Source organism: Bombina bombina, chromosome 2 (assembly GCF_027579735.1).
Source record: "Bombina bombina isolate aBomBom1 chromosome 2, aBomBom1.pri, whole genome shotgun sequence".
Classification (NCBI taxonomy): Eukaryota; Metazoa; Chordata; class Amphibia; order Anura; family Bombinatoridae; genus Bombina; species Bombina bombina.
Genome location: NC_069500.1, coordinates 903,496,290 through 903,568,378, shown reverse-complemented (window position 1 = coordinate 903,568,378; position 72,089 = coordinate 903,496,290). Strand labels below are relative to the sequence as shown.

General features: G+C 39.1%; 1 protein-coding gene across 1 annotated transcript; it reads right to left on the bottom strand.

Moving 5' to 3' along the window:
- Positions 1 to 30,498: 30,498 nt before the first annotated feature.
- LOC128648085 (putative nuclease HARBI1) lies at positions 30,499 to 71,286 on the bottom strand. The gene is made up of 4 exons (XM_053700752.1): positions 71,232 to 71,286; positions 64,923 to 65,639; positions 59,845 to 60,213; positions 30,499 to 31,585 (listed from the first exon to the last, which is right to left on the bottom strand). Coding segments are annotated over exons 2-4 (1,074 nt in total). The 5' UTR covers positions 65,626 to 65,639; positions 71,232 to 71,286; the 3' UTR covers positions 30,499 to 31,583.
- Between the last annotated feature and the right edge of the window lie 803 nt (positions 71,287 to 72,089).

Here is a 72,089-nt window from a genome sequence, read left to right as displayed (position 1 = left end):
TGGTGACTTGTAATGGCGGCGCTTTGAAAATAGCGATACGGCCCCATTTTGCGTGGTGTGTACGCAACGGGTTTACCGCACAACTTGTAATCTTGGTGATTGTATGCAACTTCTCCCATCTCAACAGACTCTTATATAATGTTATATTTTCATTCAGACATCCTTTCTTAATTTTCATTACAATGACTCTCTTTAACACAGATTGTCTTTTTGATGTATTGATAACTGCAGAGAAGTTTTTGGTCTATGAGTGATTATTTATATGTAGTGATTTCCATGAGCATAGTTATTACTAACTCTAACTAAAATTAATTATATAGGCCAGACAGACACAGATAGATAGATAGATAGATAGATAGATAGATAGATAGATAGATAGATAGATAGATATGATACTGGTTAGAGGACAGTGGTAACACTATGTTTTCCATTGTTATTTACAAAAGTTTGATGCATATGATATGGATCTGTGGTTTATATTTCAAAAACTAGTAAACTATATTCCACTTTCAAATACTTTTCAGGAAAAAATACTAATAAACCTCAGAAACAGGCTTCAAGAAGTTCTCTAGTTTGTTTTCATGTAAATGTGTAGATTTTAACTTACAGAAAATACACTTATGACACAGCTCCTCCTGAGTGCAAGAGAAGACAAAGGGGCCGATTTATCAAAGTCTGGTGGACTCAGACATCGCTGAATGCCGACATGCGCTGTCTGCATTTAACAGTTCTAGTGAACTGCTTGTGCAATGCCGCCCCCTGCAGATTTGCGTGCCAATCGGCTGCTAGCAGGGGGTGTCAATCAACCCGATCGTACACGATCTGGCAGATTGATGTCCGCAGCCTCAGAGGTGGTGGACCAGTTAAGGAGCAGGGGTCTTAAGGCCGCTGCTTCATAACGAGCTACACACTACAGTATGGGCCAAAATTATAAGTGCTTTAAAGGGGTCACCTCCAGATCTGTTTATACAAAGATGGGGAGAACAGGGAGGATAACTTTAATGTTTGCCTATGTTAGACCCTTTTGCAAGGAGTTGAGAGGCTCTCCTACAGGACCAGGATTTTATCATTAGAACTGATATCCCAATATCCTCTGTTATGGTGGATACTAAATTTCAGTTACCATTGCTAACTAGTGGGATATAGACAGTGCTTCTGTGGAAACCTTTGTCCCTCATACCACTTCTGCGGTCACTTTATCTGAAACTATTTCTTAACCCGGATCCCCTCATTCCTTCACTATACTCACTATACTAGAGGTGATCTCTTGTTCACTGTAGTAAGCTAACTTTACTAATTCCAGACTGGTCACCTTCTACTCGTGTCCAAGATGTTACTGAAGCATCTATCCAAGCATGAAAGCTTCACACCCTTCAACACATTATGTTAATAATAATGTCTTAAAACTAGTTAATAATTCCTCACTTAAATCTGCAGACTCAGCAAAGATTTCTCAGGGTCCCAATAGACAGAGTTCGGAGGAGGAGGAGACTTCTGCTGTGTGTCAAGTATCTTTAGTCTTTTTTAGAATCTAGTCCACCCAAGGAAGACTTTGCTTCTCTAATCCCTCAAATGCATTAAAGAAGAGATATCTAAGATTAAGAAATACATTCTAGAGTTGGGTTCCCTTGAAGAGAAATCAGGGACGTATACCACTGACATTCTTTCTTTGAATAAGAAACTCCAAGATCATGATATTCAGCTTGAACAACTGCATGACAAAATAGAGGACTTGGAGATTAGGAGTAGGAGGAACAATGTCAGGCTACGAGGTATCTCAGAATCTCACCATATCAAGAATACCAAAGATAAACCCCATATTTTGCTGGAAAGGGCCCATAGCCTCGAGATTTTATTGTCCATTTCAGAGATTATAGAGATAAAGAAAAAAACATAATGCTGCTTGCTTGCCAGCAACGCCCAGTCTCTTTTGAAATTCTACCATTCATTTTTTTTTGCTGACTTGTCACTTTGCACTCTACAAAGAAGATAGTTGCTGCAACTTCTAACTTCACTGCTCCAAAATAAGGGTATCCCCTATAGATGGGGGTTCCATTTCCATCTATCAGTAAGTAAAGATGGTAAAAGAGCAATCTGCTCCACTATGCAAGAGATCAATGCCTTTTTTGAGGGGATATGTATAGACTCACACAGTTGCAAACCAATCTCCCACCTGTCTTCAACCCTTCAAACTCACAGCCAGCCACCTAAACAACAGAGGCCGCAATGATCAGTTGTGGGGCCTGGAAAGTCAAAGCATTGAGTAATTTCAGTACCTGTAGAAGTCCACAAAACTTAGAAACCAACATCAGGAACATTTGTGGTATAACACATGGGTGACAAATAGATGAGCAAGCGGAGATAATGGGCCAACATAGTCATAAATTACCACATTTCAATGCTTATTTCATTTTGACTCAGATAATGTTCTTATGTATACTCTGCCATCTAACCTGAAATGTCAGGGTAACACATCCCCAAAGAGACCCACTCTGACTGTCATCTCACAAAATGTGAAGGGATTCAAAAGCCCACACAAATGTAGAATGGCACCAACAGATCTGGCTAGAAAGCAGGGTTACATTCTCTTCTTCTAAGAGATGCATTTTAATAGAACTAAGGAGCCTAGATATTTCCATTTAGATTACCCTAACCATTATCACAGCTCTCATCCTACAAGTAAAAAACATGGGGTCAGTATCCTCATTCATGAGAAGATTCTTATTCAGATCCAAAAAATTTACTGGGTCAAAGAGGGTAGATTTGTGGTCTATTTAGTATACTATATGGCTAACCAATAACCTTAGTAAATGTTTATGTGCCTAACTCTAAGCAATCTACCTTCTTTAAACATGTTAAAAAAACATTGAGTGACATGGCAAAAGATGTACTTGTGTTAGGTGGAGATTTTAGCCTACCCTTGAATCCTGACATTGACAGTACTAATGTCAATGTCTGAACTACCAAATACAATTTTGAAATCCCTCTGGATCTCTTAAACTGCATAATGTCTTTCCAGATTCTCAGGATTATAAAAAAAATCCCCCCCCCCATTGGTTATCACTCCAGGATCAATTATATTATGTTGGGCCACTTAGCACTTCATCTATTAGGTGATGCCCGACATATTCCGACAGTCTGGATGGTCCATACAGGTGTCTCATGCACCTTACGTTGAAAATCCACTCCCATTAGACCATTTATGTGGTGTATGGATCAAACACTTTTTACAGAACCAATAGCAGTAAAATATATTAAAAACTCCAGCCAAGAGACTTCTGGTGGGCGGGTCACAGGGTAGGAAGCAAGAGAGAAGAGCTCCGCCCAAAGTGGATCTAAAACTTGAAATATCTGAAGGTTTCTCCTGCTTTCCTTGAATACTCTGTGCCCAGTGAAAATTCCTTGGCAGAACTTGCTGCCCGGAGTGGGGGAGTGTTGCAAAAGACCCCCCATATTTTTCAGGAGAGTCATACATCGCTCCATCACCAAAGTGAACCACCAAACGAAGCGCTAAAGATTTTAATGAGTATAAAAATTGTGTTTGACAGGTTAGTGTGTCCTGACTATTTTAACATCAGGCATGATGTAATGCTGACCTAGTCAGTAAGCAAGCATTTAACATATATGGATATGGGAGTGATAAGCATTGCAAAGGCTTCAAATAACTCACAATACCTAGTTTGGAACATGGCCAAAAGTGTATTATCAGCTGTTTTAAAGCGTATAAGAATCAGGGTGAGATAACAGTATTTAGAGTGCCTCTGTGGAAGGAAAAACATCAAGTTACACTCCATGACCTTAAAGGCCTCCCACAGGAAGCAAATGGGGTAATATCATTTTATTTACTATTTCTCTGATAAATTGTTTTTCTGTGTTTTAACCTTGTAAACAATAACAAGTAATCTTGTTATTTATCTTTCTTTAATAAATGTGTGATTGTTTATTTATGAAGGGAGTATTGTCTGTTTCTGGAGAGTCATGATAGATATACAGAAGATTGTATATGGATTCATTTGCACAGGGCCCATTGTTAATATATGTATATATCAATTTTGTGATGTGAACAGCTTTTAACATAAGATCCTTTTTGTTTAAGTGTAATTTCTTACAGCGCGAGATCAAACAGTCTATCTGACAGTGTTGCGGAACTCCACTGATACCTCCAGGTATACAGAGTAGACCGCACTGGAAGTGGGCTTGGCGGAGAGTGACCATCGTCAGAGCAGCGCCATTACGAACACACGTGGGCAGCTGCGCAACTGATCACAACACTGCGGCTGCAAGGGCTGTTGGCTTTCCCGCCCTGGTGAGACTCGGCATCGGCACAGGAGGGTCTAACCAATCCCGCGATCCTTGCGGACTGACATCTGCCTGCTGCAGGCTTTGGAAACCGGACCACGCTGTGAGAAGTGCTTGGCGCAAAAGATATCGCCATCTTGGGAGCCTGGCCTTTTTGCACTGACCTGAGTGGAGTCTCATGGCAACAACATAGGGGGTTGTTGTACTACTTTCCTGCACCTAAGGTGGTAAAGTATCGCCCGCACACACTCCCCGGGGGCATCCTACCTATTATTTTGCCGGGTGGACAACGGACATCACACTGACATCCACAGAGGCCTGAAGAGTTTGGAGTATAGATCTCCCTAGGTACTTTTTTATACGGGGTGGAATAGACCCGCAGGTATCATAGTAGAGTCTGCTATTGCCCCAATACCCCTATAGGTCACACGCTGCCGACATGTTACAGAACATACAGTGCAACGGTTTTAATTCCTAGGCGGGCTGTGGCTTACATTCACTGATCAAATATCCCACGTTGAGTGTGGGTGAACTCTAAACTGTAAGTCGCCTCAATAACTCACTTGTGGAGCACATAAACTCTAATCGCTACTGACACCATTTCATACTTTAGAGCAGCACGGACCTATTGCCACAGTGGGAAAGACTCATTGTAGTTAACTTGACCTCTCCTACCCTTGTGGGTGTTACCAATAGCAGAGGTGTGGAACTTTGTAGGGCCCTGAGTTCTTCCTAAACTTTGCCACCACTTCACATTTAGGGGCAGCTCAGAGACAGCTCAGAGACAGTTGCAGCACTGTAGAGGACTTCCCTCCCTATAACACTTGGTCAAGGCAGGAGTGTGAAGCCTTGCAGGACCTTTGCTTTAGCTTACTATTTGGGAGACACGGCCATTACACTCCTGGAGGGGGTGTTGTGGAAGAACACTCACTGTATGTCAGATTATCTCGCAACCTGTGTATAGGGACTTGCATTGCCAGGCCTATTGTCTATTATAAGTGTGCTGCACCGCACTTCTATTAGTTCACTCTGCTAAAGTGCTTTTCTTTTTTGCAGATTCAATCTGTTATAAGTTATAAGATTTCAACTCATATAATTTACCAGGGCATAATTGTATTGATTATACTGTGTTAGGTGGATACTACTTTTTACTGTTGTGTTTTAATAATTATATTCTCCCTGTAGCGGTTCTGCCCCTATCACTTTAAGGGTATATGGAGAAATATCTAACTAATAACACAATGGCAAGTCGCAATAAAACAAATGACCACAGAAACAGGGCTGGAAATGATCAAGTCAGCCAGGGCCCGAGCTCTGAACCTTCTCCAGATAGTAACCTGATTGATACTTACCCCATTCTGAAACAGATATCCATGTTGTTTATGCCCAAAATAGACAATCTTCAGAGGAGGGTAGATACGCTCACTGATGACGTCAAACAGTTCTCAACCCGAGTAGCAGAGGCAGAAGGCAGAATATCTGACTTAGAGGACTCTAATGTAACTAACACCAGTAAGATAGAGAATATAGAAAGACAGGCCATGGCCCTGATGATGTGCGTCTATTGGTCTCCCTGAAATGATCAAACAGTCTGACATATTACACTTTGTGGAAAACACCTTACCTTCTTTGTTAAATATCCCCACTCGATTTTGTTGGAGGTGTTGAAAGGGCACATAGGGTGGGAGAGGTCCGGTGCAGATATATCACAACCTCGCCCCATTATGATAAAATTTTTGCATTTCCAGACCAATACTGCTATCTTGAGAGGGTATAGAAAGCTAGAAAATCTAACTTTTGAAAATGCACGCTTATTACTATTCCAGGACTTCTCTGCAGACCTTATGAAACATTGTAGAGAATTCTCACCGCTCTGCTCTAAACTCCACAGGGAGGGCACATCTAGAGGACCAAAATTCTTTGACTCTCCTTCTGAGGCCCAGGAATTCCTGGAAAAACGGGGGGTCACCTGCTCACAGCCCTGCACAGGGACAAGATAGGGGGTAGGAAGCTGAAGTGATAATGTACTTGATTAATATTGAATAGATTATTAACATTATAACCAGTATCATTATTTACGATGGCACGGGCAAATAATGGCCTGAGTCATTTGACTATATACTTAACAAGTTATAATATGTTGATTATCATTGTTTTTTATGGGATTCTGTTCTTAGTGCGAAGATGGCAAAACCGATTAAGGCTAAGATAACCGCAGAGTACAATAAGTTGAAAAACAATTGTTATGATTATTTGATTGGAGATAGTATAGGAAAATGTCCATGAGAAATCAGACTATCTCGGTCCTGTGCGACGCACAGGGCAATACCAATTGGTGGCTAAGCTATCTCTATTGGGAGACTGAAAAGTTCTTTATATATTGTTTGAAGTTTGTATGCTGGTTTATACCTGGAGAGAAGTTAAAACAAATGCATAGAGCACAATATGAGAACACTTGTCCCAATATGTTAAATTTTGAATGTTATGAAAATGTAATTGATGGTAACAAGGTAACAAATCTTTTTTTCTCTCAAATGCAGAATGAGAACCAAGTTGGACGGTGGGGCCTGGTGGTGGCTCAACGTGATGAGAGGCTTAACTGGGAGCCTGTACATTGCGGTGAGACCCCTTTTTTTTCACTTCTCTCCTCCCCTCTCTTTCATTTCTCCCCCTTTTTGCATCCACATGCATCACACCCTTTTCTTACAAGATGACGCAGCGATCACCCCATGTTCACTTTAGAGTTTTAGATTTAATCTATACTCGTGGAATGTAGGGGGAATTCATTACCCCAATCAAAAGGAAAACAATTCTAACCCAGCTTAGGAAAAAGCGAGCGGACATTGCGTTCCTTCAGGAGACGCATCTCTCAGATATAGAACATGAGAAGTTAAGATCGGACTGGGTGGGGAGGGTTGAATTTGCATCGTACAAAACTTCTAGTAGAGGGGTGGCTATACTCTTTTGGAGGAAGTTGGAGTATAGTAAGAGAAAAAGAAACAGAGGCAATAGGCGCTCGCACTGCTTCCTTTGAGATATTTTGTAAAAAAAAAAAATTATGGATAGTTACTAGTCTGTTGGCCTTTATTGGCACCCGCTTTTCTAAACTTACAGGTTATGCTAAAACTGGGGGTACTCGTATAGGAAAACAAATAGTGTTTTTTTATATAAAAGTGGATATTTTGTCAAACGCACTGTTATATGTTATCAGTGCTAGATAACTGCTTATGTATAAAACCATAATATCTGGGCAATAAATACGCTCAGTACTCGGTATCCTTTGTTAATACTACTAGACCATATAAGTTTGGAGATAATAGGTCATTAATTAAAGTTTTTGGAAAACATTATTTCCATTTTTCTCAAAAGAAGTCAGTTTAAATTCTGTAAATATAGGGTGGTCCTTTTTAGGAACTGATCCCTCTTTTTAACTTGACCTATTTAACCTATGATGTATTTTGTCATTTTTTAGGGATTAATTGTAGCTTATTTATATGGAATATATAGTAGTGTTATCTTACCAAGGTCTATGAATTGAATTACTCTAACAGTAAGACGTAATAAAGGTATTAAGATACATGAAGTTTCAATGTAAAATCACCTACACCACTCATATGATTATAATAGTGGTAATAAACTTATTACATGGTGATCACCCAAATACCTCATTAACTACAATTTAACCCTATTTTAATATATTTTTTCTTTGTTTTGTTTATTATTTTTTATGAATTAATTAATAAAGGTTATATTTTAATCATCATCATCCTTTGTGCTGCCCTATTATATGATAATTTATGCTCTCAACTTAAGTGTGCCACATGATACCTCTGTTTCTTTTTCTCTTACTATTCACATTTATAACCGGTATCCAGGCACTACCCTCCAGAGATACATAGGCTTACTCTGTAGGGATTCTTTGAGAGCCTAAACCTGTTCCCACCACTAATTCCCCTTCATAAGGGAATTAATATTTCTTAATAGGAAGTTGGAGTATGACATCATGAATGTACTTAAAGATCAAGAGGGCAGGTACATAATAGTACAAATTCGTATTGCAGGAAAAATATACACTTTACGTAACATATACGCTCCTAACCAAAAAGATAGAACATTCTGGGAGGCCCTAGTGTCCACACTCACTTCATACGTCGGCACTCATATTATATTGGGAGGAGATTTCAATCTTGCCCCCAACCCTCATTGTGACAGACTTAGAGATTTGAACAAACCAATAGGTGGGAAGATCTCCAAGATTTCAGGTAAATTTGAGAGGGATGCCTTTGCTCTGTTGGGGAGGTCCCTGGATGTTGTAGACATTTGGAGACAATTAAATCTGGATGGAAAGGATTACACATGCATCTCAAGGGCTTCGCCCTCCATGTCGCATATTGATCTCAACCTGATCTCGAACTCTTTAGTTACACAGGTGATAGACACTAAAATTGGAGAGAAAGCAAGTGAAGGCACCGGATGATTTTCAAACAACAAATGTCCTTTATTCAAGGTTTTTAAATTACAACCCTAGTGTAACATACGGAACAGAGTTGGGGTTGGAGAGGAGCTATAAAGTGCCTTATATAGGGGTCATAACGTGAATGTATATCATTAACCTCAAGTGACGTGGTAACAAGTGCTGCATTAACTTTGTGGTGATACTAAAATTGGAGAGGTTGCTTTCTCTGACCATGCCCCCGTAGAACTTTTCATAAGTGAGGATACACATGTGAGTAATAGACGGACCTTTAAATTTCCAAAATATTTGGCGTCTTCCCAAGAATTCCAAAATTATTTGATACATTGCTGGGACGACTTCCGGACAAATAACATACAACACTTGAAGACACCAGAATTATTTTGGACCATGGCAAATGCTGTATTGTCAGGCAATATTATTGCCTACCTGGCCCGCCGGAAAAAGCAATGTACAGAGAAAATTAACCAATTAAGAGATAATCTGGCGGAAGCCTATCTCCTCTACTGACCCACTCACGATATCCAGAATTATCGGAGCTACATAGATATAAAAAAAGAGTATGATGCACTGCTAGCGCATCAGGCCTTACAGTCACTTCTGCGTACCAGAGGTAAATATTACTGGTACGGAGATAAGTTGGGGAAGCTCTTAGCATCACTAGTTAATATAAATATGATCACTAAACACATAGCCGCGTTGAAATCGCAGGGAAATTTTTTACGGGACTCTAAACTATATACCAGCGAACCCCCCCCCCCCCCCCCGGAATGAGACACAGGAGCGGTTTTGGGAATCCATTGATGTTCCGCAAATCTCAGAGGTGCAATGGGAAAAACTGAATGGCCCCATAGGAAGAGAGGAGGTTGAAAGGACCATTATGTCTATATCATTGAGCAAGGCCCCAGGCCCTGATGGACTGCCGATTGAATTCTACCACCTGCTCAAGCCGCAAGTAACCCCGATACTTACTGGACTATTTGCTTGCTATTTTGGGGGAGAAATAACACCCTCGCCTGCATTTTCGGCAGCTTACATCACTCTGATCCCGAAGACGGGGAAAGATAGTCTTTTGCCTGAGTCTTATAAGCCGATTTCTTTATTGAACTCGGACTATAAGATACTAGCCAAACTATTAGCCGAGAACGCTGAAATTTACTCTGCCTAGCATAGTCCATGAGGATCAAACGGGATTCATGTACGTGAGATCGTCGGTGGTTAATGTGCGTAGGGTTTTGCAGGTAGTTCAACACTTTTGGGCCAAAGGGCAAGGTACATTGGGAAATATGAGACTGGAGGCCTTCCTGCTGTACCTGGACGTAGAGAAGGCCTTCAACCGAGTGGAATGGGATCACATCTTTTTTGCTATGCTTAAAGCCAACTTTTCAGGTCCTTTTTTGGCGTTCATAAGGAACCTATATCACTCACCGCTGGCAAACATACTCGTTAACAATATGTTCTCGCCAGACATCCACCTCCAAAGGGGAACCAGACAGGGTTGCCCCCCTGTCGCCCCTCCTCTTTAACATAGCCCTGGAACTATTGGCTATCAAGCTGTGACAGATCTTCCCTGGTATTGATATAGCAGGTGCACACCAACACTTAGCGTTATATGCGGACGATATCCTTCTGTTTGTCCAAGACCCACAGACACATATCCCTCACATCATGGATGCTCTCCATGAATTTGGCCTTTTCTCAGGCTACAAGGTAAACATGCAGAAGTCTGAGATCTTGTGGCTTCATAAGACAGCAGGTTCAGATGAAGGGTATCCTTTCACTGTAGCTAAGAATGATATCACTTACCTGGGTATTAAGATATTGGCTAATCCCAACAAACTATATTCCAATAATCTAACTCTCCTGTGTGCCAAGCTACAAGCACAATTGAGGAATTGGAAATCTCTACCATTGTCGCTCTCGGGATGGGTCAGCCTACTCAAAATGGTGATCCTCCCTCGACTGTTATACCCACTGCTTATGCTCCCTTTGCTTTTAACCAAATCAGACATCAAAATGCTCAATGGCGCGACCAGATGCTTTATATGGAGGGGAGGGAAACCACACATCGCAAGGGAGAAGTTGAGTATGGGCTTCTTAAATGGAGGACTGACTCTCCTAGATTTTAGACTGTACAACTGGGCGTCATTGATTCGCTTAGTGATCGATTGGCAGGTGGGCACTCGTCACTTCTATAGGCACACACTAGAACAAGCGGTCTTGGGGAACATATCACTGGCCTACCTACCGCATATAACAAATTTGCAGGCTATTAAAACCCTGGGTCTGAATGTATTATACAGAGATCCCTTAAAATCTTGGCAACAAGCGCACATATTTCTGAAAAAAACGTGTCATGTGTCTTGTTATCTAACCCGGATTTCCCAGCGGGTTCTGAGACAAAGCCTTTCCTATTGTGCAGAACAAAACAGAGAGGTCTAACGTCTCTTAAACAACTACTAGACCCCCTCTCGAGAATGGTTAAAACATTTGGTTCTTTACAGAGGGAATATAATGTACCTAGGACTCACTTTTACACGTTCCTACAGGCACGCCATTATGTGGGGGCACTGGTTAGAGACAGGCCGGAGTTCTGGGAGGGATCTCCCTTCCATCTTACACAATCATTATATCAAATGGGTAGATTCTCGCTCTCGGGGATATACCAAACACTTTTACATAACCGCTTATTTGACTTGCAAAATACTTTACAGTCTGGATGGGTTCAGGAAGGGCTCAGGGAAATTACCTGGGAGGAACTACGAGATAGCATGGAAAAGACAAGGAAAGCCACGATGTCTGCGATGTTCAAGGGATCCCAGGTAGGCGTCCTTTACAGAGCATACCTCACACCAAGAGCGATGGCAAAATGGGCGCCTGGCTGGTCCAATAGATGCATTAAATGTTCAGTAGAATCTCTGAATCTCATACATTACATGTGGGCATGCCCACTGGTCAGACAATACTGGGATAGAATCCAATACTGGATTAATCAAACACTACATATACCGCTCACATTACACCCTGAATCTATTTTGTTCTTACATTGGGATACTAAACAGTATGATGTAATACTGAGTTTAATAGTATTATTGGCTAGGAAATGCATATTTCAACACTGGACAAAAAGATTAGGCCCCTCTTTTGGAGGCTTCAAGATTTTGTTGAAAATACAAATATTTACAGAACAAATGGACGTCAGAATGGACGTTCAAAATAGACTGAGCCTTTTCTTACGGAAGTGGTGCAGACTCATCTTAACCTTTGAACTAGAAATATAGAGATTGATCTTAATACCATTTAAAGATTCTGTTATATTCACAGAGGCCACATTGAGAGGGGAATGGGAGCACTTGTTCTGAGCAGGATAAAAATAGTAACCAGATAACTGGGCAGCCATACTTGACCACACTCCCCACATCTCCTTCTTTACTCCCCCCCCCCCTTCTTTTTTTTTTTTACCACCACTGGGCCCCACGGCCGACGATGATGCCAATTTCAAGGTTACTTGTTTGTCTAATTATTTAATGTCTGTGTTAAACAGTTAGGTTTAGGCTAGTTAGGTTATTGAATTAAAGGAAAAATAAAAAACAAATGTTGGGAGGATATGGACACACACAGAAGCAAACTTAGCTTTTGAACATAGATTCTGAATGATCTGTTTAAAAAACTATGATCATAGACTTAGAGAAGTCAGGATGAACTCCAGAAATGTTTTCAATGCCAAGGCCTAATAACAACAAATGCTGGATTTGCTTGCATGCTGTACTATGTTTGATGATGGAAATGATTATAGTGTATTATCCGATGTTATCTGTGTAATTATCTGTGTGTACACATTGTCTTTCTCAACAATAAAAACTCCTGCCAAGAGTTCTTTCAATTCAACTCCCAAACAGGTACAGCACATCACATTGTATAGGAGTCACAAAAATGCTTCATATGGGGAGAGTTAATTAAACTCAAAGCTTACAAAAATAAGAGTAGGGAGGAGTTCAGTATACCTGCAGACGAAGTATCCAAACTGGATCGTGGCCATAAAACCGAGGGATGAAAAAATATTTAAGCATTACAAGAGACTAGAAGGAAAATTAATTTTTATCTTTCACTTGTGGTGCAAAAGCGAGCCCTTAAAATACAAAATTTTACACAGATGGTTGACTGCTAGCCAGAGTACAAAAAAAATTGCCAATCCCAAACTTACATTCCTTCACTTCACACACAGAATACGTGTAAGATAGAAAGTAAACATGACATAGCTGAATTTTCTACTCTGACCTATATATCTTCCCCCCAAAAAGGAGAAAAGACCATGAAGAGCTATGTAGAAAATTCCTATAATCGGTGCAAGTGACTAAACTTACTTTGGAAATGGCAATCCCTTGAGTGTCCAATCACAGCTGCTAGAAAATCTATACAATTGGGGAAAATCTCGGGCCCAGATGGGTTTGGGGGTAAATATAAACATTTTCAACAACAACTGGCCAAATGTTTGTTCGCTTTATTCTCTCACGTAGATGATGGGGATTCCTTTTCATGAAATATGTTAGATGCTCGTAATTTGTTAGTCCACAAACCAGGTAAACCCCAAATAACTTCAGGTAATTTCACACCCATATCCCTGCTAAATATTGATATAAAGTTGTATGCTAAATTTTGGCTAGGCATATTAATCAATATCTTCTGATACTTATACACCCAGATCAGCTGGGTTTTGTACTGCAGAGACGCAAAAGACCACACCACTAAAGTTCTCCAACTGATTGAATACACTAAATTGATTCTCCTTCCCTCAATATTCCTTTCAACAGACACGAGAAGGCGTTCGACAGGATTGATTGGACCTGTTTAGGATTGACCCTTCTCCATTGGGTTATTTTCTCTTTATACTCCTTCTGCTAAGGTTTAAGTGAATGGTGCACTTACATCACAATTTCAGATAAAGAATGAATTGAGACAAGGTTGACTCCCTCTATGTTCCAACTAAAAAAAATGTTAAACAAATAGTCTTGGAAGACTCTTTCAAGACTACAAAAGACTCTTTTAAGATAACAATGTTACCCAAATGGCTATATCTATTCCAGGCACTTCCCATTCCACTTCCAAATCCTTTCCTCCATAACCTACAGAGTATGATTAATAATTTAATTTGGAATATAAATGCCCACAGGATTACTAAATGCTCCCTTTACGTACCCACTTTATTTGGGAGAACTTGGGAAGCCAAACTTAATACAGTATAGAACAGTTTCCTTTCTCCAATGAGTCATTGAATGGTATACTCAGGGAAGTAAGAGGTGGGTTCATTGTTGGCTCCCATCTGCTCTCAAACCTTCATCTATACACCTCTATCCTACGAAACAAGAAACATTTATAGTCTGGGTGGGGATACTTAAGTCACATTCCACTGTCACTACCTCACTGTCCCATTTAACATCATTTCTTCATAATCCTAGCTTCACGCCAGGCTTGATACATACACCACAGGATATCTCTAGTATTATTTCGCTTATAACAATTTATGCCAATTTACTTACTTGTGGAAAATGTTACATTGAAAGCTAAAGATTCTATAGATTGGAGACAACTACCTTATTTCCAACTAAACCATTTCATTTTTACAAATAAAAATAAAGTACACCTGATTAGGAACTTAACACCTTTTGAACGGCTATGTTATACAATACCTCTTATTCGGCACACACTATCCTTCACATATCAGGTATTATTTTGCTCATCTACAGAAAGCCTTCCTTTCTAATTCCTAGTTTCCATTGATGTGGTAAAGTTTGGAAACTGGTGGTAACATAAAAAATCTCCATTGACTTTAATAGAGATAAATGTTTTTATCACCAGTTTCCACAATTTACCACCTCAATGGAAACTAGCCCTATGTTAGCACTTGGCATAAAGGGAGTTTTTCTGCCCCAAAAAAACAGAAAGCTAAGGGTAAATTTAAAGCTCCCAATCGTTTTTGTTCCTTTTGTCAGAATAAAGAACAGAAAACCACTCCTTCCCCTAAGGCCTCTGGCTCTATTTGGAGACCATCTCCAAATTGGAATAAATCTAAGCCTTATAAGAAACCAAATCCTGCCCCTAAATCTATATGAAGGTGCGACCCTCAAGCCAGTTCTTCTGGTAGGGGGCAGACTAAATCTATTTCAAAGAGTTTGGACAGACTTTGTCCAAAATCAGTGGATTCAGAATATCATTTCTTGTCAAATAGGTTTCAAATTAAGGCTTCCTTTGGGAGGATTCTTTCTTACCAATGTAACAAAAAACCCAGTAAAAGCTCAAGTCTTTCTGAAATGTGTTTCAGATCTAGAACTTTCAGGGGTAATTGTTCCCATTTCCACAGCAGGAAAAAGGATTGGGGTTTTTATTCAAATCTATTCATTGTACCTATGAAGGAAAATTATTTCAGATCTATTTTGGATCTGAAAACTTTAAATGGTTTTGTAAGAGTCCCAACTTTCAAGATGGTGACTATAAGGACTATTCTGCCTTTTGTTCAACAAGGTCACTTCATGTCCACAATAGACTTACAGGACGCTTACCTTCACAATCCGATTCATCCAGATCACTATCTTTTTCTGATATTCTCTTTTCTAAACAAGCATTACCAATTTGTTGCTCTTCCGTTTGGTGTTGCAACAGCACCAAGAATATTCTTAATAGTTTTAGGTGCCCTCTATCTGTAATCAGAGAGCGGGGTATTGCAGTGTTTCCTTATTTGGACTATATATCTTGGTACTAGCTCAATAGATTTCCAGATAGATTCAGTGTCCATGACTCTATCCCTAACAGAAAAGAGACGTTTGAGATTGGTTTCAGCTTGTCTAAACCTTCAGTCTCTTATCATTCACTTCAGTGGCTATGTGCATGGAAGTTTTAGGTCTCATGATTGCAGCATCAGACACGATCCTTTTTGCTTGTTTTCATATTAGACCTCTACAGTTTTGCATGTGGCACCAATGGTGCAGGGATTATACTCAGTTATCACAACTGATATACTTAAATCCCAACTCTTATTGTTAAAGGGGCCTCCTTTGTTTGTCCTACCTGGACTGTGATCACAACAGAGGCACGTCTCTCAGGTTGGGGGTCTCTGACAGCACAAAGAGTTTGGAATCCTCGAAATGCGTGGTTACCAATCTATATCTTAAAACTCTGTGCTATTTTCAGAGCTCTTCAGGCTTGGCCTCTATTAAAGAGAGAATCGTATATTCGGTTTCAAACAGACAACGTCACAACAGTTGCATATGTCAATCATCAAGGGGGGACTCGCAGTCCCCCAGCAATAAAAGAAGTATCTCTAACACTTTCTTGAGCGGAATCCAATTCTTGTCTAATCAATGCGAATCATATACCAGGTGTAGAAAATTTTAAAGCGGATTATCTCAGCTGTCAGATTCTACATCCGGGGAGTAGTCTCTCCATCCAGATGTGTTCTATCAGATTGTGCAGATGTGGGGTCCTCCAGACATAGATCTGATGGCCTCTCGTCTAAACAAGAAACTTCCCAGATACCTCTCCAGGTCCAGGGATCCTCAAGCGGAAATGTTGAATGCTCTAGCAGTTCCATGGTTTTACCAACCTGCTTAAATTTTTTCACCTCTGGGAGTGATCTCAAAGATCATAATGGAACAATCTTATGTGTTTCTGATAGCACCAGCATGGCCTCACAGGTTCTGGTATGCGGGCCTTGTCCAAATGTCCAGTTGCCAACCTTGGTCACTTCCTATAAGACCAGACCTTCTGTCTCAAGGCCCAGTTTTCCATCAGGATCTCAAATCTCTAAATTTGAAGGCATGGAAATTGAACGCTTAGTTCTTACTCATAGACGTTTCTCTGACTCAGTAATTAACATTATGATACAGGCTCGTAAGTCTGTTTCAAGTAAGATTTATCATAGGGTTTGGAAAATCTATATTTCTTGGTGTTCCACTCATGATTATTCTTGGCATTCATTTAGAAATTTGTAGGATTTTACAGTTTCTTCAGGATGGTTTGGATAAAGGTTTGTCTGCAGATACTTTGAAAGGACAAATCTCTGCTCTTTCTGTGTTATTTCATAGAAAGATTGCTAAGCTTCCTGATATTCACTGTTTTGTTCAGGCTTTGATTCATATCTAGCCTGTTATTTAATCAATTTCTCCTCCTTGGACTCTCAATTTGGTTTTAAAGACTTTGCAGGCTCCTTTTCTTTTGAGCCTATGCATTCTTTGGATATTAAACTACTTTCTTGGAAAGTTGTATTTATTTTGGCTATCTCTTCTGCTAGAAGAGTTTCTGAATTGTCTGCTCTCTCTTGCAAGTCTCCTTATCTGATTTTCTATCAAGATAAAGTTGTTTTGCGGACTTCGTTTAAATTTTTGCCAAAGGTTGTGAATTCTAACAACATTAATAGGGAAATTATTGTTACTTTCTTGTGTCCTAATCCTAAGAATACTCTTGAAAGGTCTTTACATTCTTTGGATGTGGTAAGAGCTTTGAAATATTATGTTGAGGCTACTAAATATTTCAGAAAGACTTCTAGTCTATTTGGGTTTTTTTCTGGTTCCAGAAAAGGTCAGAAAGTCTCTGCCATTTCCTTGGCATCTTGGTTGAAGCTTTTGATTCACAAAGCCTATTTGGAGGTGGGGCAGGCTCCGCCTCAGTGTATTACAGCTCATTCTTTTAGATTAGTCGCCACATCTTGGGCTTTCAAGAATGAAGCTTCAGTTAATCAAATTTGCAAAGCAGCAACTTTGTCTTCTTTGCATACATTTACTAAATTTTACCATTTTGTTGTGTTTGCTTCTTCGGTAGAATGGTTCTTCAGGCAGCTGTCTCAGTTTGATTCTAGTGCCTATGATTTGTGTTTTTTTTACATTTTTAAGAAAACGTAATTATTTTTTGGATTTAATTTCTCAGCGAAAATAGCTGTTTTTACTTTATCCCTCCCTCTCTAGTAATCGTGGACTTCCACATCTTGGGTATTATATCCCATACGTCACTAGCTCCTGGACTCTTGCCACTTACATGAAAGAGCGTGGGTCTTCCCTGCTGTCACTCAGCACTGTAGAGAAGAGGTACATACAGTTTAGTGTGATATGTCTACTTGTTGTGCATTGGTCAGGGTGACCTACATATATGTGCATTGTGAGGTGAATGTTATGCCATTTTTCAAAATCAGGATTTACTTATCCAAAACACCTATTTTGTGATGCAGCTTAAATTATTTTCTTTTATATGTCACAGAGAAAAAATGTAGGTACAATGTCCCTTTGCCATATGGTACAGTTTCCCTGGCCATGGGATTACTTAGCTTTGCGAACTAATTTATATCAGGCTCAACCAAAGCACAGTAGATAAGAAACATACTAAATAGCATTTTAAAGGGACTGTAAACACCTTGTAATAACAAGACATTTCAGTTATGTTGCTATAGAACAACATATTAGCCAAATCTCAAAGGGACATTAAAACATATATGTCTCTTGTGATTGGCTTACTAATGTGTTCAGCTAGCGCCTAGTAGTGCATTGCTGCTTCTTCAAGAAAGGATATCAAGAGAATTAATCAAAATTGATAATAGAAGTAAATTGTTAAGTTGTTTATAAATGTATGTTTTATCTGAATCATGAAATAAATATTTTGGGTTTCATGTCCCTTTAAGGTTTTTAAAAAAATTAACTTTTTTTTTTCCTGAAATTATTTTTCAATAGCCAAACTCCACCCACCATTTACCTTATTTGAAGGAGCCAATCTGGGCTTTAGTCCACAGACAACAAGGTTAGCTCAGTTATAAAGTTAGTATAAAATTCATTGTTTTGCAGTTCTTATCTGATAAATCCTGTTAGGGAAATATAAGAAGCAGGGATAGCCTTGAGAAGTCAATATTTCATTTCATTTCATGAACATTTCAAGTTCTGAGAATTAGAAAATCCAAAGTTTTCAGAGCTAAATTTAATGAAAATGGGGCAAAATAAATAATGAAAGTATATTGCAAAGTTTCGTTAGTCATAACTAAATATTTTATATAAATATCTCAACACATTTACTGTCTTTTAAAGGTGATTTATCCTTGAAATGCTCAGAAATAGGAAACTCCTACAAATTCTACAAAAAATATGAAAATTCTAAATGCTTATCCTATAATATAAAAGGCCAAGTGTGTTTGTCCGAAGCTGTCATGCGCAGTAGAGACAGCACAAGGACAAACACACCTGGCCTTAACTGACATGCTGTTTACGGCGGTGGGAAGAAAGTGGGCGTAGGCGGGCGGGAGCGTGGGCACGGTCAGCGCGAGAGAGAGGGGAGAGAAATAGAGAGATAGGGAAGAGCTAAAGAGAGGGGGAAGAGCAGAAGAGAGGGGAAAGAGCAAAATAGAGGGGAAAGAGCAAAATAGAGGGAATAGAGACCAAAAGAGAGGGAATAGAGAGCAAAAGAGAGGGGGGAGAGAGAGAGAGAGCAAAATAGAGGGGGGAGAGAGAAAATAAGAGGGGGAAAGAGAGAAAGCAAGAGAAAGAGCAAAAGAGAGGGGGGAGAGAGAGCAAAAGAAGAGAGGGGGAGAGAGAGCAAAAGAGAGGGGGGAGAGAGAGAAATAGAGAGGGGAAGAGAGAGAGCAAAAGAGAGGGGGAGAGAGAGCAAAAGAGAGGGGGGAGTGAGAGCAAAAGAGAGGGGAAAGAGCAAAATAGAGGGAAGAGAGAGCAAAAGAGAGGGGGAGAGAGAGAGCAATAGAGAGGGGGAGAGAGAGCAATAGAGAGGGGGGGAGAGAGCAATAGAGAGGGGGGAGAGAGAGCAAAAGAGAGGGGGGAGAGAGAGCAATAGAGAGGGGGTGAGAGAGCAAAAGAGAGGGATGGAGAGAGAGCAAAAGAGAAGGGAGAGAGACAGAGCAAAAGAGAGGGGAGAGAGACAGAACAAAAGAGAGGGATGGAGAGAGAGCAAAAATAAGGGAAAGAGACAGAGCAAAAGAGAGGGGGGGAGAGAGCGCAAAAGAGAGGGGGAGAGAGCACAAAAGAGAGGGGGAGAGAGAGCGCGCAAAAGAGGGGGGAGAGAGAGCGCAAAAGAGAGAGAATGCAAAAGAGAGGGGGGAGACAGAGAGTGTAAAAGAGAGGGGTAGAGAGAGCAAAAGAGAGGGGGGAGAGAAAGCAAAAGTGAGGGGGAAAGAGGGAGCAAAAGAGAGGGGGGAGAGAGAGAGCAAAAGAGAGGGGGGAGAGAGAGAGAGCAAAAGAGAGGTGGAGCGAGAGAGAGTGCAAAGAGAGGGGGAGAGAGAGAGAGCAAGGGGTGGGACCGCTGTACTGCAAAAAATGGCCAGTGTAAATGGGCTTTAGGACTAGTATAACATATATTTTGTCCAGATCTTAGTCAGTGTAACAATTAATATCCTCTGCATGTATAAAAAATGAATGTCATAAAAAAAATAATTATTATTATTTCATCAAAATTAAACTAAAAAAAATTATGCTTACAAAATAAATCTATTTCTTTCATGATAGTGAGAGTCCACAATTTATCTCATGTGAGATATATTTCCTTTCATCAAGAGTAGGCAAGAAACCACAACATTGTAGAGCTTTGCTCTATCCCATCCCCTAGAAAGGACCAAAGTGCAGCAAAATAAGGGGAACAACAGGTTTTGATGCAAACTGATAATAAACAGGCAAGTTTGTGGAATCTCACCATCATGAAAGAAAAATATGTATCAAGTAAGCATAAATTATGCTTTCTATTACACAATGGTGAGAGTCCACGATGTATAACATGTGGGATCCAGTACCTAAGCAATAAAATATATGATACCACCAAAATAGGGTATGACTAAGTTAAGGCAGTAATGTTAAAAATTAAACACAATGGCCCACAGTAATTTCCTGCTAAAGACCACTTTGGCAGAAATATAAACATTAAAATAAAAAACATATGTATGCAATGAAAAGGTAGACACTTTACAAATCTAGTTAAGAGAAGCATAATTTTGAAAGACCCAAGAAATAGCCACTGAGCAGTAATACACTCAAGAGGGGACTTACCAGATAATGCTTTCGGCTAGATTACGAGTTTTGCGTTACTGCTCATAATGCTGCTTTTTCACTACCGCGCTGCTATTACGAGTCTCGTAGGTACAGCTGTACCGCACACCTTTTTTGGCCGTAACGCAACGTAACTACCGCACCTTTGAAAAGTCCTTTTTCAATGGGACTTCCATAGCGCCGGTATTACGAGTTTTGCCTGGGAGGCCAAAAACTGGGCTGTACAGCCCATAACTGCAAGATCTGTACCGCCACCTGAACGTCAGTAGTTATGGGTTTTACACTACAAAGCTGTAGCATAAAACTCATAACTAAAGTGTTACAAAGTACACTAACACCCATAAACTACCTATTAACCCCTAAACCAAGGCCCTCCTGCATTGCAAACACTAAAATACAATTATTAACCCCTAATCTGCCGCTCCGGACTTCGCCGCCACTTTAATAAACATATTAACCCCTAAACCGCCGCACTCCTGCATCGCAAACACTAGTTAAATAATATTAACCCCTAATCTGCTGCCCCAACGTCGCTGCCGCCTACATACACTTATCAACCCCTAAACCTCTGGCCTCCCACATCACTAACACTAAATAAATATATATTAACCCCTAAACCTAACCCTAAGTCTAACCCTAACACCCCTAACTTTAATATAATCAAAATAAATCTAAATAAAAATTACTATCATTAACTAAGTAATTCCTATTTAAAACTTAATACTTACCTATAAAATAAACCCTAAGCTAGCTACAATATAACTAATAGTTTAATTGCAGTGCTATCTTAGGTTTTATTTTTATTTCACAGCTAAGTTTGTATTTATTTTAACTAGGTAGACTAGTTAGTAAATAGTTATTAACTATTTACTAACTACCTAGTTAAAATAAATAGAAAGTTACCTGTAAAATAAAACCTAACCTGCCTCACACTAACACCTAACATTACAATAAAATTAAATAAATTACATTAATTAAATACAAATAACTAAATTACAAAAAGAATAAACACTAAATTACACAAAATAAAAAAGAAATGATCAAATATTTAAACTAATTACACCTAATCTAATAGCCCTATCAAAATAAAAAAGCCCCCCCCCCGCCAAAAAAAAAAAAACTAGCCTAAACTAAACTGCCTTTTGCGGGGCATTGCCCCAAAGAAATCAGCTCTTTTACCTGTAAAAAAAAAAAAAATACAAACAACCCTTAACAGTAAAACCCACCACCCACACAACCAAACCCCCCACAAATAAAATCCTATCTATAAAACCTAAGCCCCCCATTGCCCTGAAAAGGGCATTTGGATGGGCATTTAGCTCTTTTTCGTTGCCCAAAACCCTAAGCTAAAAATAAAACCCACCCAATAAACCCTTAATAAAACCTAACACTAACACCTGAAGATCAACTTACAGTTTTTGAAGACTGGACATCCATCCTCATTCAGCCGGGAGAAGTCTTAATCCAAGCGGGCAGAAGTCCTCAAAGAAGCCGGGAGAAGTCTTCATCCAAGCGGCAAGAAGTCATCCTCAAGGCGGGCAGAAGTCTTCATCCACGCAGCATCTTCTATCGTCATCCTTCCAACGCGGAGCGGCTCCATCTTCAAGACATCTGCTGCGGAGCATCCTCTTCTTTCGATGGCTATTGAAGAATGAAGTTTCCCTTTAAATTACGTCATCCAAGATGGCGTCCCTTGAATTCTGATTGGCTAATAGAATTCTATCAGCCAATCGGAATTAAAGGGTAAAAAATCCTATTGGTTGATGCAATCAGCCAATAGGATTGAGCTTGCATTCTATTGGCTGTTCCAATCAGCCAATAGAATGCAAGCTCAATCCTATTGGCTGATTGGACTTTTTACCCTTTAATCTATCAGCCAATGAGAATTCAAGGGACGCCATCTTAGGGTTATGTGAAGAGAACAAAATCAACCCAAGAGATGCAAAGAGGCTCTCACTTGGAAAGAAAGACTACATATATAGTACACAAGGGGTTAATGTATCATGAATTAACATTAATTGATTGGCAAAATTGGATTGCAAGAAGGGAGATAACTGTTCTCAAAAAGTCAACAGTTGCTGCTCAAAATTTAAAACATAACTTTTATTAGATTAAATTCACACATAAAACATAAGAAAATGCATAGTTAAAAAACACTCTCAGGAGCCAAATAACAGTCGAAGTGACCCTAGTCCTAGTTGGTTGAATAAGAGGATGCTAAGATATATAAATGTCCTGTAAGATAGTGAAACTGACTGTCTAATCAGTTACTTACACCTACTCTATGTCAGGAGGTTGAATTGTATCCACCGGATATAAATAGTAACACTGTATTTTCGGCTTGAGTGTAGGGTGTGAATTATATGTGATTGGTGGGAGGTGCACGCCCACTGGGTTTTGATATACCTTCTGTGCGTTAAACAGAGCTACTATGTAACATCTTAACTGAACATGATATACTACTGAATTAGCAAATAAAGCATGGGAGTTGTAAACTGCTCACTGGATTATATGTAGTTTATATGTTCATTATCGCTCTAAATGCTTCAGAAGCACTATAAAAGTTGAAGTCTATACCTGCATCAACTGATATAACCCCTACCGTGGTTGGTAGGTAGCCTATAATGTGCGTTCAATAATATGCGGTCGAGTGTTTAAATAACAAAAACAGATTTCTTTTGTGATTATTGATCCAATTGTACACTTAACTATTGATTGCACTTGGGTCTCAGATACATTGTATAGACATATATATATTTGTCCTTGTTTTAGATTCAGTTCTGAACAACAAGAAACAAGTTATTAAAATATTTGGCTAATAACGATGTAAATAACATCTTAAACATTGAGCGTGTTTATATATAAGTTTGCATTCTTATGTCTGGTTCAGCTTTATTAAAGATAATGCCCAATGTGTAGCTGCAGAAAATAAGGTCTATGACGCTTCTTACACTTAGTCTAATTACATATTCCTATTGTTGGTCCGTCCGCCCGTATGGTCTGTATAGGTAACTCAAGCATAAAAATTACTGTCACCTTCGTAAACGGTACGTACAATGAGAGACAGTATCTAATGCCAGCCCTCGGATAGACCAGGACTGTATTTAATAGGTCAGGTGGTTAGAAATATAACCGTTTTTCAAAGCCGTTAGGGCGAAACATGTCAGGGACGTTAGGGAAATGGTGAGGAGTCTTTGAGCTCCTGCATTTTAGATTGCCTCAGGGTGCTTTTTCTAGTTCGTTGGTAACGCTATGATATAATTATTTTTAGTAAAGTTATAATCAATATAGTGAATACAGCTCTCATAGTGGAGTTATACGATACAAACACTGAGGTTTAGTTTCTACTCACTTTGACCAATACGGCTATATTTCTAACCACCTGACCTATTAAATACAGTCTGGTCTATCCGAGGGCTGGCATTAGATACTGTCTCTCATTGTACTTACCGATTAGAGGTAAAGGTGTCAGTACCGTTTACGAAGGTGACAGTAATTTTTATGCTTGAGTTATCTGTACAGACCATACGGGAGGATGGACCAACAATAGGAATATGTAATTAGACTAAGTGTAAGAAGCGTCATAGACCTTACTTTCTGCAGCTACACATTGGGCATTATCTTTAATAAAGCTGAACCAGAGATAAGAACACAAACTTATATATAAACATGCTCAATGTTTAAGATGTTACATCGTTATTAGCCAAATATTTTAATAACTTGTTTCTTGTTGTTCAGAACTTAATCTAAAACAAGGACAAATATATATATATATATGTCTATACAATGTATCTGAGACCCAAGTGCAATCAATAGTTAAGTGTACAATTGGATCAATAATCACAGAAGAAATCTGTTTTTGTTATTTAAACACTCGACCGCATATTATTGAACGCACATTATAGGCTACCTACCAACCACGGTAGGGGTTATATCAGTTGATGCAGGTATAGACTTTAACTTTTATAGTGCTTCTCAAGCATTTAGAGCGATAATGAACATATAAACTATATATAATCCAGTGAGCAGTTTACAACTCCCATGCTTTATTTGCTAATTCAGTAGTATATAATGTTCAGTTAAGATGCTACATAGTAGCTCTGTTTAACGCACAGAAGGTATATGAAACCCCAGTGGGCGTGCACCTCCCACCAATCACGTATAATTCACACCCTACACTCAAGCCGAAAATACAGTGTTACTATTTATATCCGGTGGATACAATTCAACCTCCTGACATACTGTATTGAGAGTAGGTGTAAGTAACTGATTAGACAGTCAGTTTCACTATCTTACAGGACATTTATATATCTTAGCATCCTCTTATTCAACCAACTAGGACTAGGGTCACTTCGACCGTTATTTGGCTCCTGAGAGTGTTTTTAACTATGCATTTTCTTATGTTTTATGTGTGAATTTCATCTAATAAAAGTTATGTTTTAAATTTTGAGCAGCAATTGTTCACTTTTTGAGCACAGTTATCTCCCTTCTTGCAATCCAATTTTGCCAATCAATTAATGTTAATGCATGATACAGTAACCCCTTGTGTACTATATATGTAATCTTTCTTTCCAAGTGAGAGCCTCTTTGCATCTCTTGGGTTGATTTTGTTATTGCATTACTACATAGCACCTACTCTATCCCGATAATACATTATAATTTAGGGACACAGTCCCTCTTTTTTAGTGGGAAATAGAGGGTTAACCTATTTATATAAGTAGTGCAATTGGCCTTTTTCCTCTTATATGTGAAGAGAAGCCTGCTCAATGGAGCGCTCTAGGTTTGTACGTCCTCCAGTACAGCAAACGGCACAATATAGAGATGGCGGGAACACCTTCCCTTACTTACCAAACGCTGGGTCATAGGTCAAGGCTGCTCTTATCCAGCGTGACAACTCCGCACGCAAATGTGAAATACAGATATAGAGGAGAATGGAAAAAGCACACTTGAGAGCCCAGAGTAAAAAGTTCATCTTTTATTAGTAAATCCTTGTCAGGTAAAAACATGGTTCATAAACCTTTCCATAAAAAATTTCCAGGATGATATGCAGGTACTCAGCGTAGCATACGCGTTTCGTGCGCTCGCACACTTGGTCACTGCTCTATTGATTATATTAAAGTTAGGGGTGTTATGGTTAGACTTAGGGTTAGGTTTAGGGGTTAATATATTTATTTAGTGTTAGTGATGTGGGAGGCCAGAGGTTTAGGGGTTAATAACTTTAGTATAGTGGCGGCGGCAACGTTGGGGGCGGCAGATTAGGGGTTAATAAATTTATGTAGGTGGCGGCGACATTGGGGGCGGCAGATTAGGGGTTAATAAGTGTAGGTAGGTGGCGGCGACGTTGGGGGCGGCAGATTAGGGGTTAATAAGTGTAATGTAGGTGTTGGCTATGTCAGGGGCGGCAGATTAGGGGTGTTTAGACTCGAGATTTATGTTAGGGTGTTAGGTGTAAACATAGATTTTGTTTGCCCATAGACATCAATGGGGCTGCGTTACGGAGCTTTACGCTCCTTTATTGCAGGTGTTAGGCTTTTTTTTAGCCGGCTCTCCCCATTGATGTCTATGGGTAAATCGTGCACGAGCATGTCAAATCAGCTCAAAGCAGCGCTGGTATTTGTGTGCGGTATGGAGCTCAATGCAGCCATATCGCCTGGTTTTTTCAAACCTGTAATAGCAGCGCTATTAAAGGTGAGCCGAGCGGTGGCAATAACTTGCAAGTTATTACCGAGCCACTCATAACGCAAAAACTCGTAATCTAGCTGTTTGTTAGGAAGGTGTAAGCCAGACTGCTAAAATAGTAGGTGTAGCCTTCTCACTCTTGTGGTCAAGAAAAGTAATCTTGCACATAAATCTTAAGAGCCTGAACCATATACAAGTCGTTAAAGGGATATGAAACCCAATTTTTTTCTTTTATGATTCAGTTAGAGCATGCAATTTTAAGCAACTTTCTAATTTACTCCTATTATATTTTTTTTTCCGTTTTCTTGGTATCTTTATTTAAAAAAGCAAGAATGTAAACTTAGGAGCTGGCCCATTTTTTGTTCAGCACCTGGGTAGCACTTGCTGATTGGTGGCTACATTTAGACACTAATCAGCAAGCGCTATCCAGGTTCTGAACCAAAAATGGGTCGGCTTCTAAGCTTACATTATTGCCTTTTCAAATAAAGATACCAAAAGAACGAAGAAAAATTGATAATATGAATACATTAGAAAGTTGCTTAAAACTGCATTTATAGATACTACCTTCAAAGGAAAGAATAGTTCATTTTGAGAACAGCCTAATCCTCATGAAGAATCATCTTACAAGAAAGAGCTGAAAGCTCTGACACACCATGAGCCAAGGAAATTCCTGGCAGAAAGAGAGCCTTCCAACGAAACATCTGAAGATATAAACTGTGCATAGGTTCAATTGGAGGAGCCTGAAGCACCCTCAAGACTAAATTTAGGCAACATCACAGGTCGATTAACAGGTATAATACTGGTCAGAGCCCAGACAAGTCTGTATATCAGGAATTTTAGTAATCCTACAATAAAACAAAACAGACTAGTCAGAAATCTGACCCTTCAGAGAACTAGCAGATAAACCTTTCTAAAAACAATCCTGCAGAAATTCCATAATTCTAGGAATTTGAAGGACTTCCAAAAAACTTTCCTAGTTGCACACCAAGCCAAATATGTTTTTCAGAACTTCTGATAGATAAATCTGGTAATTAACTAATTCGCTTGGATGAAGATCTCAATCATTTTGTCAGAGAAGCCTCTATAAGCTAAAATAATGCGTTTGGTTGCCAGACTGTCAAAGCTAGGATGCAAATATCTTGATGAAAGAAATAATCCTGAGACAGAGCCAGTTAATGTCTTCCTACCCCTTCAAATCTGCAACCAAGAGAGCAAAGCTTTTGTCATGATTGCCTCTCGAGATATACTGGAAAGAATAAATCTTTCTCTGGGAGGCCTGGAGTGAAAACTGATTCTGTATCCTTGAAACCTGGGAACAAAAATGGAGCTTGCCCACAGCTCCCGAATCTGCTGCAATCTGCCCCCCACAGGATTTGATTCCTGAAAGGGGGACATACCTTCATACTGGTTTAGAAGTCTTAGACCAGAATGAGCTATGCCTTTAGGAAGTTTTGGGAAATACTGCTGATTAGGTGGAAATAGAAGAGGCCTATTGAGGTCTGAGAGCTAAAAGGAAAGCATCTGAAAGTTTGGTCATTGCCTTTGGATTGTTTGTTCAGTGGCAAAAAGGCAAACTTACCACCAGTTACAATGAATATAATTGCATTAAAGCCTAGGCCAAAAAAGGATTTAACAATGAAAGGACAGCATCAGGACTGCTGCATCACAAATGAAGTTGTTAGCAATTTTAATCATCTTAAGTCAATCCTGAATTTTTTTTCCTGATGATCATTCTCTTTAGAGGTTATCACACCAGACTGACATGGCCATCACCATGCAAGCCACATTGACAATGGGCCGAAACAGAAAGCCCGATAGTTGGAGGAGCAACTGAGGAAACCTTTAAGTTTCCTTTCCATTTGGTCTTTAAAGGAGGTAGTATGCTTAATATAGTTTAGAGATGGTCTCCCAGACCTCCAGATTAAAGTCTTGGAGAGGAACATATCATAAACCTATTAAGGAGTAAGAAAGGTAGAAGATTGTTTAGGTGCTGAAAAACATGTCTAGCACCTTAGCACTATCCTTAGGATGGTTGTTAAGATCATCTACCTCCAAAGTGCTTAACACTCTCTTTATAGAGGATCATTATGCTCTAACTGAAAGAGAAAGAGGCACCTTTCACAACCTTGCATTGCAGTTGACACAGTCTTCATTTATTGGAAGGGCTTATCTAAGGAAGTGCAAGCACAGTTCCAAGGACATCCAATAAGCAGCACACTGTAGATCGGGGGATTGGTGGATAAATCCACATTTCATCTGGGGGACGACGACTATGAAATCTCCCACTAGGAGTAGATTAATTACTTCTCTCCAGTCCATGACATACTATTGAGGGGAAAATAGGTTTTGGATTGGTAAGAGAACCACCACCAACAAAGTGAAGACTTGAGCACTTCACATTTTCACCATTTTTCTGCTGGAGGCAAACACATAACAGATTGATAGGGGAGTGCTGGGAGATAGAGTGGAGCAAGGCTCAGGAATGTAGGAGTATTTTTGCAACCTCCTGTAATATCCCACGTTATGATTTAAGGACTCTCATCATTATATGAAAGAAATCAAACTTCTAATCATAAAACTTAAAAAAATGTTTTAACATAAAAATGACATTCTTTAATTTGTTAGTCAGCTAGGATCACTGTCCCAAAAAGTCTTGCTCAGGAACTCCAGGAATTGCAGCCAATCAGGAGCGCCATTTGCACAAACCCACCAAACACCAGTGATTTTTTGCTTTAATAGAGTTAGACACATCATATTTCTTTACTAACCCTGCTTAACAAATTAGAGCATGTCATTTTTTAAATAAATATTTGCTTTAAAACTTGGGTTTCACTACCATAGTTTTCTATTCCTAACATAAGAGTATTTTACATATTTCCATTATTAAACTTAGGGTATGAGTGTACTACCCTTCCCAAAAACCAAAAAGATGCTCAAGTCGAAAGGGTTGGCGCTGATCCAGCAGGGGTTTAAGCTTCTTTTCAAACTGAAGACCGATTCTAGGAGAGAAACCACAAAAGCTTAGTACTTCTAACACCCTCTCTTCATTATATGGAAAATAATCACAGGGAGTCAGGATATTAGGAATCAAGTTGTTTTTTCAACAAAGTTCCAAACAGTGAAGCAGCAACTTTTAAAAAATTGTTTTTTTTTTGTTACAGAGTAACGTGTGTGCTCTAATTGTAACAAAGGCTCAATGCGTTTCAGTGAATAAATCGCCTTTCTCAACACTAAACGTGCTGAGCCTTTGTAACTATTTGAGCTTACTTTTATGTTTTTACTGTAAAATAAAACGTTTAAAAGGAGCTGATTCACTGTTTGGCAACTTTGTGGAACAAACAACTTGATTCCTGATATCCGGACTCCCTGCGACTATTTTCCATATAGCGCATCTAGAGTGTTAGACATACTACACTATTGTGGTTCTCAACTCGCAATGTAGCAGCTTCAGTGATTTTATATGCATTGGGCCCGACCTAGAAGAGCTCATCGCCCCTATTGGAGCTACACCTTAAGACTTTGTTCGTGTGCCATTTCGAACCTGTGCAAAGTGCCAGTTGACGGAGTCATGTGCCGAGGGTATAGCTATCTGGACAGCTACAAAAGGCCCAGCAAGCGATTGTGGCACTTTTTAAGTGCCCTATACTCTGCGAATATGATATTTTCTGCCTGCATTTAGACCATGTACCACTGATTTTGCACTATTATGGCGCCTTCTTCTTTCCCACTATTTTCGAGCTATTGTGGTTCGTCTTCTAGAATCTGTCTACAGTTAGGAAACGAAGTTAGAACCCCTACTGGATCAGACCAAACCGTTTCGACTTGTGCTATCTAAAACTGAGTCTCCTTTTATTCCAACCAATCATAGCATGTCCCCGTATATAAGTGCAGCTGCCTATCATTGATTATAGAATTTACTTTGATGTAAAAATATACTCAGGAAATTTAAAAATTCCATATGTGCAGTATCACATCAGGTGACAGAAAAACAATAACGCATTTGTACAAAAATAAAAGAATTTTAAAAACTTTTGGTTTTATAAGCCTTTATATTCAGTGAAATAAACATACAATAAGTTTAAGGTGAAATGTCAGACTCAATAACATCAATCAATACACAAAATATAAATCAAGATGGAAGGAAATGCATAGGGCCAACATGTTGGCATACAAAAGGTAGATGAGACCAATTATCTACAGATTTCATAAACTACAAATATTAATGCATATATGTACATCAATACAAATGGCATTCAGAGTACACTATATTGACTATAGAGTAAACAAGTGTTTAAAAATCTATACACTATTTAGCTAACAATTCTGGAGGACAAGTACATTAGGTATGCTTAAAATAAGAATCTACAAGAGCTTGTAACAAATTGTGCACATTGCAAATGTAAAAAATAAACTACAGTTTAATTTTTCATTTATTGCATTCTAGGAAGACAGATGCACAGACAAACACAAAAAAAGAAAGTGTATAATTTTGCTTATTTTTAAATATCATTGTGCTGATTTTCAGACTCCTAACCAAGCCCTAATGTTTTAGATGTATACTGATGTATACAGACTTCAGATAGCTTCAGTTTGTATAATTAGTCTTTTCATATGAAGGGGAGGGGGGAGGGTTTGCTTTCAGTGGGTGTCCCTGCCTAACCTCATTAACAGTGCTAAATTAGGAGCTTCTAAGCAAGTTTTTAAAAGGTATTATACTGGATTTTTATATCAGTATCTGTGCATAGTATTCTTTATAGTAGTGTCTATTACATGCAGTTAAATGAAAATTGGTGTTTACTGTCCCTTTAATCACTACAGAAAAAGTAAACAAACCTGGTCTGATAATGGAGTTTTAATTAAACAAGTCATACTTCTGATTATCCTAGAATCATTAAATGTTTTGTAACAAGCATTTGCATTACAAAATAGTGTTTTGTTTCCTTACATGGTAGAGCAATTATTCAATGCTAACAATCCCTACAAACTAAACGTATACATTTTAGGTATACAATTCTACATAATTAAGATACACATGACTTTGAAAGTCTCTTATAGGACACGTAGAGTGTAAGCCATCCAATATTATTGAGAACAGATATTCCTGATAATGTGTCTCCTGTAAAAAAAAAAGAAAAAGTTATTTGATTGCATTTGTTTAAAGGACCATGAAATACAGTAGAATTGCATAATCAACAATCGAATTGTAAATTAGCAGTACATTTTTTCTGACAAATTTTAAAACTTACTTAATTTTACCTGCCCCCTATATCATGTGAGAGCCATCAGCCAATCACGGACTCATATACACTGTGAACACTTGCACATGCTCAGTAGCTGGTGCCTCAAAGTGTACATATAAAAAGACTGCACAATTTGATAATGTAAGTAAATTAGAAAGTGTCCTTAAAATGAATGCATCAGGAGTATCAAGCTCATTGTATCTGGGGGCCACTATTGAAGTGTTCTTCTCCCATGGGGGACCACTTGAAATGGACATACTAGAAACTGGATGTGACATTTACCCAAGTAGTAAATGGTAGAAGCTGTAGCCCACAATAGATTACAGTGTATATTTATCTTGTGAGTGCCAAGTGATGTGATCATTCTGGAACTGAATCAAGTTTTTCTAATGGACGGTGATTAACCCGATAGTTACAAAAGACATTTGTAGGCAGGATTATTATTATCAGTTATTTGTAGAACGCCAACAGATTCCTCAGTGCTATAAACATAGGCATTATATGCAGGTAACATTTATATGGAACAAGTGGGTAGAGGGCCCTGCCAAGAGTTGCACTGTTGTAGTCAGCTCTCATGAAGGTGATCTACAAACAGCTGGGCTCATAGCTTTACATGCTAAGGGGATAACAAAGGAGGAGAGGAACTGAGGTTAGAAAAAAAGGTTAGTGTAGGTTGTATGCATCCCTGAACAGTAGAGTTTTTAAGGAGCGCTTGAAACTTTCAAAACTAGAGGAGAGTCTGGTGGAGATAGGCAGAGTTCCACAAAATAGAGGCCAGTATGGAGAAGTCCTGTAGAGGAATAAAATGCTTTTATTTGTTAGCTAGAAACGGTAATGCACAAATGAGATGCTCTATTATTGGGATTGATCACCATCCTTTAGAAAAGCTAATCAAATGATTTGTCTACAAAAATTTGTATAGACTTTAATGGTGAATTCTGTAGAAAAATCACAGAATGTGATGGACCCCTATATGTTTATTCTCTGCAAAAGAAGTTGACCACGTATGAAAAGTTCTGCTTGGAAAGCACAAACATTGGGACTCCAAGTAAGAAAACACTAGTGATTGGTGGCTATGTGAGACCATCCTGATTGGCTCACCAACTGTGTTCCAATAACCTCATCATAGGGATTAAAGGGACATAAAACACTAAGGAACAGATTACAAGTGGTGCGTTAATTAACGCTCCTGCTCAAGCGTTAATTGTACTAGAAGTAATCTTTTTTCCCACGTCAGGTTGCACTCGAATTGAAAGTAAACGTTTTCGTGCACTAACCCAACGAGCAAAAAAGCCAGTTAGAATATCCCGTGCACATTCACGTGTTCACCCATAGAAGTGAATGGAGCAAAAAAAGTGCAACGCGCAAGCATAAAAATATGATTTTTTTACATTCCAGTCTTCTTCACATAGCAAATAAATATTTATATATATATCTGATGTTTTTTTTGTACAATATGTATCTATACCTATATTAATTATATACAGAGGCTTTGGTGGACTCTGGCAGTGCCTTAACTCTAGTGTCAGGAGATTTAGTGGAACAATCACAGTTGCAAAAAAATAAGACAATAGGGGTACTGTGTATTCATGGGTGTACTGTTACTTATCCTACTGCTGTTATAAGTGTCTCTATTCTTGGGAAATTAATACAAATAACTGCTGTAGTGGTACCTAGGCTGCCCTATCCCTTGGTTATAGGAAGAAACTTTCCAGAGTTTCACACCCTAATACAGTCTAAACTTACTGCTAAACAAGGATAGTCAGAGGTTGAAGCAGGGGATAGGAGTCTACATGAAGTTTTCCTTTTTATTCACCCTGATTTGTATGCATCCAGTCCCAAAAGGGGTAAATCTAGAAAAGAGCGCAGGAAGAGTAAATACAGATTTAATAAAGCCCTTAATGAAGTTTTGTTAAATGAGCAGGGAAAACGTAGTAATAAAGGCATGGCCACTCAGTGCACAGAATCTGAAGTAGATCAGGGAAGTGAAATTACTGAAAATATTCCCTGTGAACTAGACATTATTAGCAGTAGCTTTGGGCGAGAACAAGCTAATGAACCCTTGCTACACCATGCAAGGAGCAGGGTAGTAGAGGTTAATGGAGCACCTGTAGAAGGTCAAACGTGTATACCCATATTTTATGGTTAAAAATTACCTTCTGTACCGAGTAATATCAGAGGAAGGTCAAGAGATAGAACAACTAGTTGTGCCTTCCTCAAAAACTAGGAAGGTGTTAGATTTTGCACATTCACACCTTTTGGGTGGACATCTAGGGGTAGAGAAAACTCAGGAAAGGGTCCTGAGGAGGTTCTATTGGCCAGGGGTTTACGAAGAAATAAAGAGATATTGTGCTTCCTGCCCAGAATGCCAACTGTCATCCTCAAAACCCAAGTTAAGGGCTCCAATTATACCCCTCCCAATTATTGATGTACCATTTGATAGGATTGGGATGGACTTGGTAGGCCCATTAGAGAAATCAGCTCGTGGTCACAATACGTTCTTGTGTTTGCAGATTATGCAACTCGATACCCTGAGGCCATTCCACTACTTAAGGCTAATGCTAAAAATATAGCAAAAGAATTGGTACAAGTATTTTCACGGGTTGGGATCCCAATGGATATTTTAAATGACCAAGGTACTCCTTTGGTTTCCCGTCTCATGAAAGAGTTGTGCCAGTTATTTAAAATACAGGCTTTGAAAACCTCGGTATATCACCCACAGACAGATGGGCTAGTAGAGAGGTTTAACCGCACACTTAAGGGGATGTTAAGGAAAGTTGTAAGTAGAGATGGGAAGGATTGGGATCAACTGCTTCCTTACTTATTGTTTGCAGTCCGTGAAATTCCCCAGAGCTCAACTGGTTTTTCTCCTTTTGAACTTTTGTATGGTCGACATCCGAGAGGTATGTTGGACATACTAAAGGAAACTTGGGAAGAACAGGGAGTACCAGGTACTAATGTGGTGCAGCATATAGAGAAAATGCAGGAGCGAATGGCTCACGTTTTCCCCCTGGTTCGCCAATATATGGAAAAAGCTCAGGATACTCAAAAATTTTATTATAATAAGAGTGCTACTGTAAGGCAATTTAAACAGGGTGACAGGGTAATGGTTTTGGTTCCTACAGCTGAGAGTAAGCTTTTGGCTCATTGGCAGGGACCTTATGAAATTATAGAAAAGGTAAGCCCTGTGAATTATAAAGTTAGTCAGCCTGACAGACATAGGAAAGAGCAAATATTCCACATAAATCTTCTTAAGCCATGGAGGGATAGAGAAACATTACTAGCCCAGTTAGATAATACTGGGGCTGAGCCTCAAGTCTCATAACAAGTAGTGACTATTTCACCAGAGCTAACACCGGAACAAGTAAAGGAAGTTAAGGAAATGATGGAGAGGAATAAGGATGTTTTCTTGCCTATGCCAGGCAGAACACACGAAATTGCCCATGATATTGTTACTGAGCCTGGAGTAACACTTAAATTAAAACCCTAAGGAGGCTGTACGGGCATAGGTTAGGAAAATGCTTGAATTAGATGTGATAGAAGAATCACATAGTAATTGGTCTAGCCCAATTGTTTTGGTACCTAAACCGGATGGTTCTATACGATTTTGTAATGATTTTAGGAAATTAAATGAAGTGTCAAAGTTTGATGCCTACCCAATGCCACGGGTTGATGAACTGGTAGAGAGGCTAGCTAAGGCCAGATTTCTTTCTACATTGGATTTAACAAAAGGGTATTGGCAGATACCCCTCACTAAGCATGCCCGAGAGAAAACTGCCTTTGTAACCCCAGATGGTTTATTTCAATATAAGGTGATGCCTTTGGTCTCCATGGAGCTCCAGCCACTTTTCAGAGGCTCATGGATAAATTATTAAGACCCCATGTGCACTATGCCGCTGTGTACTTGGATGATGTCATAATCCATAGCACAGACTGGGACTCTCATTTGCAGAAAGTAGAGGCAGTGGTAGACACCCTTAGGAAAGCTAGATTAACTGCCAACCCCTCCAAATGTTTTCTTGGATTGGCAGAGGCTAAGTATAGGTTATGTAGTGGGAAGCGACTATACAGAATTGGCCCAGGCCTCTTAGGAAGAAGCAGGTTAGAGCTTTCTTGGGACTTGTTGGCTACTACTGCAGGTTCATACCCCATTTTGCGACCAGAGCTGCTCCTCTCACAAACCTAATTAAAGCCAGAAGTCCAGACACAGTAAGGTGGGACAGAGAGGCAGAGGAGGCCTTTATGGACCTTCGTTCAACATTGTGTGAGCAACCCGTCCTCGTGGCACCTAACTTTGATAAAGAGTTTTTCTTACAGACAGATGCCTCTGAGGTCGGTTTGGGTGCTGTACTGTCACAGTACATAGGCGAGGAAGAACACCCAGTGCTATATCTAAGCAGGAAATTGTTGCCTCGAGAACAGCGCTATGCTGTTATAGAAAAAGAGTGCTTAGCTATTAAGTGGGCTATGGAGACTCTAAAGTATTATTTACTGGGAAGGCGCTTCACCCTTGTCACTGACCATGCTCTGTTAAAATGGATGCACACCAACAGAGATAGAAACTTACGAGTCACTAGATGATTTTTGTCCTTGCAACCATTTACTTTTGTAGTGAAGCACAGAGCTGGTTTGCTCCATGGTAATGCTGATGCACTGTCTCGTGTGCATGGGCTTCTTGCAGCAGTCGCTTCACACACTGGTGTTGCGCTGGGGAGGGGGATGTGTGACAGGGTGAGAGAAGGAGTGTATGTTAGCAGGAGATTAGAAAGTTCACTTTTTCCCTCTAACAAACTGTTAATTTGTTAGTAGCTCACCACAGCTGATTCTGGTTAAATCATTTGGATCCTTTATAAGCAGTTCTGTAGAGGGAATCAGTGTCTCATTGTGCAGGCTACTCCAGAGAGGGAGGATTTGAGACCTTGCTGCATGTCTGAATATATAGCTGGTAGAAACAAGAGACTGGTGAGCAAACTTTGTTCTATTCTGCTTATTTTGATTTGTTTCGTTAACTGGGATCAGCTTAGCTGCCCAGTACTGGCTAGTAAGGAAATATTGCATGTATAGTTAGTCTCCTAAAAAGGAGTAGGATTTTGTTTGTTTTATGTTTGTTTTAAAGGGGAAGTATACCCCATGTTTAAAACTGCTGATAAAAATAAAACAGCCTAAACCACTATATTTTGTGCTGAAGTGACCATTCCTGCAAGGGCTTTGTCACAATATATATATATATATATATATATATATATATATATATATATATATATATATATATATATATATATATATATATAAACCAGTGGTCTCAAAGTACTGGCCCCCAGGGCCAAATGAGGCCCTCAAGATAGTTTATTTCCAATGTTTCACTGTTTATTCCCCATCAGAGACATTTAAAACACTTATAATATGCTGTTACTATTTTTGTATGTTTTTATGTATATTTTTTATATGATTTATACTAACTGGTCTATTTTTGACCTTTTTAGGGTACCCTATTTCTTGTTTATAGTACAATAAATGTTTATTTTTAATATAGATTGATGCTTTAGCCGCCTTGGCGCTCCCTTTTTTCTTGTATTATTGCTATTAACTTTTGATTTCATTAGGGATCTCTTTTGGGGAGCTTGTGTCATTTTGTGTAGGTGCTGAGTATATATATCTTTTTCTAAAATAGATTCAACAAGGTGTTGGAAACATTCCTCAGACATTTTGGTCCATATTTACATGATAGCATCACGCAGTTGCTGCAGATTTGTCTGCTGCACATCCATGATGCGAATCTCCCGTTCCACCACATCCCAAAAGTGTTTTATTGGATTGAGATCTGGTGACTGCGGAGGTCATTGAGGTACAGTGAACTCATTGTCATGTTTAAGAAACCAGTTTGAGATGATTTGAGCTTTGTGACATGGTGCATTATCCTGCTGGAAGTAGCCATCAGAAGAAGGGATGGACATGGTCAGCAACAATACTCAGGTAGGCTGTGGCATTTAAATGATGCTAAATTGGTACTAAGGGGCCAAAAGTGTGCCAAGAAAATATCCCCCACACCCCTACACCACCACCACCAGCTTGAACGGTTGATACAAGGCAGGATGGATCTATGCTTTTATGTCGTTTATGCCAAATTCCGACCTTACCATCTAAATGTTGTAGCTGAAATTGGGACTCATCAGACCAGGCAACATTTTTCCAATCTTCCATTGTCCAATCTTGGTGAGCCTGTGTTCAAAATTTAGCCTCAGTTTCCTGTTCTTAGCTGACAGGAGTGGCCTCGCTGTTGTCTTCTGCTGCTGTAGCCCATCTGCTTCAAGGTTCAACGTGTTGTGCGTTCAGAGATGGTATTCTGCATACTTTGGTTGTAATGAGTGGTTATTTGAGTTACTGTTGCCTTTCTATCATCTCAAACCAATCTGCCCATTCTCCTCTGACCTCTGACATCAACAAGGCATTGTCGTCCACACAACTGCCGGTCACTGGATATTTTCTCTTTTTTGGACCATTCTCTGTAAACCCTAGAGATGGTTGTGCATGAAAATCCCAGTAGATCAGCAGTTTTTTAAATAATTAGACCAACCCGTCTGGCACCAACAACCATGCCATGTTCAAAGTCACTTAAATCACCTTTCTTCCCCATTTTGATGCTCGGTTTGAATTTCAGCAAGTCGTCTTCACCACGTCTAGATGCCTAAATGCATTGAGTTGCTACCATGTAAGCAATTTGTTTTACCAAGCAATTGAACAGGTGTACCTAATAAAGTGGCAGGAGAGTGTATATTTATTATTATCAGGTATTTGTAGAGCGCCAACAGATTCTGCAGTGCTGTGTATATATATATATATATATAAATATATATATATATATATATATATATATATATATATATATATATATATATATATAAAACACACAGAGAAAGTCCAGCACTCACTTACAAGCTCTCAGCTAAGATTTAAAAGCAAAAATGTAAAGGTTAGTTACCGCATCTGGCCAAATGGGACAAGCCCAGGTACCACGTCAAGGTCATTTCCAATACCTGGGACCCTAAAACAGCTACACAATGCAAGCTCTCAAATCCAAACAAACTGGGAACAAGGGAAGGGTGCACAGGCTTATGTAATCACCCTAGACATATACAAAACACGGAAGGGGACTGCACTCTCATACCAGACCGGGTACACATCCAATGACCCTGCAACATGCTCAGCCCTGGGTGCTCACGGGCACTCACAGGAAGCTGTGCTGTCCCCAGAGTCACAGGCAGTTAACCCCAGACAGGTCTGGGTGCAAGAACCATAGGGAAAATTAGAAAACAAATTATTGGAAAGGACCTTGATGTGGTACCTGGGCTTGTCCCATTTGGCAAGATGCGGTAACTAACCTTTCCATTTTTGCTTTTAAATCTTAGCTGAGAGCTTGTAAGTGAGTGCTGGACTTTCTCTGTGTGTTGTATTAATTTGTTTTGTAATTTTCCCTATGGTTCTTGCACCCAGACCTGTATGGGGTTAACTGCCTGTGACTCTGGAGACAGCACAGCTTCCTGTGAGTGCCCGTGAGCACCCAGGGCTGAGCATGTTGCAGGGTCATGGGATGTGTACCCGGTCCGGTATGAAAGTGCAGTCCCCTTCCGTGTTTTGTATATGTCTAGGGTGATTACATAAGCCTGTGCACCCTTCCCTTGTTCACAGTTTGTTTGGATTTGAGAGCTTGCATTGTGTGGCTGTTTTAGGGTCCCAGGTATTGGAAAGGACCTTGACGTCTTACCTGGGCTTGTCCCATTTGGCCAGATGCGGTAACTAATCTTTCCATTTTTGCTTTTAAATCTTAGCTGAGAGCTTGTAAGTGAGTGCTGGACTTTCTCTGTGTGTTGTATTAATTTGTTTTGCAATTTTCCCTATGGTTCTGGCATCCAGACCTGTCTGGGGTTAACTGCCTGTGACTCTGGGGACAGCACAGCTTCCTGTGAGTGCCCGTGAGCACCCAGGGCTGAGCATGTTGCAGGGTCATGGGATGTGTACCCAGTCCGGTATGAAAGTTCAGTCCCCTTCCGTGTTTTGTATATGTCTAGGGTGATTACATAAGCCTGTGCACCCTTCCCTTGTTCACAGTTTGTTTGGATTTGAGAGCTTGCATTGTGTGGCTGTTTTAGGGTCCCAGGTATTGGAAAGGACCTTGACGTGGTACCTGGGCTTGTCCCATTTGGCCAGATGCGGTAACTAATCTTTCCATTTTTGCTTTTAAATCTTAGCTGAGAGCTTGTAAGTGAGTGCTGGACTTTCTCTGTGTGTTGTATTAATTTGTTTTGCAATTTTCCCTATGGTTCTTGCATCCAAACCTGTCTGGGGTTAACTGCCTGTGACTCTGGGGACAGCACAGCTTCCTGTGAGTGCCCGTGAGCACCCAGGGCTGAGCATGTTGCAGGGTCATGGGATGTGTACCCGGTCCGGTATGAAAGTGTAGTCCCCTTCCGTGTTTTGTATATGTCTAGGGTGATTACATAAGCCTGTGCACGCTTCCCTTGTTCCCAGTTTGTTTGGATTTGAGAGCTTGCATTGTGTGGCTGTTTTAGGATCCCAGGTATTGGAAAGGACCTTGACGTGGTACCTGGGCTTGTCCCATTTGGCCAGATGCGGTAACTAATCTTTCCATTTTTGCTTTTAAATCTTAGCTGAGAGCTTGTAAGTGAGTGCTGGACTTTCTCTGTGTGTTGTATTAATTTGTTTTGTAATTTTCCCTATGGTTCTTGCACCCAGACCTGTCTGGGGTTAACTGCCTGTGACTCTGGAGACAGCACAGCTTCCTGTGAGTGCCCGTGAGCGCCCAGGGCTGAGCATGTTGCAGGGTCATGGGATGTGTACCCGGTCCGGTATGAAAGAGTAGTCCCCTTCCGTGTTTTGTATATGTCTAGGGTGATTACATAAGCCTGTGCACGCTTCCCTTGTTCACAGTTCGTTTGGATTTGAGAGCTTGCATTGTGTGGCTGTTTTAGGGTCCCAGGTATTGGAAAGGACCTTGACGTGGTACCTGGGCTTGTCCCATTTGGCCAGATGCGGTAACTAATCTTTCCATTTTTGCTTTTAAATCTTAACTGGGAGCTTGTAAGTGAGTGCTGGACTTTCTCTGTGTGTTGTATTAATTTGTTTTGTAATTTTCCCTATGGTTCTTGCACCCAGATCTGTCTGGGGTTAACTGCCTGTGACTCTGGGGACAGCACAGCTTCCTGTGAGTGCCCGTGAGCACCCAGGGCTGAGCATGTTGCAGGGTCATGGGCACTCACAGGAAGCTGTGCTGTCCCCAGAGTCACAGGCAGTTAACCCCAGACAGGTCTGGGTGCAAGAACCATAGGGAAAATTACAAAACAAATTAATACAACACACAGAGAAAGTTCAGCACTCACAAGCTCTCAGCTAAGATTTAAAAGCAAAAATGTAAAGGTTAGTTAGCGCATCTGGCCAAATGGGACAAGCCCAGGTACCACGTCAAGGTCATTTCCAATACCTGGGACCCTAAAACAGCTACACAATGCAAGCTCTCAAATCCAAACAAACTGGGAACAAGGGAAGGGTGCACAGGCTTATGTAATCACCCTAGACATATACAAAACACGGAAGGGGACTGCACTCTCATACCGGACCGGGTACACATCCAATGACCCTGCAACATGCTCAGCCGTGGGTGCTCACGGGCACTCACAGGAAGCTGTGCTGTCCCCAGAGTCACAGGCAGTTAACCCCAGACAGGTCTGGGTGCAAGAACCATAGGGAAAATTACAAAACAAATTATTGGAAAGGACCTTGACGTGGTACCTGGGCTTGTCCCATTTGGCAAGATTCGGTAACTAACCTTTCCATTTTTGCTTTTAAATCTTAGCTGGGAGCTTGTAAGTGAGTGCTCGACTTTCTCTGTGTGTTGTATTAATTTGTTTTGTAATTTTCCCTATGGTTCTTGCACCCAGACCTGTCTGGGGTTAACTGCCTGTGACTCTGGAGACAGCACAGCTTCCTGTGAGTGCCCGTGAGCACCCAGGGCTGAGCATGTTGCAGGGTCATGGGATGTGTACCCGGTCCGGTATGAAAGTGCAGTCCCCTTCCGTGTTTTGTATATGTCTAGGGTGATTACATAAGCCTGTGCACCCTTCCCTTGTTCACAGTTTGTTTGGATTTGAGAGCTTGCATTGTGTGGCTGTTTTAGGGTCCCAGGTATTGGAAAGGACCTTGACGTGGTACCTGGGCTTGTCCCATTTGGCCAGATGCGGTAACTAATCTTTCCATTTTTGCTTTTAAATCTTAGCTGATAGCTTGTAAGTGAGTGCTGGACTTTCTCTGTGTGTTGTATTAATTTGTTTTGTAATTTTCCCTATGGTTCTTGCACCCAGACCTGTCTGGGGTTAACTGCCTGTGACTCTGGAGACAGCACAGCTTCCTGTGAGTGCCCGTGAGCACCCAGGGCTGAGCATGTTGCAGGGTCATGGGATGTGTACCCGGTCCGGTATGAAAGTGCAGTCCCCTTCCGTGTTTTGTATATGTCTAGGGTGATTACATAAGCCTGTGCACGCTTCCCTTGTTCACAGTTTGTTTGGATTTGAGAGCTTGCATTGTGTGGCTGTTTTAGGGTCCCAGGTATTGGAAAGGACCTTGACGTCGTACCTGGGCTTGTCCCATTTGGCCAGATGCGGTAACTAATCTTTCCATTTTTGCTTTTAAATCTTAGCTGAGAGCTTGTAGTGAGTGCTGGAACTTTCTCTGTGTGTTGTATTAATTTGTTTTGCTAATTTTCCCTATGGTTCTTGCATCCAGACCTGTCTGGGGTTAACTGCTTGTGACTCTGGGGACAGCACAGCTTCCTGTGAGTGCCCGTGAGCACCCAGGGCTGAGCATGTTGCAGGGTCATGGGATGTGTACCCGGTCCGGTATGAGAGTGCAGTCCCCTTCCGTGCTTTATATATATACATACTGCTCTCATGGATATCAAACAATTGCAAACACAACACAGGTTTATAAATTTTTTATATATATATATATATCTTTGTTAACCCCCTTAACAATCACAACGTACCCTGTACATCGCTGGTTGTTAAGGGATTGTCTGGGTATAATAACGTTGATCTTGCACCCGCGGCAAGAATGTACTATTAGACCCTCCCCTCCCTCCTGAAGGCTTGCTAAATTTGCATGGTCTCACCACTGATGGCGTGACCATGATATTATAAGACACCCCCATAGAAAGGCCAGCGAAGTACAGGGGTTAAATATATGTGTGGCACAATTATTGGCACCCTTTTAGTCAATACATTGTGCTACTTCCCTTTGCCAAGATAACAGCTATGAGTCTTCTCCTTTAATGCCTGGTGAGGTTGGATAATACATGACAAGGGATTTGAGACCATTCTTCCATACAGAATCTCTCAAGATATTTCAAATTTCGAGGCCGACGCTGGTGAACTCTCCTCTAGAGTTCACCCACAGGTTTTCTATGGGGTTAGACAGGGATGGCCATGGCAGAACCTTGGTTTTGTGGTCAGTAAAACATTTTTATGTTGATTTTGATGTATGTTTTGGATCATTGTCCTGCTGGAAGATCCAACCACGGCCCATGTTAAGCTTTCTGCCAGAGACAGTCAGGTGTTGATATTTGATAGAGTCCATAATGCCATGTATCCTAAAAATATGTCCAGGTACTCCAACAGAAAAACAGCCCCAAAACATTAAAGAACCACTACCATATTTAACAGTGGGCATGAGGTGCTGGTGTTTATTGCCAAAAAGCTCTATTTTGATTTCATCTGACCATAGAACCCAATCCCATTTGAAGTTCCAGTAGTGTCTAGCATACTGAAGAGTTTGTTTTTGGATGAGAGTAAAGGCTTTTTTATTGAAACCCTTCAAAACAACTTGTGGTGATGTAGGTGATGTCGGAATGTAGTTTTGGAGAATTTCTGACCCCCAAGATGCAACTAACTTCTGCAATTCTCCAGCTGTGATCCGTAGAGATATTTTGGCCACTCGAACCACGTTGAGACAATATAGAGACGCGTCCTCTTCCAGGTTGATTCATAACATTTCCAGGTGACTGGAATGTCTTAATTATTGCCATTTTTCTATTTTCTTTTAGCCGCTTCCCATTTTGTGAAGCTCAATAACCTTTTGCTGCACATCACAGCTATATTCCTTGGTCTTACCTATTGAGATGAATGACTAAGGGAATTTGGCCTATGTTACCTCATATTTATACCTCTGTGAAACAGGAAGTCCTGGTTGAACAATTTACTGTTCCTTGTCACCCAGGTACTAAAAAACTACTTCAAATAAATTTTTCTCATATGAATTCATAGGAATGTGAATAATTGTGCCACACATATATTTAACAAAGTTTTTTTTTTTTTATAAACCTGTATAGTGTTTGAAATTGTGTGATATCCATGAGAGCAGATTATTTTGTGTATTGCTTGATCAAAAGTTTAAACAATAAAGACAAGTTTTCACAGCCTTCTTTGCTCATATTTACCAATATTAGTGGAGGGCACTGTACATGATTATATAGGTATAGATCTGTACACATATATATAGGAATATCTATTTAGAAATACCTATTCTGTTATGTGCAGAACATAGGAATGTGAAATATTTACAATAAATACATAGTTAAAACCTTTATTAAAAATGAATATTGCATAAATATGCTTAAACGTGTTTTCATTTACGTAACTACAAAGGGCTCCAAAGTACTTATATGTATGTCTATATATACAGTATGTACATATGTATTTATATTTGTATATACATTATCTCCCAAAAGTGAGTACACCCCTCACATTTTTGTAAATATTTTATTATTTATATATTTTCATGTGACAACAGCAACACTGAAGAACTGACACTTTGCTACAATGTAAAGTAGTGAGTGTACAGCCTGAATAACAGTGTAAATTTGCTGTCCCCTCAAAATAACTCAACACACAGCAATTAATGTCTAAACTGTTGGCAACAAAAGTGAGTACACCCCTAAGTGGAAATGTCCAAATTGGGCCCAAAGTGTCAATATTCTGTGTGACCACCATTATTTTCCAGCTCTGCCTTAACCCTCTTGGGCATGGAGTTCACCAGAGCTTCACAGGTTTCCACTGGAGTCCTCTTCCACTCCTCCATGACGACATCACAGAGCTGGTGGATGTTAGAGACCTTGAACTCCACCACCTTCCGTTTGAGTATGCCCCACAGATGCTCTGGAGACATGCTTGGCCAGTCCATCACCTTTACCCTCAGCTTCTTTAGCAAGGCAGTGGTTGTCTTGGAGGTGTGTTTGGAGTCATTATCATGTTGGAAATACCGCCCTGCGGCCCAGTCTCTGAAGGGAGGGGATCATGCTCTGCTTTAGTATGTCACAGTACATGTTGGCATTCATGGTTCCCTCAATGAACTGTAGATCCTCAGTGCCGGCAGCACTCATGCAGGCCCAGACCATGACACTCCCACCACCATGCTTGACTGTAGGCAAGACACACTTGTCTTTGTACTCCTTACCTAGTTGACGCCACACATGCTTGACACCATCTGAACCAAATAAGTTTATCTTGGTCTCATCGGACCACAGGACATGGTTCCAGTGACTTCCTTCTGGGACAACAGCCATGCAGACCAATTTGATGCAGTGTGCGGTGTATGGTCTGAGAACTGACAGGCTGACCCCACACCCCTTCAACCTCTGCAGCAATGCTGGCAGCACTCATTTCTTCAGTGTTGTCACATAAAAAGATATAATAAAATATTTACAGAAATGTGAGGGGTGTACTCACTTTTGTGAGATACTGTATATATATATATATATATATATGTGTGTGTGTGTGTGTGTGTGTGTGTCTGTAAATACATATATACACACATATAAATACATATGTAGACATATATATGGATCTATATATATATATATATATAATATGTATAATATATATGAAATATACATATACACATACATACACATATTTAGAGATGCATATTTATGTAAAAGCCCTTTACCCGCCTTTTTTACTAACACCTGAGATCTCATATCTTTGAGCCCTTATACATTTTTTTTCAAATTAATTCTTATTAGATAGTGTAACTATACTTTGTAATGTATTTTTTATGTGTTTTGTGCTAAGCAGAGCTCTGAAGTCACGGTAACCATTCTAGCGTAAGCATAATAAAAAAGGTAATTAATTCCACAGTTTTTAAATCATGCCCCAGCAGCCTCTCCAGAATTTTGTTTCTCCAGATTTTGCCAAGCTGGGCGGTACAGGCAATCGGATCTGCACTACCCGCAATATGCAAGTCTATAGCAGCACATCTCTCGTACTGCTGCTAAACTTAAAGGGACAGTCAAGTACAAAAAAAACTTTTTACTTTGTTCTCTTAGTATTCTTAGTTGAAAGCTAATTCTAGGAGGTTCATATGCTAATTTCTTAGAGCTTGAAGACTCCCTCTAATCTGAATGCATTTTGACCACTATAGGGTATTAGTTTATGTGTTTCATATAGATAACATTGAGCTCATGCACGTGAAGTTACCCTGGAGTGAGCACTAATTGGCTAATAAGCAAGTCTGTCAAAAGAACTGAAATAAGGGGGCAGTTTGCAGAGGCTTAGATTCAGGTAAAAAGTGTATTTATATAACTGTGTTGGTTATGCAAAACTGGGGAATGGGTAATAAAGGGATTATCTTTCTTTTTAAACAACACAAATTCTGGTGTTGACTGTCCCTTTAAACATAAGAATTCACAATAACTGACAGTTACAGCAGTGATATTCAATGCTTATTTCTATAGCAGCGCATTCTTGTGTCGCTGCTACACTAAAAGAGATTGGGTGTAGGCTTCCTACTTACTCTAGAGATGCAGCCAGGTGGGGGTGATAGAAAACAAGGAAAATAAAGATTATGTTTCTAGTTTCGTATCACCTGCTGCACCTCTCCAGTCTACTCCAGAAAGTGTATTGTTTAAAAAGATAGATAATCCCTCTATTACCCATTCCCCAGTTTTACATAACCAACACGGTTATATTAATACACTTTTTACCTGTGTGAGTGCCTTGTATCTATGCCTCTGCAGACTGCCCCTTATTTCAGTTCTTTTGACAGACTTGCATTTTAGCCAATCAGTGCCCTCTCATAAATAACTCCATGTGAGTGAGCACAATATTATCTATATGGCACGCATGAACTAACACCCTCTAGCTGTGAAAACTGTCAAATGCATTCAGATATGATGCGGCCTTTAAGGACTTAAAAATTAGCAAATGAGCCTACCTAGGTTTAGCTTTCAACTAAGAATACCAAGAGAACAAAGCAAATTTGATGATAAAAGTAAATAGGGAAGTTGTTTAAAATTGTATGCCCTACCTGAATCATGAAAGTTTAATTTTGACTAGACTGTCCCTTTAAAGGAATAGTCTAGTCAAAATTGAACTTTTATGATTCAAATGGAGCATGCAATTTTAAGCAATTTTCTAAATTACTACTATTATCAATTTTTCTTCGTTCTCTTGCTATCTTTATTTGAATGAAAGTTTAGGAGCCGGGGCATTTTTAGTTCAGCACTTGGGTAGTGCTTGCTGATTGGTGGCTACATTTAGACACCAATCAGAAAGTGCTACCCAGGTTCTGAACCAAAAATGGGCCGGCTCCTATGCTTACATTCTGGCTTTTTCAAATCAAGATACCAAGAGAACGAAGCAAAATTGATAATAGGAGTAAATTAGAATTTTTTTTCTTTCATTATTCAAATAGAGAATACAATTTTAAACAACATTCCAATTTACTTCTATTATCTAATTTGCTTCTTTCTTTAGATATCCTTTGTTTAAGAAATAGCAATGCACATGGGTGAGTCAATCACACAAGGCATCTATGTGCAGCCACCAATCAGCAGCTTCTAAGGCTATCTAGATATGCTTTTCAGCAAAGAAAATCAAGAGAATTGAGCAGATTAGATAATAGAAGTAAATTAGAAAGTTGTTTAAAATTGCACGTTCTTTCTAAATCATGAAAGAAAAAAAATCTGGGTTTAATGTCCCTTTTAAATTGCATGCTCTGGAGGCAGAGCTAGCCTGAGAGGAGTACAGACGTGGAGTGAATGAGCTCCTGCATACTTTTGATAATTTTACATCAAAAAGTGGACTATAGCTGGTTTATTGATGCTGGATATCTAAACTGAGACACTGGTTCTTCGGTGGCACTAAAGGATTGAGGACTATATACTTTGTTCTACTTATTTGGAGAACTAGCACAGACGAATCAGTAACCGCTCATCTGCAGCAGCGGAACCCGGAGTTCAAACAGACAGACCGGCTCCTGCCGACTACAGAGGAGGGGACCGCCTGAAAGTACCGGTGAGTCGGAAGATCACTGAGGGATAAATACCCTAATAGTAGTCACTGCTGGCGATACGGGGCAAAAGAGCGCGAAACAGCGCCATTGCTCTGTGACGTCACGGGCAGCATACCCGGAAGAGACGGAGAGAGCTGGCTCCAACAAGAGACACTGAAAGTAAAAACACACAGCTCAGCTGCTCTCTTAGAGACTGAGAAAATCCCGGTGCACACATAATATAAATAACCTGCTGACACTGAGTAAGAGCAAGAGAGTGGGAACATTACAACCGCAAGGTACAAATTATAACACAGGATCTGATCGCTACGACAGCCTGAACACTGTATCATACTGTATTCCCTTAGACTAACAGCAGCAATCAATTTTTCAACAAGCTCCTATAATGTAACATCGTGCTGTCTGACAAACAAAGGAGATTAATAACTAGAGTTGGGAGAGGGAAAGTCTCTGTGTGCTGTTGCGGCGGTTTGACCTTTGCTGAAAAAAGAAAACAAACACTGTAGATGATCCACAATTTTACTGATTCCCAAACAACAGTGTGCTATATAATATAGACAGACTACCCTACTAAACTGCAGGCTGATATTTGCGTAGCCCAGGTGATCTGGACCCTAGCTGATAACCGGGATATATTACAATATAGCGAAGGGGGAACCCCCCAAATCCTTACTCACTAACCTCTGCAGTGACTTTATACACCTTAGCACTCTAACCACAAGACAGAGGTATACATTCAACTCCCACTAAAAAAGAGTCCTCAAAGCAAAGCTCTACAGGCACATCAGAATCACCTTAACCACTCCTTATCCACATTCCAACGTCTGCTCCTATCACTAAGTGGACATTTAAAAGTTCCCTCCGACAATCAGCTATGACATAGCAGCAGTGTTATAGGAGGACCTCCTGTCACCTTCCTCTCCTCCCCCCTTTCCTCCCAACCCAAAGTGGTGGAAGGTCATACCCCTTGAACCTTTTCCCGAGATCATCCTGTGAGGATACCTACCCTGAGGAGAGGGAGATCACTAATTTATAATATTCTATAACTAACCTTGAAGTCACCCTACAACTGAGAAAAGTAACCTACAGCAGACACATCGGGTGCTGAAACACATACTTCTCAGCACTCCCCAGAGCTCGACTACCCTCAACCTACCTCCTGATATACTCCTGGGATAATATAACATAGGAGTACAAGTGTAATAAAATGTAAACTACATCCCAAGTAGGAACATTTCTAATGGGGGAACCGAAGGAGATCTAAAATACTAAACATAACACTGATATGAGTCATACCATGTTTTAAAGATTGATAAACATACCTCTTGTTATCCTAAATGAGCTGCCTCCCCGAGACAAACAATTAAAACTAAATCTGGGTTTCCACAATCAAAATACAAGTACATACACCGTAAGACTTTTGATCTGGCAAAAAACAGCTACTCCAGAAGATAGCAGATTCATCCCTAGCAGTAAACAATACCACTCTTTTGGCTATATCTGTGATACGTCAAGATGTCCACTAAAAGACTCACTAAGGGAGACAAAACAACCAAAACAACAGCTGTGTCCACATTCTTCAAGCCATCTCAGACAGCTAAACACTCGACAGACACAGAAGCAGAGGAGGAGCTGGACGCTGACCATCAACAATCACCACAAGACAAATGTCCTTTAACAAAAGCTGACCTCAGAAATTTAGTATCTAAACAGGACATTGCAGAGAATTTTGACAGGCTATGGGAGAAAATTGACACTATTCACTCATCTGTGACCAGCAGCCTAGCCGAAATCAAATCCGACCTACAAGAGATGGGCAATAGAATTGAAACACTAGAAGATCAAAAAGACTCCATGGTGGAACAAATGGACGAAATGTCCCAAACCATGTCCTCACAACAACAACTATTGGAGGATTTCCAAGATAAAATGGAAGATCTGGAGAACAGGAGCAGGAGGAATAACATTCGACTTAAAGGAGTTCCTGAGGAGGTAGGCCCCACAGAAATCCCACGCTATCTTGCCCAACTCTTCACCCAAATCACAAACTCCCCAGCTGACTATGTTTTCCACTTAGAAAGAGCACACAGGGCACTAAAAGCCAAACCCAAACCAGGCCTGCCCCCAAGGGACATAATAATTAAACTAACTTTCTTCCCAGACAAAGAAAAAATCCTACAAGCAGCAAGGAAAAACCCAACTTATAAACACCAGGGCAACATCATACAATTTTATCAAGACCTCAGTGTCAGAACACTGCAGAGAAGAGGATCCCTGCGCCCTCTAACCACAATGCTCAGAAAACACCAGATACCATATAGATGGGGGTTCCCGTTTGCCCTACACATTATTAAAGACTCCAAAACAATCACACTAAAAGACCCTGAGGATATTCCCGAGATCTGCAACATCTTATCACTGGAGACACCCAATATCCCAAACACAGCACTAACTCAAAAGAAAAACAAAGGCCAAGACAAACGCCCAGATTCTCTAAAATGGCAGAATATCAATTATAAAAAACAAAAAATAAAGGAAACAAGAGGGAAAATCTCCTAGATGGTATCCTGTTTATGGCATGGATACAGGAACTCAAACTATACTTCTTTAGGAGCCTGACGGTCAGAAAGATTGACTGAGGGAAAAATATCCAGAGATAGCCTTCGTTCACCTTGAAAGCATCTGCAACTACAAATCTTTGGACCTTTCCCACCTATCACTCAGAGACTCCTGTTAAGTTTTACTACTAGAAAAGTTATCAGTTGTTATGGAAATTTAATTTCCCCCAGGACAATTTAGTATCATACTAGTTTATGTTTACTCTTAGAATGCATAATAGTTTTACTCCTAGGAATCCTTCTGTTGAGGATTCCACAGCACTGTTTGCTATGTTATTAACATTGTATTTCTTTCCTAGCTTCCCTCCCATCCCCAGTGACGACACTACACTTCCTATCAATTACACTTCAGATCGACTACAACCGGTAAGGTCAGGTTTACAATCCGGAGATCCTCAGGTAATAAAATTCTCACTACACCAATCCAAAACAAACATATTAACATGATCCCCAAAATAAAATTAATATCCCATAATGTTAGGGGACTAAATACTAATATAAAAAGACGGATGGCGATGACACAGTACACCTCTTTACATGCCAACATACTATTTCTCCAGGAGACCCACTTACTTAAAGATAATATTCCAAAGTATTGGGCAAAAAATTTTAATACCCATTTTCACTCAACCGCCACATCTAAAAAGCGGGGGGCACATCCATCCTCATTCATTCTTCACTCAATTTCAAACCAGGAAGACACTATCGCAGATACTGAAGGGAGGTACATAATAGTGAAAGGTAGAATTTTAGATACCGAAATTACCCTATGCAATGTTTATGCTCCAAATGAGAATCAGCACAGCTTCTTCCAACAAATTTCAAACTTACTAACACAATGGTCCCACACCAAAATATTTATAGCAGGCGATTTTAACATCACCATGAGACCTATTAACCCGACCGAATCCAAACCCTTAACCAACAAACAAAACAGACACAATCGCATTGTCAAATCAATCCAGGAACACCTACTACCTCATTCCCTCATAGAAACTTGGACAACACTATATGGCTTGACCAACGACACTACATTTTACTCCGCTGCACATAAATCCTACATCAGATTAGATTACATTTATGTAAGTCAGATATTACAACCCTTATTACACAACTCCCAGATACACACTTGCGTATGGTCAGACCACTCGATCCTTACTCTTCAGGTAGAGGGTTTGTGTGACCCAAACAGAAGTAAAACTTGGACCTTTGACAAATCATACATTAGAGACCCCCAAACACATGACAAGGTACTGAGATTACTAACTGAATACTGGCATATAAATATAGATACAGCAACTAATCCAGGGATCACGTGGGCGGCTCATAAAGCGGTCCTAAGGGGGATACTTATTAAGGAAAAAGCGCAGCAGATTAGAAAATATAGACAACAACTAGAATAGTTCTACTCAGAAATTGAGGAATTGGAAAAAACGACATAAGCTCACTAAGACAAAAGCCAATGCAAATGCTCTCCATTTAAAAAAAACAGCATTAGCTACACTGCTTCATTCGCAAGCCACCAGAACAATACAACGCCAACAATCACAATACTTTATATTTGCTAATAAGCCTGACAGATTTATGGCACATAAAATCCGAGAACGCTGTAGAGCCTCAGTAATCTCCGCGATTGAAACACCTCATAACACAGTAACCTCACACCCACAAGAAAATTGTAGACACCTTCGCAACATATTACGGGGCCCTATACGATGGGGAAAAAGTCCTACACAACACAGACACTGAAAAACTTACCTCAACCTTCTTCAACCACGACTTACTACAGACTATATCTAAGGAACAGTTAGAATCCCTGAATACCCCCATATCCACTGTAGAAGTACTAGGGGCTATCAAAGATCTCAAACCGGGAAAAGCAGCGGGCCCAGATGGCTTCCCAGGCGACTATTATAAATTGTTTAAAGTAACACTGATTCCACACCTTGTCAAACTATGTAATCATCTCATGGAAGGGGGGGCCATCCCACCTGAGCTCCTGGCAGCAAAAATAGTTGTAATTCCCAAACCAGGGAGAGATCACAAGAAATGCCAAAATTACCGCCCAATATCCCTGATTAACCAAGATCTTAAAATATTTACAAAGATATTGGCAAACAGATTAAAACATATAATACCACACCTGGTCCACCCAGATCAGGTGGGCTTTGTCAAAGGTAGGGAAGCCCCAGACAATATCCGCAAAGTCACCAACTTGATTCAGACCTTAATGAAACACGGACGCCTTCTCTGCTCTTATCATTAGACGCGGAGAAGGCGTTTGATAGAATTGATTGGAATTATATGTTTGTAGTGATGCATAAAATGGGGTTTGAGGGGGCATTCATTAAGGCATTAAAAGCTATCTATTCCATGCCGGGAGCTCAGGTTTCATCTGCAGGATACAAATCACAACCCTTCCCAATTCGTAATGGGACTAGACAAGGTTGCCCTTTGTCTCCATTGCTTTTCGCTCTTTGCATTGAACCTCTGGCCGCCAAAATCCGCTCTCAAGTAGACATCTCGGGAGTTAAGTTAGCTAGGGTGGAATATAAGTTGGCTTTGTTTGCGGACGATATCTTATTGACTGTGACTAACCCCTTAGTATCATTACCCAACCTTTACCAAACATTAGCAACCTTCTCTGCCATATCGGGATTCAAAATAAACACAGAAAAATGCGAAGCCCTACCCATTGCACTACCACAAATGACTCAGACGCTATTAGAAACTAATTTCAACTTTAAATGGATGAAACATTCATTAAAGTACCTTGGAGTTCACCTTCCCTCCTGCCCCTCACATCTATACAAAGTAAATTATATCCCATTGTTCAAACAAATTAAAAAAGATTTATCAAAGTGGAAAACCTATAAATTTTCATGGCTAGGCAGAGTGGCCGCTGTTAAGATGACAATCTTGCCAAGGATCTTGTATCTCTTTAGAACACTCCCTATCCAAATTGTCAAAACAGATATAGACTCATTGCAAAAAGAGATACTAATTTATATAAGAGGAGACAAAACGAACAGGATTGCTAAATCAATTCTGACTAGACACAGGACTCTGGGAGGTATTGGGGTCCCCAATTTAATGGAATATTACCACGCCGCCAGATTAGCACAAGATAGTCTATTACTAAAAAGAAATAAAGAAATTATCTGGCCTACTCTAGAAACAACGCTGGGTGGTTGGGGGGAAACGTATACCATTATTTGGGATCCTGAGAAAACACAATCCAAACAAGAATCACATAGACCTTACACTACAAACACCACAATAACTACCTGGAAGAAAGCAAAAACCAAATACAATCTTATTCCACAATATTCCTTATATATCCCGATAAAATATATTTTGCCCAGAGAACTCTGGGATCAACTGCAGAAATGGGAAAATAAGGGTCTCTATAGAGTAGCAGACTTTATAGAGGGAGGAACTACACTTACATTTAACCAACTTCAAGAAAAATTATCCCCCTTGAAATTGAGATGGTATTTATACCTACAGATTCATTCAGCCACCCAGATATATCTGAAACATCCGAGAGAAAGGTACACCGCACCGCTAGAACATCTTTGTAAATCGCAAGAAAGAGATAAACATACTATTTCTATCCTCTATACAAATATTCAAATATCACAGAATAAAACTAAAACCCCTACTATGATAGCTTGGGAAAGGGATCTCCACATTTCTAAAGAAACTAAAGAATGGGAAACGATATTTCTAAAGGCTGAGAAGGGACTTATAAGCGTAGATCTTAAGGAGAACATAACCAAGACTATACACCGATGGTATTTAACACCCATTAGAACGGCTCATATGCACACACAGGGAAGTCCCTTATGTTACAGAGGGTGCGGAGAGGCAGGAACATACAAACATATGTGGTGGGACTGCAAAGAAATTACAGGGATATGGCAACAGCTATCCTCCTTCCTTAGTCACATACTGAACGAAAATATAGACCTTTCCATCCAACAGGCCCTTCTACACATAAATATTAGTACACTTAATAAACACATCAACACATTTATCAGGATATTGTGTACAATCACAAGGACATGCATAGCCAGATATTGGAAGACAGGCAGCCCAACCTGGACGGAAATTTATAATAAAATCCAATATACATATACTATGTATGAGCTGGCATCTCACACCCTAGACAATAGAGAAACTTTCCTAGCGATATGGTATTACTGGATAGCTAAATAAAACATTGAAACACAAAAATAACGAGTGATCTTACTTACTGCAAAATCACTCCCCAATAATCACATCAGGTTGTGTCGTCACTCCCCTCCCCCCCCCATCCCCCCTTCCCCTTTTTATACCCTATTTATATAATTTTACCTCCTAAGGAGGATATACCTCTTTAAAGTTAATTTATGTAGAGTTAATTCAGGTGACCTCAGATACTGTGAAACTGCTACCGTAACTCAACAACAGGTTAATATGGAAGTTAAATTAGATACTTGCTCTACCCCTTAAGAGAGATTCCCTAACACCATGGAAGATACTCAAATAAATCATCATGTGAAAAAGATGACCTACAAATATTACCACCTATCTTTCATCCCAGAATCCAAAAGGACATTCAAATATCATTGGGAATTAGTAGAGCACGGTAAACCTTACCACATTAGCTATATTGTTTGCTACATAAATGTTGTTATACTGATTGTCTTCTTCCTAACCTTCATGTAGAGGGAATCACATGGAGGGGAAGGTGTGTTTGTAATTGTTTTTAAAGTTTCAAAATAATGACAATAAAAAATATTTAAACATAAAATTGCATGCTCTATCTGAATCATGAAAGTTTAATTTTGACTAGACTATTCCTTTAAACTTTACAAATATGTACAGCAGTTTCACAGAGTTTACCATCATTTGAATTAGCTGACACAATAAACATGCTAAAAATTGCCATTATATTTAACAACAAACCTAGAACTGCAACTTTGTCTAATCATTACACAATTTATATATTTCCACGGGTTAAAAAAAAAGCGGTGGTTAAAATGCTGGATTTATATTAAAATGCCTGATTCAGCACAGGTTGGCCAGTTTGTTTGTTTTCTGTCCTCTCCTGGCTGGGAAATGGTAATAGAGAACCAATTTTATCTTTATTAAGTCTTAAAACAACCACCCATAATATTTGTGGCTGTAATTGGTGGCAAAAACCCCCAACAAACAACAGTGGGTAAATGCAATTGTAAATACAGAGATAGGTTTAATACAATTAATAGTGGAATATGATAATTACCAGGGCTAAAGTGGGGTGTGAAAAAGGGTATGCAGTCTTGTGCTGAGGAAGGCACTTTCACCTAGATTACGAGTTTGGCGTTAGAGGCTGTGCGGTGCTAACGAGCAGTTTATGCTCACCGCTCACTTACAGACAGCGCTGGTATTACAGGTTTTTACAAACCCGGAGTTAACCGCAAAAAAGTGATCGTAGAGCAAAATTTTGCTCCACATCTCACCTCAATACCAGCGCTGCTTACATTAGCGGTGAGCTGGCTGAACGTGCTCGTGCACGATTTCCCCATAGGAATCAATGGGGGAGAGCCGGCTGCAAAAAAGCAGCGTTTAGCTCCTAGCGTAGCCCCATTGATTCCTATGGGGAAATAAAATTTATGTCTACACCTAACACCCTAACATGAACCCCGAGTCTAAACACCCCTAATCTTACACTTATTAACCCCTAATCTGACGCCCCCGACATCGCTGACACCTACATTATATTGATTAACCCCTAATCTGCCGCTCCGGACACCGCCGCCACCTACATTATACTTATGAACCCCTAATCTGCTGCCCCCAACATCGCCAACACTTACATTATATTTATTAACCCCTAATCTGCCGCCCCCACAACCTACCTACATTTATTAACCCCTAATCTGCTGTCGCCGCCACTATATTAAAGTTATTAACCCCTAAATCTAAGTCTAACCCTAACACCCCCTAACTTAAATATAATTTAAATAAATCTAAATAAAATTACTATTATTACCTAAATAATAATTTAAAACTAAATACTTACCTATAAAATAAACCCTAAGATAGCTACAATATAACTAATAGTTACATTGTATCTAGCTTAGGGTTTATTTTTATTTTACAGGCAAGTTTGTATTTATTTTAACTAGGTAGAATAGTTATTAAATAGTTATTAACTATTTAATAACTACCTAGTTAAAATAAATACAAATTTACCTGTAAAATAAAACCTAACCTAAGTTACAATTACACCTAACACTACACTATAATTAAATTAATTCCCTAAATTAAATACAATTAAATAAAATTAGCTAAAGTACAAAAACAAACACTAAATTACAGAAAATAAACAAATTACAAGATTTTTAAACTAATTACACCTAATCTAATCCCCCTAACAAAATAAAAAAGCCCCCCCCCAAAATAAAAAGCCCCCCCCCCAAATAAAAAAGCCCTACACTACACTACATTACAAATAGCCCTTAAAAGGGCCTTTTGCGGGGCATTGCCCCAAAGTAATCAGCTTTTTACCTGTAAAAAAAGTACAAATCCCCCCCAACATTAAAACCCACCACCCACACAACCAACCCTACTCTAAAACCCACCCAATACCCCCTTAAAAAAACTAACACTAACCCCTTGAAGATCACCTTACCGAGAGAAGTCTTCACCCAACCGGGCCGAAGTCCTCAACGAAGCCAGGAGAAGTCTTCATCCAAGCCGGGCAAAGTGGTCCTCCAGACGGGCAGAAGTCTTCATCCAGACGACTTTGATGGAAGAGGATGCTCTGTGCCGGATGTCTTGAAGATGGACCCGCTCCGCGCCGGATGGATGAAGATAGAAGATGCCGTCTGGATAAAGACTTCTGCCCGTCTGGAGGACCACTTCGCCTGGCTTGGATGAAGACTTCTCCTGGCTTCGTTGAGGACTTCGGACTGGTTGGGTGAAGACTTCTCCCGGTAAGGTGATCTTAAAGGGGGTAGTGTTAGGTTTTTTAAAGGGGGGATTGGGTGGGTTTTAGAGTAGGGTTGGGTGTGTGGGTGGTGGGTTTTAATGTTGGGGGGGATTTGTACTATTTTTTACAGGTAAAAGAGACGATTACTTTGGGGCAATGCCCCGCAAAAGGCCCTTTTAAGGGCTATTTGTAATTTAGTGTAGGGTAGGGCTTTTTTATTTTAGGGGGGCTTTTTTGTTTTGTTAGGGGGATTAGATTGGGTGTAATTAGTTTAAAAATCTTGTAATTTGTTTATTATTTTCTGTAATTTAGTGTTTTGTTTTTTTGTACTTTAAATAATTTTATTTAATTGTATTTAATTTAGGTAAGTCATTTAATTATAGTGTAGTGTTAGGTGTAATTGTAACTTAGGTTAGGTTTTATTTTACAGGTACTTTTGTATTTATTTTAGCTAGGTAGTTATTAAATAGTTAATAACTATTTAGTAACTATTCTACCTAGTTAAAATAAATACAAACTTGACTGTAAAATAAAAATAAACCCTAAGATAGCTACAATTTAACTATTAATTATATTGTAGCTAGTTTAGGGTTTATTTTATAGGTAAGTATTTAGTTTTAAATAGGAATAATTTAGTTAATGATAGTTATTTTTATTTAGATTTATTTAAATTATATTTAAGTTAGGGGGTGTTAGGGTTAGACTTAGATTTAGGGGTTAATAACTTTAATATAGTGGCGGCGACATTGGGGGCGACAGATTAGGGGTTAATAAATGTAGGTAGGTGACGGTGATGTTAGGAACGGCAGATTAGAGGTTAATAAAATGTAACTAGTGTTTGCGAGGCGGGAGTGCGGCGGTTTAGGGGTTAATATATTTATTATAGTGGCAGCGATGTCCGGTTCGGCAGATTAGGGGTTAAAAAATTTATTATAGTGTTTGCAATGCGGGGGGGCCTCGGTTTAGGGGTTAATAGGTAGTTTATGGGTGTTAGTGTACTTTTTAGCACTTTAGTTAAGAGTTTTATGCTACGGCGTTGTAGTGTAAAACTCTTAACTACTGACTTTTAAATGCGGTACCAGTCTTGACAGGAGAGGGTATACCGCTCACTTTTTGTCAGACTCGTAATACCGGCGCTATGCAAGTCCCATTGAAAATACAGGATACGCAATTGACGTAAGTGGATGTCTGGCCAAAAAAGTGAGCGGTACATCTGTACCTGCAAGACTCGTAATGCCAGCGGGTGTTAAAAAGCAGCGTTGGAACCGGCCAACACTGCTTCTTAAGCCTAACGCCAAACTCATAATCTGGCCGTATGTCTTCCTTGTATTTATTATAGCATGTAACACAAGTATATGCTTACATTAGTTCTCTGAACACCACAATTTTAGGCATGAAAAAAACCTAACGGGAAAGATGTCCAGTGGTAGAAAAGTTCAACTAACACTGGGCACCAGTTTGCCATGCGACAAAAAATTGCAACCTGGCACCTAGTTATTGTTGCTCCAAGTGAGCTGTATTTAGTTTTTGTGCTGACCAATGGTGTAGGAAATCAGCTACCCCCCCCCCTCAACAATTGTAACCTATATTTCCCTCCTATATTTCATATATAGAAGATAGGGACACAGAGGGGTCATGCTCCCTCATTATACATCCAGGAATAATTGATTTGTAAGAAATAAAGCATCAGGAGAACACAGAAGTGAGAAGGCATTATGCCTCAGAAATACCTGCTGAAAATTACTGCCCCTAAATACAGCTGGCCTAGGCCAAAATATACCCCTGCCAAAGATGTCAGAGTTACAATACTAGACACCACTGCAACAGCAGCAGCTTCTATCACAGAGCCCAAATTATGCTGTGTACTGGATTTGTTACCTGAACAGGTTCTGCTGGGTACTGAGTTTGGGTACTGTCAGCCAATAGGTACACTGAGGAGTAGAAAGTGTGAACCTCAGGTAATACCCGTCTGCAGTTGGCACCAGACAACTAGGGACATTTATGGGTGCCAAGAACTTACAAAAAATGTCCGTGAGGGCCTTTCCTCTTAGTTACTGCTGTACTCAGGTAGCTTACAAAAATATCACACTCAAGATGAAAGACTGAAGGTGAACTGTGTTGAGGACTGTCTAAAATATTTTCCCTAGAGCTTATATTTAGACCATATTTTCTAAAAATGAATTTAACAGGAGCTTACATGTGAAATATCTGTTGAGTACTTGCAATCTGGTCTGCTTTCCTACTTCTGTGTTCTCCTCCTCTGGAATTGCTGCAACAGGAGGTGGTGCATCAAGGTCTTCAAGAATGTCAACATCCAGATTTCGACTGACTGCCAAGTTATGCAAAATGCAACAAGCAAGGATAATCTGTGCCCCCTTTTCTGGTGAATATTGCAGCACTCCTCCTGAGCGATCTAGACAACGGAAGCGACTTTTGAGGGATCCAAAGGTACGTTCAATGACTGAGTGTGCAGTACAATGTGCTTCATTATACTTTTTTTCTGCTGCATTCTTTGGATTTGCTATGGGAGTTAAGAGCCGTTCAGTTAAAGGATAGGCATCATCACCTGCAAGGTAAAAATAAATACACGTTTTCAACCGCAAGAGAAACATTACCTGTAATTCAAGCTAGATAAAAAGGAAAATGTATCAAGATTACAAGTGGACAAATTCTCAAGTAGAGAACCTGTCCTTCTGCAATAGTCACTTGAGATGCAGCATTGTGTGGCAAAATGTAACACTGCACAAGAGCTGTCTTTTACAAACCCACCCCAAGCAAGTGCTGGGGTGATTAAGCTTCAGGTGGCGGAGAGAATAAATAAGCTGTTTCTGATTCTATAATTATATATAAATATTGGGGTTGCACCAATACCATTTTTTAAGACCGAGTACAAGTGCCGATACTTTTTTCAAATACTCACCGATACCAATTACTGATACTTTTTTTTATGTCATATGACAGTTTACCAAGCACAATACAGACTAATGATTTTAGATAGCTTCTTTATAATTATGAACTGTAACTCAAAATACATTTTGAAATAATTAAACAGTTTTTTTTTATTGTTGTCACAAAGTTCACAGAACATGTTTATAAATAAAAATATTACAATAAAATATATTAATAATAACAACAATAAATAACAGCTGCAGCAGTTGGAGATATAAAGCTACAATTTAAAGGGGTGATTACTGGATGTGATTGGGTTGTAGGGTGCCTATATAACATCAATCTGACATTTGTATTTAATACAAAGTAATATAATTTAATTCTGAAAAAGACATTGGGGAAGGAGTGTCCCCAGTAATCCCCTTTGAAAAAAATGGGGCATTGCATTCTACTGACTCAACAGAAAATAGGGCTGGTCTTCATATTTTTCCAGGGCTGCTTTTTATTCCCAGTCCAGCCCTGGCTAAGGATGTTCCTCAGAGTACAGCATGTTTTGAGCACAATTGTTCAAGATGAGAACTAGCAGCATAACAGGCAATCTAGCAATTAGAATATTTTTTCAAAAGTTAGTGGCAAGTTCTTTTTAAGGAACAGAAGCATCTCTGCATGTTCAGCTATAAGTCTGTTTCTTTTATCAGTAAGGACGTTTGACGCTAAGCTGAACAGTCTTTCACTTTTCACACTACTGCATGAGGCAGAAATATATTTTTGGGCCATTTTAGCCAGAGCTGGAAATCTCAGTTTATTAACTGCCCAGTATTTCAGGGGTTTGTCTGAATTAGGTACAGTGATCTCTCTCAGGTAGGCTTCCAGCTGTATAGTAGCAGCTTTTGGAGCACTGCCCTCAAACGTACAATAATACAAATAACAGCAATTTGTATTGGCAGAACAGAAGTGAACAATAACTCCAGCTTAAAATGAAATAGGAACATGCAGTTTGAAAAACGTCACAAGATGGCGTATGGGTAGGAAGTGGAGGTATCGGTTTAAGTATCGGTGTATTTGCATGAGTACAAGTACTCATGCAAATACTTGGTATCGGCACCGATACTAGTATCGGTGCAATCCTAATATATACTGTATATATTTATATATTATTTTTCCTCTCTCTTCTGGGAACTAGCTGCTGATTGGTGCCTGCACACATTTGTCTCTTGTAATTGGCTAACTAGATGTGTTCAGCTAGCTGCCAGTAGTGCAATGCTGTTACTTCAGCAAAGGATAACAATATAATGAAGCAAATTTGATAATAGAAGCAAATTGGAAAGTTGTTTAATACTGTAGGTTCTGTACAAATCATGAAAGAAAATGTTGGGGTTTCCTGTCCCTTTAAATTATGCATTTAATTTGTGCTTTGAATAGCCTAAGTAACATTTACAAAGAAAAAAAAAATAATACATTATTGCATAGTATCAATCTACCAGCACCTGGCTACATCAGAATACCACACGGCTGACAAAATATTCTGTGTCTATCTATCTATTAGATAGATAGATAGATAGTTAGATAGATAGTATTGCGCAAACATTTTAGGCAGGTGTGAAAAAATGTTCTAAAGTTAGAATGCTTTAAAAATAAAAAATAAAAAATGTTAATAGTTTATATATTATCAATTAACAAAATGCAAAGTAAGTGAAAAGAAAAATTGAAATCAAATTAATATTTGATGTGACCACCATTTGCATTCAAAACAGCATCAATTCTTCTAGGTACACTTGTACACTGTTGCTTTTTTTTAGGAGTTCTGCAAATAGGTTGTTCCATACATCTTGGAGAACTAACAACAGTTTTTCTGTGAATTTAGGCAGCCTCAGTTGCTTCTGTCTCTTCATGTAATTCCAGAGAGACTTGATGATGCTGAGATAAGGGCTCTGTGGGGGGCCATTATCACTTCCAGGACTCCTTGTTATTTTTTACTCTGAAGATAGTTAGTGACTTTGGATGCATGTTTGGGGTTGTTGTCATGCTGCAGAATATACTTGGGGCCAATCAAATGCCTCCCTGATGGATAAGTATCTGCCAGTACTTGTCAGCATTGAGGAGACCATTCATTCTGACCATATTCCCAACCCATTTTCAGAAATGCAGCCCCAAACTTGCAAGGAACCTACACCATGCTTTACTGTTATTCCTATATCACTCTCCAGTCCTTTGGTGAACAAACTGCCTTCAGCTGCAGCCTAAGCCAAATATTTAAAATGTGGACTCATCAGTCCGGAGCACCTGCTGCCATTTGTCTAAACCCCAGCTCCTATGTTTTTGTGCATAGTTAAGTCACTTGACCTTGTTTCCACGTTGGAGGTATGTTTTATTTTGGACGCAAGTCTTCAATGAAGACCACTTATTACCAGACTTCTCCAGACAATAGATGGGTGTACCAGAGTCCCTCTGGATTCTGCCAATTCTAGGGTGATGGCACTGCTGGACATCTGATTGCAAAGGTTATGGAAGAATGATATGTCTTTCATCTGGTGCATTGCCTTGGCCGACCACTGCGTCTATGGTCCTCAACGTTGTCCTTTTTTTGTGCTACTTCAGAAGAGCTAGGGCAGCAGATCTGGAAAACCCTGTCTGCCTTAATTGTTTTGCATTGGAGAGACCTTGTTGATGCAGTATAACTATCTTGTGATTTGTTGTTGTGATCAGTCTTGCCATGGTGTATGACTTTTGACATTAAACTGTCTTCAGCATCCTCACCTTGTTAGCAGAGTTCAGCTGTTCCTCATCCAGTTTTTTTCTCCTACACAGCTGTTTCTGTTTCAGTTAATGATTGTGTTTCAACTACATATTAAATTGATGATCGTTAGCACCTATTTGGTATAAATGTTTAATCGTGCACCTGACTATATGCTTACAAAATCCCCGGCTTAGTGCAAATGTACCAAGAAGAGTTGATACTGTTTTTAAGGCAAAGGGTGGTCACAACAAATATTGATTTGATTTGGATTTTTCTTCTGTTCACTCACTTTGCATTTTAATTGATAACAAATAAATTAACATTTTTTATTTTAAAAGCATTCTTACTTTACTTACATTTTTTTATACCTATCTAGAACTTTTTCACAGTACTGTATTTCAAAATAATATATATATATATATATATATATATAGCATAGCATAGCTGAAATATTAAAAGCACCTTTAGCAAATTAGAGCATGTATTTTTTTTTCTTTCATTATTACTATAACTCCCACAGCTCTGTTGGCGGAGAGGTACGCCTTGTGTCTGGAAGCCTTACAAAAAACATTAGTAGAAAATACACAACTGATATTGCAAAGATAGCTTGAATTTGAACTTCTTCTTTTTCGGGCCAGACCGCCCCCAAAAAATAAGTGTATGTATCTATATATATATATGTGTGTGTGTCTGTGTGTGTGTTGTTACATGCCTCCCTTTCAGTTGCATAATAGAAAACATATTGAGCACAGTGTCTTTTTTAAATTATTATTGGAATGTTCAGCTAATCACAAGCTTCTCTGCAGAAGTCACGTGCACATTACATTGGTGTCTTTCACACTTTCACAACTCCACTGATGCCACCTACGGATATATTTTATTATACAAATATGCATGCAAAATACATAAAAAGCAAATTTTCAGATCAAGGCCCTTTCTGTATCAGTATAGTATGTTATTTTATATGGTTCGTGTATCCTACCCTTGTATAGTGCTATAGAATATGGTGACATCTTATAAAAAAATATACTATTATTATTATTATTATTAATAATGTGCTTGTATTGCAGTTGACCGTTTCTCATGTATATGTGTAACACCTGACAACTAGTGACATCATAAGTCTAATATTTATTTGCATGTGCCCACATACATAAACCAATCAACAAATCAATTCCAAACAGAAGGATATAAAAAATTAAAGGATATAGTGTAATATATATATATATATATATAGATGTATTCACAGCAAATTTTAGCCATAGAATAGTATGTAGATGTAATTTTTTTAAAAACTTTATTTTGTTATCGGTTTCAACAGTCAGGATAATTTGTTATACAAAAGTGAAAAATAAAAAAGGACTATTGTAATTATAATAATTGTCATACTTCTTCACATGACAAATTATATTAGATGTTTAAATATTCAAGAAATAAGGGTATTTTTTTTCTATAAATTACTTCAAAATGCTTGAAAATGGAGTAAAATTAATTAAAAGTATACTGCAAAGTTATTTTACAATACACAATTAAATAATTACAACCTCTGTGTTTAATGTTGCTTTAAATGTGTATTTATAGTATTTTAGTATTCCGAATAGACACATTTTACTAGTAAACAACTGGCATTTCCAATTAATCTTACATACCCAGTAGCCAACCCCTTGGTAGATTTCCAGATGTCAAAATTGAATTCAAACTTGAATTTTCTAAAATATACGAATCATGAGTGGATCCAGGATAACCAGCTACTAGGTTAAGAATCCTCATGTCAGATGCACACACCATCTGTACGTTTAGGGAATGGAAATTTTTGCTGTTTCTATAGATATCTTCTGTAGGAGGTGACAGCGCAACATGGGTACAGTCAATAGCCCCCAAAACATCAGGAAACGAGGAGATTTTATAGAAACCATCTTTTATAGCTTGTACAGATGCTTTGTCTGAGGGGAAAACAATGTACTGAGGAGTGAGTTTGTTTATCGCCTTCAAAACTTGTGTCAGATGTCTGCTGAAACTAGGCTGAGATATTCCAGAAAGAGCAGACACAGTACCCTGAAACGATGCAGATGAAAAGTAATGAAGCGCACTTAGTAATTTCACCATGCCTGGAACAGCATGGTTACGCTCACAATTTGGTTCTATATCTTGCTGGATTTGTTCATAGAGCTCCAGAATAACCTCAGTGCTAAAACGGTATCTGGATCTAACCTCTTCCTCATTTAAACCAAAAAGAGATATTCTTGGTCTGAAAATACGTTCTCTGTGCTTTTGGTTTTGGCTGGAATCCTGCTGCAATAAGTCTTGCTGGGAGCCTTGTTTGTGTATGTGGAACATGGCACGTAGCTCCATGGGAGGAATGGAAACTAAATAAAGAAAAATAGGCATTATAAAATTGTACCACAATGAAGAACACACAAGCTGTGGATATAATAAAATGAATTCAATCATCAAAATAGAGAATCTTGTTTACCTTTGCCATGGTGTAATTCATTTATTGTTATTTATTTCACTTTGACATGCAATGCTTCATCTTGCAATTGTATGTGAAAATGTTAATTTTAAGATATGGAGTGTTCCATGTACAAAACCATTTTCCCATGTCCGTAGTTAAAGGGACATTGTACACTAGTTTTTTCTTTGCATAAATGTTTTGTAGATGATCCATTTATATATCCCATCTGGGTGTGTTTTTGTAACAATGTATAGTTTTGCTTATTTTTTTTTAATAACATTGTGATGATTTTCATACTCCTAACCAAGCCCCACAGTGTCAGATGTATACATACGTTTACAGACTCCTGCTGGCTCCTGTTTATGTGACCTGTCTTTTCATATGCAGGGAAGAGGGGAGGAGGGAGTTTCTGTTCCCTTTGTTGTCCAAGCCCCTTTCACTGGGTGTCCCAGCCTAACCTCATCAACAGTGCTAAACTGGGAGCTTCTAAGTAAGTTTTTATAAGGTTTTATACTGGAGGAGTATCTGTATATAATCTTCTTTATAGTAGTGTCTATTACATGGTGTACACTATCCCTTTAACAACAAAGCTAAAAACCATGACTCAAGTTGATCCAATGTTAAAAAGAGACATTGCAGTTTAGTTGGGGGTTTTTTTTTTGTTTCTTCTCCTGAATAAACCAACATTTACAAACAGAAAGAGAAGCATTCTGCCAGGAAAGAACAGCTCAGTAACTTGTTCTATGGCACGATTACCGAGGTGGAGTAGTCTGATCCCGACTAACAAGGTCAGTCCAGTCATGAAATACAATGCAGTCCTCCTCTGAACAAGGAAAATGGCAACCCCAGATGATCGTTTCGGCATCCTTTGGGCCTTTTCAGTGAGGTGCAGCCATAGTCCTCTAGGCATATTGGGCAAGGAGTCCATATCTGGGTTCCTCATCCCCCTCTGTTAGACTTTCCCCAGGGTCATAATACAAATACAAAACAGAAATAGAAGCAGATAACTATGCCTAGTCTTCAATATCTTCTATAAAATAAATGAATACGCTTGTATAGATTGTGAATCTGATTATAAAATAAAACAATGAGAAGTACTCAGATTGAAAGATGTAACTATATGCAGTGTTCTCCATAGAACATTTTGCAGACTGGGTAGCATTATGAGGTAGCCGGGTTGGGACAGTGTATTATAAAATTTCTGCTATCCAAAACACAAATCACTTGTATAATTTAACGTAAATGTATTGAATTATAATTTTGCGCAATAAGCATTGAAAATTTTAAATATTAGCTAATTTTACCTTAATATTGGCTTAAATTTTAGCCAGGTGGTCAATAAAATCAGTCAGATTAAAAATAAATATATCCTGTGCTTCCCCCTTACTCATTGCCTTGTATAAAAATGGCCCCCTCTCCAAAGGATCATTTAGTTTGTTCTAGAAATCAATTGTGTGTATATCGGCAAAGAAAGGAGAGCAATAGGGAATTCCCTGTCAGAAAATCCAGTGACGTGCTAACGAGTCACATGACTACGAACAACCTACCGGCGCTTAAGTCACACACAATTGGACTAGTAACGAGTGTGGAGTAAAGGAACTCCGGTGGTGGATGAGTGTAAATGCTCAGCCGGGTGTGGAGTAGAGGAACTCCAAAGGTGGAAAACGGAGCATCCTAGAGATCAGATTTGAAATCCACTACAGAGGGATACTGTGAGTAAGAAAATCTTTTGTGCGTAGGGGAACATACTGTGATAAGACATAATACCTCACAGAACATACAACTTTAAACAACTTTCCAGTTTACTTCTATTATCAAATTTGCTTCATTCTCTAGGTATCATTTGTTGAAGGACCAGCAGTGCACTACTGGTTTCTAACTGAACACATGGGTGAGCCAATGACAATTGGTATATATATGCAGCCACCAATCAGCAGCTAGAACCTAGGTTCTTTGCTGCTCCTGAGCTTACCTAGATAAAACTTTTAGCAAAGGATAACAAGAGAAGGAAGCTAATTTAATAATATAAGTAAATTGGAAAGTTGTTTAAAATTGTATTCTGTCTAAATCATGAATGTCTAATTATGACTTTACTGTCCATTTAAATATGAGTCCACACTGATCAGTATAAGGCTTAATATATTATATATACAGACTTTGAGACATTTGGAGTGCGAGTGAGAACTGCACTTTTCAGCAAAAATATTGACCATAAACCAGCCTTGATATATAGTTTTTTCAAAGAGATATGTATGAATAGGGATTTTTTTATATAGACGTCCATATATTTTTATGTGTATGATATTATGTACCTCTTAGAGCAATATTTGTAGATATTAACTTGATTTAAGCAGATATTTTAATCTGGGTCAATAAATTTGATTTTATTTCAAAGTGATATTGTGTTAACTATTGGAAACACATGTGGATTTTATTTTGATTTTTTACAAATATATTTTAGTTTGGGTCATTGAATTCTTTTTTATCATCTTATTTAATCTTATCCACTCCAGCTAGTTACAGCGCCAGTATAAACCCTTGATTGATTTCTGGTCAATAAAATCACCCAGGTGGTGAGCCCATTAAAAAGGTCCTGGAGAGAACACTGTATATGTATTTATGAAATTATCCACATTGTTGAGCTATTGAGGGCAGCAGCATTTGCAACAATGTATAATATTGTTAAAAACATGATTGCAATCATTGCTGCCATACAGTGCTCTAGACGGCACACAACTAAGCCTACCTAAGTAGGCTCTTACTTTGTTCTCTTGGTATTCTTTGTTGATTATAGAAGTAAACAGGAGAATTGCATTCTCTGCTTGGATCACGAAAGTTTAACCTTTTCCTGATATTAGGACGTTCTGTGCCATCCTTACTGCAGTGGGCTTTAGTGCTGTTAGGATGGCATAGACCGTTCTAGTCGTTTGGCTGTACTGAAGCCAACGGTGATTTGTGAATGGGATCGCGGTCTGGAGGGGGTGCCTAGCGTCATAGGGACGCCCCCCTAACCATGATCCCATCATCGAAATCTCGCGATCACATGCACAATCGCGTGATTTAAATTTGTTTACATCGAAACTTTGTTCTGATGTAGAAAAATTAGCCCGGTCATGAAAGGGTTAAAGAGATATGAAAGTGAATATTAAACCTTCATGGTTCATAGACAGTATGCAATTTAATTTACTTCTGTCACCAAATGTACTTGGGTTGTCCTGGTATTCTTTGTTTACAACCATGCCTAGGAAGGCTTGGGAGCTAACTGCTGATTGGTGGCTACAAACATTTACCTCTTGTCATTGGCTCACCTGATGTGTTCAGCTAGTTCCCAGTAGAGAAATGCTGCTCTGGAGCTGACTTTGTGTGTTAAAGACTTTTGCAGGGATTAAACAGCTTTATATGCAAGTAATAGTGCAATAACAACATTTTCTAGCACATTAGACTTTTCTTTTTTACTTTTTTGTCCCTTTAATTGTTTACATTCATGTTGCATTAAAAGCGTATTATAAAGCCTTTGCAATACTTCAGATCATTTTATTTCACATCTTAGACCAAAACTATACTCCTTAAATTACAAAAAATATGCTGTGTCTGCTAGTTTTTCTTCTATGTTGAAATTTAGTCCAGTTGGTTTATGAGCTGTTGTCTTAATATATTCTGTTTTTGTACATCATTATTATTAATAAATGTGATATTGCACACTGCTGTCAAATATGTTGAAAGCTACTATAGTTTATCAACATATTTGACAGCAGTGTGTTATATCATAATTAATAACAATGTGCAACAAACAGAAATAATATATTAGTAGACAAGATATTGAATATGGATTTCATTGACCCACTGTGATAAAACTGCAAAAGAATGAAAAAAGGCAAGCAAGGATAGTGTTCAGCACTTACATATTCAATCAATGCTTACAGTTAAAGGGACACTGTACCCAAAAATTTTCTTCCGTGATTCAGATTGAGCATGAAATTTTAAGCAACTTTCTAATTTACTCTTATTATCAAATTTTCTTCATTCTCTTGGTATCTTTATTTGAAATGCGAGAATGTAAGTTTAGATGCCGGCCAATTTTTGGTGAACAACCTGGGTTGTCCTTGCTGATTGGTGGATAAATTCATCCACCAATAAAAAAGTGCTGTCCAGAGTACTGAAACAAAAAAAAAGCTTAGACACCTTCTTTTTCAAATAATGATAGCAAGAGAACGAAGAAAAATTGATAATAGGAGTAAATTAGAAAGTTGCTTAAAATTGCATGCTCTTTCTGAATTACAAAATAAAAAAATTGGGTACAGTGTCCCTTTAACTTGAGGGATAGTTATTAGAGTCTACAATAAGCTACTACTATTACTTTTACTATTAAATAAAAAAATAATAAAAGGGATATTGAAGGGAACTGTTTTGGTCATAGCACAGAGCTGAGACCCAGCTGAGCGACTAGCGCTGTTGATTGGGTCAGTGTCAGTTTCCGCTTGGGACCAACAGTGCTCTGTAGCTCCAGAGCAGTATTTTAACTATGTGTTTAACCTATTTGGAGGGCATATAGCATTACGGGGTCACTAGTGTTAACATGTTATTTTTAGACTATAATGGCTCTTTATATTTAGTAAAATCTAAAAAAAAATGTAAAGAAGGCTGTTTAAATCAAAGCAAAGAGGAAATGTAAGTTGCATACCTACATAATTATTATTATTATAACTGGCTGGTAGTAGGGATAAACCTCCACACGTCTGGTATTAATATATTAATATTAAATAGTATTTTAATAAAAAAATGCCCTATTTAAAACGCAACAAAAAAGAGAGAAGTGTTAAAAAAATAAACCATTTTCAATAAATTGTTTAATTATACCTAAATTAATTTCCAAATGTATTGTGCGAGTACGAATAAATGTGTTCTCTTTGGTAAAAGTTGTTATTTTAGAAAATTGTAATTACTGCATGCAATAAATCCTCCACCGGTGATCACTCCGTAATAAACATGTCCAAACATTACGACTATTTTATTGTTTTAATGTGGCCCTTTTCATGTAAAATAATTATTCCTTAATGCAACTAAAATAATCCTGTATATAAACTTTAATATGCTTCTGAAAACGGCATTTTCACCCATTACATTTATAGAAGTGCTGGGCCTCTTTAAGGGTGAGATGCAGCAGAACGGACTGGAAAATGCATTAATTCCCAGCCAGCTGTTTACATGCACAGCGCTGCGCCCCACGAGCGCGCTTGCTTTCCCATTTACCCTTATATGTGCTGCATAGACATTTGCATGTCTAATACTTATTATCTGCATGCAGTAACAAAAGTATATATATAAGTTGATGCCCTGGCCTTGTACGTGCTGATGTGAGAACAAAGATACCCAGCCAAGCCTGGAATGATGTCATGCGCCCCGCCTCTACCTGCGTATGCACACACCCAGTTCACACATACACACACTACTCACAAACACACGTTACCAACACTGTGTATATACAAAATAACTATGTTACCACCTGCTCAGGTTCAGGAACACTGAAATGTTTTACTTCCTCCCATCTCATTTCCCCTTCTTGGCTCCACCCTTTCCCACAGCCTTCTCCTCATTTAACCCAGCGTGTTCCCCCTAGAAAGTGATATACTGTATCTATATTTTGTTAATGGCTGGCTACATCAGACTGTTGTATACTCATTTCATCTAGATGTCTCCAGAGCTTACATCACTGCTAAAATAGCACAATGATGATGTACAGGCATGTCACATGTACATAGATATTTCACAATGTGAAGTGATGCACAGTAGATATTTTATATTTTGACAATACTAGAAAATGTATATAGATAGATAGATGACAGACATATGATAAAGGTGAAATATTCTAGAAACAAATATTTTATGTCCCCCCCCCCCCCACTATATTCAAAGCAAATATTCACTATATATGCTACAGCAATTGTAGTATTACCCTATTCCTATAGAGACATACTTAAAGGGACAGTATACTGTACACCAATTTTCATATTACTGCATATAATAGACACTACTATAAAGGATATGCACAGATATTGATCTAAAAATCCAGTATAACCCTTCTAAAAACTTACTTAGAAGTTCCCAGTTTAGCACTGTTAATGAGGTTAGGCTGGGACACCCAGTTAAAGGGGCTGGGAACGCAGGGAAATCAGACTCACCAGATGTGTTCAGCTAGTACCCAGTATGCATTGCTGCTCTGGAGCTGAATTGTACTATGCTTTTAATCCCTTCGCAGGGGTTAAACACATAGCTATATGCAAGCAACAGGGCAATAATAAAATGCTCTGACTGTCACAGACAGGGGTTCCTCTCCACCGTGGCCGGACTGTTAGCCGACGGA

What these genes read in the sequence shown, in the direction of transcription:
- LOC128648085 (XM_053700752.1), bottom strand. Translation starts at nt 65,625, where the DNA reads ATGGAGCTACGTGCCATGTTCCACATACACAAACAAGGCTCCCAGCAA. An exon ending in ACCAAGGGGTTGGCTACTGG is followed by an intron (nt 60,214 to 64,922) that starts GTATGTAAGATT and finishes TTTACCTTGCAG; the next exon opens with GTGATGATGCCTATCCTTTA.